General features: G+C 44.5%; 1 protein-coding gene across 1 annotated transcript in view; it reads left to right on the forward strand.

Annotated features, from left to right (window-relative positions):
- The first annotated feature begins 69,885 nt into the window (after positions 1-69,885).
- LOC109766928 (pre-mRNA-splicing factor SPF27 homolog) overlaps positions 69,886-72,089 on the forward strand; it is a 4,800-nt gene continuing 2,596 nt past the window's right edge. Inside the window, exon 1 of the mRNA XM_020325682.3 lies at positions 69,886-70,252. Within this exon, the coding sequence (XP_020181271.1) occupies positions 70,004-70,252 (249 nt within the window). The 5' untranslated portion in view covers positions 69,886-70,003. The remainder of the gene's footprint in view (positions 70,253-72,089) is intronic.

Consider the following 72,089-nt stretch of genomic DNA (forward strand, 5'->3'; position numbering starts at 1 on the left):
CACTCCGATTGCTCCTCTTACCGATACTGAATCTTGTGAAATCAATGCTGCTTTGCTGAATCTTGTCATGAAAGATCAATTCGCCGGCCTTCCTAGTGAAGATGTCGCTACTCATCTAAATAGCTTCGTTGATTTGTGTGATATGCAAAAGAAGAAATATGTTGACAATGATATTGTTAAATTGAAGCTATTTCCTTTTTCGCTTAGAGATCGTGCTAAAGCTTGGTTTTCGTCTTTTCCTAAAAATAGTATTGATTCTTGGAATAAGTGCAAAGATGCTTTTATCTCTAAGTATTTTCCTCCCGCTAAGATTATCTCTCTTAGAAATGATATTATGAATTTTAAGCAACTTGATCATGAACATGTTGCACAAGCTTGGGAGAGGATGAAATTAATGATACGTAATTGCCCTACGCATGGTTTGAATTTGTGGATGATTATACAAAATTTCTATGCCGGATTGAATTTTGCTTCTAGAAATCTTTTAGATTCTGCTGCGGGAGGCACTTTTATGGAAATCACTTTAGGAGAAGCTACTAAACTCCTAGATAATATTATGGTTAATTATTCTCAATGGCACACTGAAAGATCCACTAATAAAAAAGTGCATGCGATAGAAGAAATTAATGTTTTGAGTGGAAAGATGGATGAACTTATGAAATTATTTGCTACTAAGAGTGTTTCTTCTGATCCTAATGATATGCCTTTGTCTACTTTGATTGAGAATAATAATGAATCTATGGATGTGAATTTTGTTGGTAGGAATAATTTTGGTAACAACGCGTATAGAGGAAACTTTAATCCTAGGCCTTATCCTAGTAATTCCTCTAATAATTATGGTAATTCCTACAAGAATTCTTATGGAAACTTTAATAATATGCCCTTTGAATTTGAGACTGGTGTTAAGGAATTTATGAATTCGCAAAAGAATTTCAATGCTTTGCTTGAAGAAAAATTGCTTAAAGTCGATGAATTGGCTAGGAACGTTGATAGAATTTCTCTTGATGTTGATTCCTTGAAACTTAGATCTATTCCACCTAAGCATGATATCAATGAGTCTCTCAAAGCCATGAGAATTTCCATTGACGAGTGCAAAGAAAGAACCGCTAGGATGCGTGCTAAGAAAGATTGCTTTATAAAAGCGTGTTCTTCCAATTTTTATGAAAACAAAGATGAAGATCTAAAAGTTATTGATGTGTCCCCTATTAAATCTTTGTTTTGCAATATGAATCTTGATAATGGTGGGACTGAATATGATCCACCTTTACCTAGAAGGCGTTCCAGAAATTCGGAGTTTTTAGATCTTGATGCTAAAATTGATAAAAGTGGGATTGAAGAGATCAAAACATTAGATATTAATGAACCCACTATTTTGGATTTCAAGGAATTTAATTATGATAATTGCTCTTTGATAGATTGTATTTCCTTGTTGCAATCCGTGCTAAATTCTCCTCATGCTTATAGTCAAAATAAAGCCTTTACCAAACATATCGTTGATGCTTTGATGCAATCTTATGAAGAAAAACTTGAGTTGGAAGTTTCTATCCCTAGAAAACTTTATGATGAGTGGGAACCTACTATTAAAATTAAGATTAAAGATCATGAATACTATGTTGTGATTTGGGTGCTAGTGTTTCCACGATTCTAAAAACTTTGTGCGATTTGCTAGGTTTCCGTGATTTTGATGATTGCTCTTTAAACTTGCACCTTGAGGATTCCACTATTAAGAAACCTATGGGAAGAATTAATGATGTTCTTATTGTTGCAAATAGTAACTATGTGCCCGTATATTTTATCGTTCTTGACATAGATTGCAATCCTTCATGTCCTATTATTCTTGGTAGACCTTTCCTTAGAACGATTGGTGCAATTATTGATATGAAGGAAGGGAATATTAGATTCCAATTTCCATTAAAGAAAGGCATGGAACACTTCCCTAGGAAGAAAATAAAATTACCATATGAATCTATTATGATAGCCACTTATGGATTGCCTACCAAAGATGGCAATACCTAGATCTATCCTTGTTATTATGCCTAGCTAAGAGCGTTAAACGATAGCGCTTGTTGGGAGGCAACCCAATTTTATTTTTAGTTTTTTGCTTTTTGCTTCTGTTTAGGAATAAATATTTGTTCTAGCACCTGGTTAGATGTGTTTTTATGTTTTAGTTAGTGTTTGTGCCAAGTTAAACCTATAGGATCTTCTTGGATGATAGTTATTTGATCTTGCAGAAAATTCCAGAAACATTTTGTTCACGAAATAATTGTTAAAAATCACCAGAACGTGATAAAATATTTATTCCAATTTCTGCTGATCAATAAACAAATTGTCTAGGTCTTCCTATTTTGGCTGATTTTTTGGAGTTCCAGAAGTTTGCGTTAGTTACAGATTACTACAGACTGTTCTGTTTTTGACAGATTCTATTTTTGACAGATTCTGTTTTTCGTGTGTTGTTTGCTTATTTTGATGAATCTATGGCTAGTAAAATAGTTTATAAACCATATAGAAGTTGGAATACAGTAGGTTTAACACAAATATAAATAAAGAATGAGTTCATTACAGTACCTTGAAGTGGTCTTTTGTTTTCTTTCGCTAACGGAGCTCACGAGATTTTCTGCTGAGTTTTGTGTTGTGAAGTTTTCAAGTTTTGGGTGAAAGATTTGATGGATTATGGAACAAGGAGTGGCAAGAGCCTAAGCTTGGGGATGCCCCGGAAGGCATCCCCTCTTTCATCTACTTCCATCGGTAACTTTACTTGGAGCTATATTTTTATTCACCACATGATATGTGTTTTGCTTGGAGCGTCTTGTATGATTTGAGTCTTTGCTTTTTAGTTTACCACAATCATCTTTGCTGTACACACCTTTTGAGAGAGACACACATGATTCGGAAATTATTAGAATACTCTATGTGCTTCACTTATATCTTTTGATTTATATAGTTTTTGCTCTAGTACTTCACTTATATCTTTTAGAGCACGGTGGTGGATTTGTTTTATAGAAACTATTGATCTCTCATGCTTCACTTAGATTATTTTGAGAGTTTTAAATAGCACGGTAATTTGCTTAAATAATCCTAATATGCTAGGTATTCAAGAATAGTAAAAACTTTCTTATGAGTGCGTTGAATACTAAGAGAAGTTTGATGCTTGATGATTGTTTTGAGACATGGAGGTAGTGATATTAAAGTTGTGCTAGTTGAGTAGTTGTGAATTTGAGAAATACTTGTGTTGAAGTTTGCAAGTCCCGTAGCATGCACGTATGGTAAACGTTATGTAACAAATTTGAAACATGAGGTGTTCTTTGATTGTCCTCCTTATCAGTGGCGGTCGGGGACGAGCGATGGTCTTTTCCTACCAATCTATCCCCCTAGGAGCATGCGCGTAGTGCTTGGTCTTTGATGACTTGTAGATTTTTGCAATAAGTATGTGAGTTCTTTTTGACTAATGTCGAGTCCATGGATTATACGCACTCTCACCTTTCCACCATTGCTAGCCTCTTCGGTACCGTGCATTGCCCTTTCTCACATTGAGAGTTGGTGCAAACTTCGCTGGTGCATCCAAACTCCGTGATATGATACGCTCTTTCACACATAAACCTCCTTATATATTGCTCAAAACAGCCACCATACCTACCTATTATGGCATTTCCATAGCCATTCCGAGATATATTGCCATGCAACTTTCCACCATTCTGTTTATCATGACACGTTCATCATTGTCATATTGCTTTGCATGATCATGTAGTTGACATAGTATTTGTAGCAAAGCCACCGTTCATAATTCTTTCATACATGTCACTCTTGGTTCATTGCATATCCCGGTACACCGCCGGAGGCATTCATATAGAGTCATACTTTGTTCTAGTATCGAGTTGTAAACATTGATTTGTAAATAAATAGAAGTGTGATGATCATCATTTTCTAGAGCATGTCCCAAGTGAGAAATAAAAAATGAGAGAAAAAGAGAGAAGGGACAATGTTACTATCCTTTTACCACACTTGTTCTTCGAAGTAGCACCATGATCTTCATAACAGAGAGTCTCTTGTTTTGTCACTTTCATATACTAGTGGGAATTTTTCATTATAGAACTTGGCTTGTATATTCCAACAATGGGCCTCCTCAAGTGCCGTAGGTCTTCGTGAGCAAGCAAGTTGGATGCACACCCACTTAGTTTCTTTTGTTGAGCTTTCATATATTTATAGCTCTAGTGCATCCGTTGCATGGAAACCCCTACTCCTTGCATTAACATCAATCGATGGGCATCTCCATAGCTCATTGATTAGCCTCGTTGATGTGAGACTTTCTCCCTTTTTGTCTTCTCCACATAACCCCCGTCATCATATTCTATTCCACCCATAGTGTTATGTCCATGGCTCACGCTCATGTATTGCGTGAAGGTTGAAAAAGTTTGAGATTACTAAAGTATGAAACAATTGCTTGGCTTGTCATCGGGGTTGTGCATGATGAGAGCATTCCTGTGTGACAAAAATGGAGCATGACTAAACTATATGATTTTGTAGGGATGAACTTTCTTTGGCCATGTTATTTTGAGAGGACATAATTGCTTAGTTAGTATGCTTGAAGTATTATTATTTTTATGTCAATATTGAACTTTTATCTTGAATCTTTCGGATCTGAATATTCATACCACAATTAAGAAGAATTACATTGAAATTATGCCAAGTAGCATTCCACATCAAAAATTCTGTTTTTATCATTTACCTACTCGAGGACGAGCAGGAATTAAGCTTGGGGATGCTTGATACGTCTCCAACGTATCTATAATTTTTGATTGCTCCATGCTATATTATCTTCTGTTTTGGACATTATTGGGCTTTATTATACACTTTTATATTATTTTTGGGACTAACCTATTAACCGGAGGCCCAGCCCAGGATTGTTGTTTTTTGCCTATTTCAGAGTTTCGCAGAAAAAGAATATCAAACGGAGTCCAAACGGAATGAAACCTTCGAGAACGTGATTTTCGGAACGAACGTGATCCAGAGGACTTGGACCCTACGTCGAGAAAGCTACCAGGAAGCCACGAGGTAGGGGACGCGCCTACCCCCCCTGGGCGCGCCCTCCACCCTCATGGGCCCCACGTTGCTCCACCGACGTACTCCTTCCTCCTATATATACCTACGTACCCCCAAACTACCAGAGACGGAGCCAAAAACCTAATTCCACCGCCGCAACCTTCTGTACCCGTGAGATCCCATCTAGATTGATCTTTCTTGCAATGGGAGAAGTGCTTAGCTTTGGGTTCAATCTTGCGGTGTCCTTTCCCAGTGACAGTAGGGGAAGCAAGGCACGTATTGTATTGTTGCCATCGAGGATAATAAGATGGGGTTTATATCATATTGCATGAATTTATCCCTCTACATCATGTCATCTTGCTTAAGGCGTTACTCTGTTCTTATGAACTTAATACTCTAGATGCATGCTGGATAGTGGTCGATGTGTGGAGTAATAGTAGTGGATGCAGGCAGGAGTCGGTCTACTTGTCTCAGACATGATGCCTATATACATGGTCATGCCTAGATATTCTCATAACTATGCTCAATTCTGTCAATTGCTCAACAGTAATTTGTTCACCCACCATAAATACTTATGCTCTCGAGAGAAGCCACTAGTGAAACCTATGGCCCCCGGGTCTATTCTCCATTATATTAATCTTCCAACACTTAGTTATTTTTGTTTCCTTTTATTTTACTTTGCATCTTTATCACAAAAATACCAAAAATATTATCTTATCATATCTATCAGATCTCACTCTCGTAAGTGACCGTGTAGGGATTGACAACCCCTTATCGCGTTGGTTGCGAGGATTTATTTGTTTGTGTAGGTGCGAGGGACTCGTGTGTAGCCTCCTACTGGATTGATACCTTGGTTCTCAAAAACTGAGGGAAATACTTACGCTACTTTGCTGCATCACCCTTTCCTCTTCAAGGGAAAACCAACGCAGTGCTCAAGAGGTAGCATTACCCTGGAGCGGTCTTTAAAGCCGGCATGTTGGACTGGAGTGAGTCGCCAGAAGAAGGTGAAGTTTCCTGATAATTCGAGTCAGAAGAATTGAGTGGTTGACGAGTGAGACCCGCCAAAGGATAAAAAGGAGTTAAGTCGGAAGTGACCTCGTTCCGGCGCTTTCTTGGTGTATTTGGTAAGCCGGAGGAGAGTTCTGCGTCCTTGCTGGTCCGGGTCTGCCTCCGGCTCTCATGCATCTGTTGCTTCAAAAGAAATTGAGGATCTTGATAAGCTAAAGGATGTAAAATCTTACTTTCCGGGTCACTCTTCGGATTTTCGGTCTTGGCAAAGGCTCGGAGTTGGAGGAAATAATAGTTACCTCTTCATCCATTCCGTGACTCATTCCCGTGTCCTCCTGATGATAATCAATGTCAATAAGCTTCATGATCGTACTTTGCTTTCCAAAATTGGTCATTAACCTGTGAAAGACAGCGTGAATCTGATTAAAGACAAAACCTCAAGGGTGAAGGTAAAAATGCTCAATTTAGCGGCTTACCGCTGGAGCCAGGTTAGCTTTGCAGAAAGGGCTTAAGCCCACCTTGCCACAGTCTGCTAGGCTCTCGTTCAAGAGTGACTTTGTCATATCATCAATGACGTCGTCAGATAAATCATCAGGGCTGTGCCGCAGAGGATCATTTTTCTCGCCTGTGTAGGTGCACATCAAACCAGAACGGCGGCTCAATGGGATGATCTGCCAGGCAAGCCAAACCCGGACTAAGTCGATACCACTTAAACCATTCCCCAAAAGAGCCTTGACTTTAGTCATGGTAGGGGCGAGTTTTTGGCGATCAGCAGCAGACAACTTGTCTGGTAGAGGATGAGTAGACTCGAGGCGCAGGGCGCGAAAGCCGGGCATAGGGTTCTCATCAGCTGGAGAAGTGTCTTGGCAATAGAACCATGTCTGGTTCCAGTCTTTGGGGTGACTCGGTGGATTTGCATAAGGGAAAATGGCGTATCTCCATCATTGGATTGAGACCCCACCAAGTTCCAAGCTAGGCCCATTGGCACGTTCATTCTGGCGGTTCAAATAAAATAGCTCTCTGAAGAGCAGCAAGCTGGGTTCTTCTCCAAGATACACCTCACAGAACACTTGAAAGTTGCAAATATTAGACACGGAGTTGGGTCCGATGTCTTGAGGACGGAGATCGAAGAAGTGTAGGACGTCCCTAAAAAACTTTGAGCCGGGTGGGGAAAAACCCCGGTTCATGTGGTCAGTGAAAACAATGACTTCCCCTTCTTTGGGTTGAGGCTTTTCCTCGGATGGATCAGGTGCACGGTAGGACATAATTTCCTTCTTTGGCAGATAGCCAATCTTCACAAAATCGTCAAGTGTCCTATCTGTGACGATGGACTTGACCCAATTGGTCGTAGTGGGTGTTTTGGGCGGCATTATGAAGACGGAAGCCTAACAAAAAAGTGAAATTGCCGGTTCAAACTTAAGCCAGAGAAGGAAAATATTATAGAGCATATTCAAGATGGCGGCTTATAAAGGGGCCTAATGATATATGGATAAATTATGTCAGGTTACGTAAACCGCCATGAGCAATGCAAATTATTTAAGCCGCCATGATAAGTTGGTTGGTGTCTGTGGAGCATTTCAAATTAAGTCGGCAGTTTGAGCCGCCATGGCTAAATGGATCTAACAAATGCAGTTTTTGCCTATGTGTTACATAAACATATTTCACAGGCTGCAGCTATTATTTTGGATCAACGACTGGCCAGGAAAAGAAAAATAAATCTAGACCTAAAAACCAGTACAGATGAGTTCATGAGCTTTCACAAGATTTGGCTTCTAGGAAAGGGGATCTATTGATATCAAAAATAGAAATAAAACAACTACCGCCTGGTTTAACACCGTTCTCAGATCAAAGAAGCTTACGGGGTAGCTGGGAAGATGAACTATGATGAACTGCGAAGAACACGGAAGAAACTCGCAAACCCTAATGTGGATCTGAGGTTCGGGAAAGCAGAAAATTACAGCTGCAGATCTACTACGGAGGGTCGTCGCCGTTCTCTGGATCGATTCAGGTTGATGCAGCGGCCAAGGTTGAGGAAAACGAGGTGCTCTGCGGCGGCGGTGGAGCTCGAGCGGCAGAAGAGTGCGAGAGGAAGAAGACGCTGGAAAAGGGGAGAATGAGGAAAGACCGTTCATGCCTATTTATAAGGAAGGGCTCTTAAGTGGGCGCGAGAAACGAGGAGGCCGAAAATATGGTTATCCAGCTACCAGGACGCCTCGATTTTCAGGATGGTCATTAAGATAAGGATCCGTTGAGATACGTTGGATAAAGTGTGAAGTAATGGCAGATGACGTCATGGAGAGTTGTCACAAATTCAGAAGATTACGTCACGGCGGGTTACAAATTTTCATACGATGAAGAGCCGAAGATTTTCTATAAGTGTTGAAGATTGACATGAACCAGTTCAAATCAATCTGGGGCCTAATGTTGGGAATATAACTATTAGGTATGACCCGCCTAGGATGGGCCGGGTTATACCTATGGCGATTCATGAAGCCCAAGACAGCTCTGGAAGATGGCGGTTCAAGATAAGGGCCCAAAGCCCAAAGGCGACTTAAGGCCCGTAGAGATAAACCGCCATATGTACCTAACTTGTATTGTAAGGCAGGGATAGTTAGAGACCGAGCCGGACACTGTTTATGAGCCGGCCGGGATTCTGTGAGCCGCTGGGCGTTGACCTCTGTATATAAAGGGACGACCCGGCGGCGGTTCAGGGCAAGTAACATCAGATCAAAAGCTAGGTCAAGCGGATTCGCTCCCTGGCGATCGAAACATAAGCAATCCCACATCAACTGGATTAGGCCTTTACCTTCACCACAAGGGGCCAAACCAGTATAAACCCTCGTGTCCTTTGTCCCGTTTTAACCCCTTTAAGCTTCCTAGTTGTGATGGCTCCATGCTTAAGTCCTTTCACTAGGACATCTGCCGTGAAAATTCCACGACAAGTATGTTATATTGTGCAATGTGGTGCTCAGTTAACGTTTGGTGCATTTGTTGTGGTGTTTAGTTAACTGTTTGGTTCAATTCTGCAATACGATGTTCAATAGTTGTGGGTGCATTCTGTTATTGTATACCATGTGAGGAATAAATTGAATTTGGCTATAGTAAATACATGAGAAACAAATACAATTGCTATATTTCCAAGTTGTTAAGCATGCTTGGTTTGGTTAACTGTCTGATCTTCTATTAGGAGTATGCTATATTGTGCAATGTGGTGCTCAGTTAATGTTTGGTTCATTTGTTGTGGTGTTTAGTTAACTGCTTGGTTCAATTCTGTAATGCGATGTCCAATTGTCATGGGTAGAATTTTCTATTGTTGTGCACGTGAGGAATAAATCGAATTTGGCTGCACTTAATACATGAGAAACATATACAAGTGCTATATTTCCTAATTTTTAATCATGCTTGGTTTGGATAAATGGGTTTTCCATGTGGCTTGAATTAATCTAATGAATCTGCAATGTGCTTATTTTTCATCAACATATTTTACTGATAGCATGCGAACCCTTACTTAACCTGATGACTAACTACCTTATATGTGTTGCAGGGAAACAATGGGAAGCACAGAGGTTTACAATCGAGGTTAGCATGTGCATGGTCCGTTGTCTAATAGCACATTATTGTGCAATTGCAGAAAGCATTCTAATATTTAGGTTTTTAACAATTTGGTCTTGCACATGTAGGTCCTGCTATCAGAGGTTTTGACCCACTGTTCGACCCTTTTTGCATATGGGGAAATGAGTTGTCCATGAATTCAGTCAAGTCAAGAAACTCAGAAAGATTGTTAGGATAAAGAAATTAGCGACAAAAAACAACAAGATCTTTGTCTGCACAATGAAGAAGACATCAGTTCACTACAGGATGGTACTAACTATTATACCTTGCCTTTTTTATTCCTTTGCCTCACTTCCAATATAGAGAAGATATTTATGCACATCCTTGTTTTCGGGCCTTTCCAAAGCAGTTCGCTGATGATTACCTCTCAAACCACCTGTATGGTCAGGAGGCGAGGAAGGTATTCATACAACACTCATGGTTCAACATTGAAGTGTTCCTGAAGAGGATGACGGATGGACAGTCAATCATCCACAAGCACTGGCCTAAAGTTACAAAGACCTTCAACATCAATGAAGGCTCAATATTCGCCTTCTGCTTCAGCAGTTTTCCAGATGAGATACATCTGTCTATGTACCGTCTATGATGCTAATTTCGAAAGGTTATAGATGTTGCATGTGAAACTTGGTGCTAGTGTAGTTGTGTAATGGGGTAGCTGAGTGCTGAAGCTATATCATGTTGTACTCTGATGTATTTCAATTATGAAATCCTGCTTCCTTAATATGGAAATGAAATATATTGTGGGCTTAATATGAATGTCAATTAGATTAATAAATGGACTATTAATAATAGGGCGAATTAGCCTGCTAATGGCGAATTAGCCTACTAATTGGGTTTTGCTATTGCAAACGGTTATTCAGAAAATACCGTGGGCGATGACCTCACGCAATGCACACAGTTTCTAGGAATAAACCGTGTTGGATCAATGAACAATCACACATTACCTTCTCTTGAAAACTGTTTGCGTTAGGCCACCTTGCGCAAACGTTTACCACATAAAAACTGTGTGTGATGGACAACCTTTGCCACACAGTTTCTTCTATGCACCGTGTCTGATGCATTCAATAACGCAAATGGTAAAATTGTTAATATCGTGTGCAACGGCAATGCTATCACAAACGATTTAACGGGGAAATTTGTGTGTGATGTACTTGTGAACGGAAACGTTTTCCTTGGAGCAACTGTGTGGGATGTACATACGAACGGAAACATTTTCCTTGGATTGACTGTGTGGGATGTACATAAGAACGGAAACGTATTCCTTGGATTGACTGTGTGTGATATACATACGAACGGAAATGTTTTTCTGGGATTCACCATGTGTGATGTACATACGAACGGAAATGATTGGGTTTCGATGCCTCGCCCGATCGCACACGGCCCCAGCCTGTGTCCCAGGAGGGCCTATCCCCGACAATTTCTGGGTTGTGTGGGAAGGACCCCCCTATCACCTACACTCACTTGGCGACGGTTCCAAATGCCGTCGCGGAAAGGGGTTAAAAGCCGTTTGCATAGCACCTCACCGTACTAGTGTATGGTTTGGCAAGAAACCTAAGATGTCGTTTATTGAAGTTTTGGGTTGTGACACTTATGTCAAAAGGCTTCAGCCTGATAAGCTCAAACCCAAATCGGAGAAGTGCGTCTTCATTGGGTACACCTTCTACCACAGATCCGAAGGCAAGATCTTTGTTGCCAAGAATGGAACATTTCTAGAGAAGGAGTTTCTCTCGAAAGAAGTTAGTGGGAGGAAAGTAGAACTTGATGAGGTAATTGTACCGTCTCTCAATTTGGAAAGTAGCGCATCAGAGAAATCCGTTCCCGTGATGCCTACACCAACTAGAGAGGTACCTAATGATAATGATCATGAAACTTCAGATCAAGTTACTACTGGACCTCGTAGGTCGAATAGAGATGTTCTGCACCAGAGTGGTACGGTAATCCTGTCCTGGAAGTCATGTTATTAGACCATGACAAACCTACGAACTATGAAGAAGCTATGATGAGCCCAAATTCCAATAGATGGCTTGAGGCCATGAAATCTGAGATAGGATCCATGTATGAGAACAAAGTGTGGACTTTGGTGGACTTGCCCGATGATTGGCAAGCCATTGAGAATAAATGGATCTTTAAGAAGAAGACAGATGCTGATGGTAATGTCACCATCTACAAAGTTTGACTTTTCGCGAAAGGTTTTCGACAAGTTCAAGGGGTTGACTACGATGAGACCTTCTCACCCATAGTGATGCTCAAGTCCGTCTGAATCATGTTAGCAATTGCCACATTTTATAATTATGAAATCTGGCAAATGGATACCTTAATGGATATTAAAGAAGAGTTGTATATGATGCAACCAGAAGTTTTTGTCAATCCTAAAGGTGCTAACAAAGTGTGCAAGCTCCAACGATCCATCTATGGACTGGTGCAAGCATCTCGGAGTTGGAATATACACTTTGATGATGTGATAAAAGCATATGGTTTTATACAGACTTATGGTGAAGCCTGTATTTACAAGAAAGTGAGTGGGAGCTCTGTAGCATTTCTGATATTATATATGGATGACATATTATTGATTGGAAATGATATAGAATTTCTGAATAGCATAAAAAGGATACTTGAATAAGAATTTTTCAATGAAAGACCTCGGTGAAGCTACTTACATATTGGGCATCAAGATATAGGGATAGATCGAGACGCTTAATAGGACTTTCACAAAGCACATACCCTGACAAGATTTTGAAGAAGTTCAAAATGGATCAGTCAAAGAAAGGGTTCTTGCCTGTGTTGCAAGGTGTGAAGTTGAGTAAGACTCAAAACCCGACCACGGCAGAAGATAAAGAGAGAATGAAAGTCATTCCCTATGCCTCAGCCATAGGTTCTAGTAAAGTATGCCATGCTGTGTACCAAACCTGTTGTGTACCTTGCCATGAGTTTGGCAAGGGGGTACAATAGTGATCCAGGAGTAGATCACTGGACAGCGGTCAAAATTATCCTTAGTTACCTAAGAGGACTAAGGAGATATTTCTCGATTACGGAGGTAATAAAGAGTTTGTCGCAAAGGGTTACGTCGATGCAAGATTTGACACCGATTCGGAAGACTCTGAGTTTCAATCTGGATACATACTAAAAGTGGGAGCAATTAGCTAGAGTAGATCCATGCAGAGCATTGTAGACGTAGAAATTTGCAAAATACATACGGATCTGAATGTGGCAGACCCGTTGACTAAACCTCTCACAAGCAAAACATGATCACACCTTAGTATTCTTTGGGTGTTAATCACATGGCAATGTGAACTAGATTATTGACTCTAGTAAACCCTTTGGGTGTTGTTCACATGGCGATGTGAACTATGGGTGTTAATCACATGGCGATTGATGTTAATCACATGGCGATGTGAACTAGATTATTGACTCTAGTGCAAGTGGGAGACTGAAGGAAATATGTCCTAGAGGCAATAATAAAGTTCTTATTTTATATCCTTGTTCATGATAAAGGTTTATTATTCATGCTAGAATTGTATTGATCGGAAACCTTAATACATGTGTGAATACATAAACAAACACCGTGTTCCTAGTGAGCCTCTACTAGACTAGCTCGTTGATCAAAGATGGTTAAGGTTTCCTAACCATGGACATGAGTTGTCATTTGATAACGGGATCACATCATTAGGAGAATGATGTGATGGAAAGACCCATCCGTTAGCTTAGCATTATGATCATTCAGTTTTATTGCTATTGCTTTCTTCATGTCAAATACATATTCCTTCGACTATGAGATTATGCAACTCCCGGATACCGGAGGAATGCCTTGTGTGCTCTCAAAGGTCACAACATAACTGGGTGATTATAAATATGCTCTACAGGTATCTCTGAAGGTGTTTGTTGAGTTGGCATAGATCGAGATTAGGATGTGTCACTCCGAGTATCGGAGAGGTATCTTTGGGCCCTCTCGGTAATACACATCATATGCTTGCAAGAAAACGACTAAGAAGTTAGTCACGAGGTGATGTATTATGGAACGAGTAAAGAGACTTGCCAGTAACGAGATTGAACTACGTATGAAGATACCGATGATCGAATCTCGGGCAAGTAACATACCGATGGACAAAGGGAATTACGTATGTTATCATAATGGTTTGACCGATAAAGATCTTCGTAGAATATGTAGGAGCCAATATGGGCATCCAGGTTCGGCTATTGGTTATTGACCGGAGAGGTGTCTCGGTCATGTCTACATAGTTCTCGAACCCATAGGGTTCGCACGCTTAATGTTCGTTGACGATATAGTATTATATGAGTTATGCGATTTGGTGATCGAATGTTGTTCGGAGTCCCAGATGAGTTCATGGACATGACGAGGAGTCTCGAAATGCTCGAGAGGTAAAGATTGATATATATAGGACGATGGTATTCGAACACCGGAAGTGTTTCGGAGGGTACCGGGTACTTATCGGGTCACCGAAAAGGAGTTTCGGGCACCCCCGGCAAAGATATGGGCCTTATGGGCCAAGAGAGGGAACACACCAGCCCACAAGGGGCTGGTGCGCCCCTATAGTGGCCGGCCCTATGAGGAGGAGAAGGAAAGAGGGGAGGGAAAGGAAAGTGTGGAGTAGGACTCCCCCTTCCTTCCCTCTCCCCCCTCTTTCCTTCCCCCTTCTTCTTATAACGAAAGGGGGGCAGGGCAAGGCAGCAGCCCTAGGGCTGCCGCCAGGTCTCTTCGGGCGCCCTAGGGGCTGCCTCCTCCCCTCCCACATATATATACATGGTTAGGGGGCGCCACACAAGGACACAACACTGTCTTAGCCGTGTGCGGCACCCCCGTCCACCGTTTACTCCCTCGGTCATATTTTCGTAGTGCTTAGGTGAAGCCCTGCGGAGATCACTTCACCCTCACCATCACCACGCCGTCGTGCTGCGGAACTCATTTATTACCTCGCCGTCTTGCTGGATCAAGAAGGCAGAGGACGTCACCGAGCTGAACGCGTGCAGAACGCGGAGGTGCCGTGCGTTCAGTACGAGATCAGTTGGAGCGCGAAGAAAGTTCGACTACATCAACCGCGTTGTGAAACGCTTCTGCTTACGGTCTACGAGGGTATGTAGAAACACTCTCCCCCTCTTTGCTATGCATCTCCATGGATAGATCATTGCGTGTGGGTAGAATTATTTTTGTTTTCCATGCAACAATTCCCAACACTTACGCAGGGTCATAATGGCCGATGTTGTTGTTTGCCGTCGAGGTTAGCTGCATCCCATGTCTGACAGTATTTCACATCATTTGTGCAATTGCAGTTTAACTTCTGACATTTGTTGGTTGCCTGTAGGTACACATGTCAGTGGCACTGATCCACGCTTCGACCCAGAGGAACAGCTCGCCTCCGCCGCCGCTGACTTTGAGCGGGCTCTGGCCAAGATGAAGTGCCCCAGCAACTACCTCTCAGGACTTACCAAGTATGTAGTCACCAGTTCAATTTTACCAATACTAGTTGCAATTAATGGCTATATTTTGTATAGTCAATGTATTAAGCATGTTGTAGTAAACATGCCTAACACGTTTTAGCTATTTTTCCTACCTTTTTATAGACAATTGGGCCATTCTCTACTCTGGCAGCACCTGCCTTGTGATGTTTAACTCTGCCAATTACATTTTTATCAGTACCGGTTTCAATGGCTATTAAGCTTGTTGCAATTAACAATTGTATCCATTTTTAAACAGTTGTATTTCAATGGGTACAAACTTACAAAACATGACTTAGGATGCTGTTAAGCCTGTTGCAATTAACAGTTGTATCCATTTTTAAACGGTTGTATTTCAATGGCTACAAACTTACAAAACATGACTTAGGATGCTGTTAAGCCTGTTGCAATTAACAGTTGTATCCAGTTTTTAATCTGTCCCTTTGCTACCGTGATACTCTCCGCTATGAAGATATACTAGAGATGCTGCCCATTTGCTATTTTTGGTGGATGCTAACTCTGTTGTACTTAACATGCCTTTCCATGTACTTATGCAGGTCGTAATGGGCGATGTTGTTGTTTGCTGTCGAGGTTAGCTGCATCCCATGTCTTACAGTATTTTACATCATTTGTGCAATTGCAGTTTGGCTTCTAACATTTACTTGCTTCTTGTAGGTACACATGTCGGCGGCACTGATCCATGCTACAACCCAGAGGAAGAGCTCGCCTCCGCCGCCGCTGACTTTGGGCGGGCTCTGACCAAGATGAAGTGTCCCAGCAACTACCTCTCAGGACTTTCCACGTATGAACTCACCAGCTCAATCTTACCAATACCAGTTGCAATTAATGGCTATGTTTTGTACGGTCGATGTATTAAGCATCTTGTAGTAAACATGCCTAACACGTTTTAGCTATTTCCCCTACCTTTTTATAGACAACTGGCCGATTCTCTACTCTGACAGCACCTGTCTTATGATGTTTAACTCTGCCAATTGCATTTTTATCAATACCGGTTTCAATGGCTATTAAGCCTGTTGCAATTAACAGTTGTATCCATTTCTAAACAATTGTATTTCAATGGCTACAAACTTACAAAACATGACTTAGGATGTTGTTAAGCCTGTTGCAATTAACAGTTGTATCCATTTCTAAACAATTGTATTTCAATGGCTACAAACTTACAAAACATGACTTAGGATGTTGTTAAGCCTGTTGCAATTAACAGTTGTATCCATTTTTTTAATCCGTCCCTTTGCTACCGTGCTACTCTTTCGCAATGAAGATATCACTATAGATGCTGCCGTTTTATTACCATTTGCTATTTTTGGTGGATGTTAACCCTGTTGTAGTTAACATTGGCTTTCCATGTACTTAAACAGGGCTACAATGGGCGATGTTGTTGTTTGCCGTCGAGGTTAGCTGCATCTCATGTCTTATACACCATCTGTTCCTAAATATAAGTATTTTTAGAGATTCCAATATAGACTACATAAGGAGCAAAATGAGTGAATCTAGATTCTAATCTAAACTATATCTATAATTCTATATACATCTGTATGTAGTTCATATTGAAATCTCTAAAAATACTTGTACTTAAGAACATAGGTAGTTGTATTTAACATCATTTGTGCAATCTCAGTTTAGCTTCTAACATTTACTGGTTGCTTGTAGGTACATATATGAGCGGTACTGATCCACGCTTCAATCCCTTTTGCGTATGGGGCAATGAGATATTAATGAACAAGCGTCAAGTGAGGAAACTAAGAAAGATTGTTAGGCGAAAGAAACGGGTGATTGGAATTAAGCTCTTTATTTACACTTTGTCCAAGACAACAGTGAACTTTAGGATGGTAAGTAATGTATTGCCTTTTCCCCCTGCCCACAACAAGTTACTCTATTAGACCTCAGTAGCTGATATTTTTCTCTTTCAGTGGTTTCTGAAGCTATTTACTGATGATTACCTTGCAACCTACATGACCGGAGTGGAGGCAACTAAGGTTAAAGTATATAATTCATGCTACCATGATAATGCTCTAGAAGTCTTCCTAAAGGTGGTGAAGGATGGGCGAGCGATCGTCACAAGGGGTTGGACAAAAGTTGTTCGTGCCTATGGCATGCAGGAAGGCACATTATGGGCATTCCACTTCTTCAACACCATCAGCAGTCAAAATGATTTACACTTGTCTCTTCACCTTTACCGCCTCTAAATATTATGGTTCATCATAGTTAATTGCTGTCTAATCCTGTAATTACTGAACATATTGTACTGATAATTTTATTTACGGATTCGTTGTTGAACCATTGTGCTGAGAATTTGAATTCCACGTTTCATATTTCAAAATTTCCAATTCAAAAAATAAATTACATGGAAAAATAAAATTATACAGGAGCGAATAAAATAATGTGCACACGGTTCGAAAGAAAATAGCTTGTGCGATGAAAAATAGAGAACAGACGGTTCCTTGACGTGAAACGTTTGCGATGCCCGACGGACACACACACGGTTTCGTCTCATATGCGTGTGCAATTCATGGTAATATGGCAAACGTTTCAAACTAGTGTGCGTGTGTGATAGGAATACCAATCACACACAGTTATCAAAATGGACACATTGGCATTAGTAGACGCACCGCACACATTTTACATTCTTGAACCGTGTGCGATAACGTACCTAACACAAACATATTGGTAGATTAAATATTAATGTCCACCTTTTTCACACGACTATAGCGACGTAATCGTTTGGGATGTCTCTCTGATCAGAAACGTAAAGTCGAGATGTGACGTGTGGGACTGGGGCAGCTTCTCATACGTTTATTCTATGGCAATCGTCAGTAGCCGCTCGCCTATCCCCGACGGTTTCTGGGTCGTGTGGGAAGGACCCTGATAACCCACAAGTATAGGGGATCAATTGTAGCCTCTTTCGATAAGTAAGAGTGTCGAACCCAATGAGGAGCCAAAGGTAGAACAAATATTCCCTCAAGTTCTATCGACCACCGATACAACTCTACGCACGCTTGACGTTCGCTTTACCTAGAACAAGTATGAAACTAGAAGTACTTTGTAGGTGTTGTTGGATAGGTTTGCCAGAATATAAAGAGCGCGTAAATAAAAAGTAGGGGCTGTTTAGATAAAGACACAATAAAGTTAGTATAGCGAGTGTGGAAAAGTGGTGGTAGGAGTTGCGAAATTGTCCCTAAGCAATTGACTACTTTACTAGACCGATAGCAAGTTTTATGTGGGAGAGGCCACTGCTAGCATGTCGTCCCTGACTTGGAATTCTATGCACTTATGATTGGAACTATTAGCAAGCATCCGCAATTACTAACGTTCATTAAGGTAAAACCCAACCATAGCATTAAGACATATTGGTCCCCCTTCAATCCCGTATGCATCAATTTCTATGCTAGGTTGAAGCTTCTGTCACACTTGCCCTCCAATACATAGTCCTATCAACATACAACTAACCCTATGGTGTGATCCACGCGCGCGCTCATATGATGGGCACCAAAGGACAGCAACATAACCATAAGCAAATTAAATCAATCATAGCAATTCATCAACCACCGATAGGACAACGAAAATCTACTCAGACATCATAGGATGGCAACACATCATTGGATAATAATATGAAGCATAAAGCACCATGTTCAAGTAAAGGGTACAGCGGGTTGCGGGAGAGTGGACCGCTGTAGATAGAGGGGGGAAGGTGATGGAGATGTTGGTGAAGATGGCGGAGGTGTTGGTGAAGATCGCGGTGATGATGATGGTGGCCACGGCAGCGTTCCGGCGCCACCAGAAGAGAGGGGGAGAGGGTCCCCCTTCTTCTTCTTCTTCTTCCTTGACCTCCTCCCTAAATGGGAGAAGGGTTTCCCTCTGGTCCTTGGCCTCCATGGCATGGGAGGGGTGATGTGACGCCCCCGATTTGACCGTACACTAATCATGCACGCAAATGTGTACGACCAAGATCAGGGACTCACGGGAAGATATCACAACACAACTCTAAAACATAAATAAGTCATACAAGCATCATAATACAAGCCAGGGGCCTCGAGGGCTCGAATACAAGTGCTCGATCACAGACGAGTCAGCGGAAGCAACAATATCTGAGTACAGACATAAGTTAAACAAGTTTTCCTTAAGAAGGCTAGCACAAACTGGGATACAGATCGAACGAGGCGCAGGCCTCCTGCCTGGGATCCTCCTAACTACTCCTGGTCGTCGTCAGCGGGCTGCACGTAGTAGTAGGCACCTCCAGTGTCGTAGGTGTCGTCGTCGATGGTGGCGTCTGGCTCCTGGACTCCAGCATCTGGTTGTGACAACCAGATAGAAAAGAAAAGGGGGAAAAGAGGGGGTGAAGCAACCGTGAGTACTCATCCAAAGTACTCGCAAGCAAGGAGCTATACTACATATGCATGGGTATATGTGTAAAGGGGCATATCAGTGGACTGAACTGCAGAATGCCAGAATAAAAGGGAGATAGCTAGTCCTGTCGAAGACTACGCTTCTGGCCATCTCCATCTTGCAGCATGTAGAAGAGAGTAGATTGAAGTCCTCCAAGTAGCATCGCATAGCATAATCCTACCCGGCGATCCCCTCCTCGTCGCCCTGTTAGAGAGCGATCACCGGGTTGTATCTGGCACTTGGAAGGGTGTATTTTATTCAGTATCCAGTTCTAGTTGTCATAAGGTCAAGGTACAACTCCGGGTCGTCCTTTTACCGAGGGACACGGCTATTCGAATAGATAAACTTCCCTGCAGGGGTGCACCACATAACCCAACACGCTCGATCCCATTTGGCCGGACACACTTTTCTGGGTCATGCCCGGCCTCGTAAGATCAACGCGTCGCAGCCCCACCTAAGCACAACAGAGCGGTCAGCACGCCGGTCTAATCCTAAGCGCGCAGGGGTCTGGGCCCATCGCCCTATGCACACCTGCACGTTGCGTACGCGGCCGGAAGCAGACCTAGCCTAGTGGCGTTCCAGTCCAATCCGGCGCGTGCCACTCAGTCGCTGACGTCAAGAAGGCTTCGGCTGGATACCCATAACTACTCCCGCGTAGATGGTTAGTGCGTATAGACCAAATGGCCAAACTCAGATCAAATACCAAGATCTTGTTAAGCGTGTTAAGTAACCGCGAACGCCGACCAGGGCCAGGCCCACCTCTCACCTGGGTGGTCTCAACCTGCCCTGTCGCTCCGCCACAAAGATCCACTTACGGGTACTCCTACGAGCCGACCCGACTTTAGTCATCACATGTGTCATGTATGTAGTATATAAGTATAAACCCGCGATCACCGCCCAGGTGATCACGGCCCGATAGTATAGCACAGCAGACGGACAAGAATGTAGGGCCACTGATGGAAATCTAGCATCCTATACTAAGCATGTAGGGTTGCAGGTAAAGGTATCAACAGTAGTAGCAAGGATAGGCTATGCATCAGGATAGGATATCGAAAAGCAGTAACATGCTACACTACTCTAATGCAAGCAATATAGAGAAGAATAGGCGATATCTGGTGATCAAGGGGGGGGCTTGCCTGGTTGCTCTGGCAAGTAGGAGGGGTCGTCAACTCCGTAGTCGAACTGGGCAGCAGCAGTGTCGGTCTCGTAGTCTACCGGAGAGAAGAGGGGGAAGAAACAGTAAATACAATGCAAACATAAGCATGATGATGCGTGACATGACAATGAGCGGTGCTAGGTGTGCCCTAACGCGACAGTAGGTGGTACCGGCGAAGGGGGGGACATCCGGGAAGTATTCCCGATGTTTCGCGTTTTCGGACAGACGGACCGGAGGGGGAAAGTTGCTAGTTCGATAGGTTAGGGAGGTGTGGTGGACGAACGGACTGCGTATTCGGATTCGTCTCGTCGTTCTGAGCAACTTTCATATAGAAAACATTTTCATCCGAGTTACGGTTTAAAATATATGAATTTTCAAAGTTTATTTGAATTCCTGGAATTATTTGAATTAAGCAAAAAAATGAATTATGACGTCAGCATGAGGCAATGCTGACGTCAGCAGGTCAACAGAGCGGCTGACCAGGTCAAACTGACCAGTGGGCCCCACGTGTCATAGACAGTGGGCTAACAGAAGATTAAACTAATTAATTTTTAGTTAATTAGCTACTGGGCCCACCTGTCAGTGAGTGATTAGATTAATTAATTAGTTTTAATTATAAAAACATTTTTCTTTTCTCTTTTTTTTTAATTTTGCGGCAGGGCCCGCATGTCAATGGCTGGGCCTGCCCAGTCAGCACGTTGACTGGGTTGACCCAGTCAACAGGGCCCACGGGGCCCACTGGCAGTGGCACTGGGGTGGCCCCAGGCCAGCCACGTCAGCGGCCGGCGCCGGAGCGACTCCGGCGACCAAAACAGCGGCGGCCCCTCGCCGGAGTTGGCCGGAATTGCGCTACGGGGCTCGGGGAGGAGCGGGGCTAGGCCCATTCGAAGGAGCTCGCAGCGCCGCATCCAGTGGTGGCCGGGGCTTCGCCGGACTTGGCCGGAATTGGCGCCGGCGAGCGGCGGAGGCGGCGGCGCGCACGGGTGCCCGACGGAAACGAGGCTACGGCGGGCTATCGAGCAAGCGGAGGGGCTGGGGGGCATCTACGCGCTGTGGGGAGTGCAGCGGGCTTGAGCCCGTGACCAAAAGGTCACCGGAGACCCGCCGGCGACGAGCTCCGCGGCGCGGCGTTCGGGGGCGCGTGGGGAAGCAGCTAGGGGGCGCGCGAGAGCGAAAGGACAGGGGAGGAGGGGGGAGAAGCTCACGGCGAGGCTGTAGGGGGACGGCAGCGTGCTCGGGGAGGCTCGTCGGAGGCGAAACGGGGCGGCGATCGACGGCGGCCGTGCGGGGAAGAAGAGCTCGGGGAGGTCGTTGCAGGGGCTCCGGCCTCCAACGGGCTGCACCAGACGATGCAGCGGGCGACGGCGGTCCTTGGAGACACCGTGGGGCGGCGAGGCGGGCACGGTGGCCGTGGGAACGACGGTGAACGGCGGCGACCGCGTCGGGCGTGGGGAAGGGAGGAGCGGCGTGGATCTGGGGGGAAGAGAGAGGCGCAGAGGCCGAGAGGTGAGCGGGGGTGAGTGGGAGAGGGGCCCGAGGAGGCGGGGGGGAGCTGGCGTCCTTATCCTCCCCGTCGCCGGCGAGGTGGTGCGGCGGGGACCGGCCCCTGTTCCGACCCCGGTCGGGGGAACAGGGAGGGCGAGTGGGAGATGGGCTAGGCCGGCTGGGCCGGGGGTCGGCCCAGTTGGGCCAGGGGTCCAGTGGGGGGGGCCTTCTCCTTTTTCTTTTTCTTTGTCTGTTCTGTTTTCTGTTGTATTTTCTTTTTATTTATTTATTTTCTTTTCTGTTTTATTTCATTTAAAAGTATTTAGGTATTTTATAAAAATGTGTTTTCTCCACCATAATTACCAGTGTATTATTTGGCACCCACCGAACATTTTTGTTTAAATTTTTGAAAACTTTTATTTTCCACTTTAATTTTAATTGAAGTTTGAATTAGGAGTTCGAAAAGAAATGTGATTCCAATGTGATCAAGCCCTGTTTAGCAACATGATTAGCTTAATCACAGAGAGTTACTGTAGCAGGATTCTCGGGGTGTTACAAATCTCCTCCACTACAAGAAATCTCGTCCCGAGATTTAGGAGGTAGAAGGAAACAGTGCGGGGTATTCTTCGCGCAGACGATCCTCTCGTTCCCAAGTGGCCTCATCTTCAGAATGGTGCGACCACTGGACTTTGAGAAACTTGATCGCCTTCTGACGTGTGCGGCGTTCAGCTTGGTCGAGAATGTGGACCGGATGCTCCTTATAGGAGAGGTCTTGCTGCAATTCGAGCACTTCATGATCCACAGCTCGGATTGGGTCCTTGAAGCAACGGCGGAGCTGTGACACATGGAACACATCGTGAACCTGAGAAAGGTTCGGCGGTAGCTCCAGTTGGTATGCCACTTTTCCACGCCTTTCGAGAATAGTGAATGGGCCAATGTAGCGAGGAGCTAGTTTGCCCTTGATCCCGAAGCGGTGAGCACCCTTCATAGGTGTGACTCGAAGATAAGCCTTTTCGCCAGGTTGATAGACCATGTCCTTATGATGACGGTCATACTGACTCTTCTGACGTGACTGAGCAGTCTTGAGATTCTCGCGAATAATGCGGACTTGTTCTTCGGCATCTTGGATAATATCCGGGCCAAAGAGTGGACATTCCCCAGTTTCTGACCAGTTCAGAGGGGTTCGGCACTTTCGTCCATATAACACTTCGAAGGGGGCCATCTTCAGACTAGCTTGATAGCTATTATTATAAGAGAACTCAGCATACGGGAGAGATTCCTCCCATTTCTTGCCGAAGGAAATAACACAAGCTCGAAGCATGTCTTCGAGAACTTGGTTGACGCGTTCAACTTGCCCTTGCGACTGAGGATGAAACGCAGTACTGAATGACAGATGAGTTCCCATGGCTTCTTGGAAACTTGCCCAGAATCTTGAAGTGAATAAGCTGCCACGGTCTGAACTGATAACCAATGGAATACCGTGGAGTGAAACAATCCTGGACATATAGAGCGTTGCCAGCTGACTAGCAGTGATCGTTTCTTTGACCGCCAGGAAATGTGCAACTTTGGAAAGCCGGTCAATGACGACAAGAATAGCATCATTACCTTCCTGTGATTTGGGAAATCCAGTGACGAAGTCCATCTCAACATGGTCCCATTTCCATTCAGGAATAGAGATAGGTTGCAGAGTTCCAGCAGGCCTTTGATGTTCTGCTTTGATACGACGGCAAACGTCACACTCAGCAACATAACGAGCAATGTCTTGCTTCATATTAGACCACCAGAATCTCTGACGGATGTCTTGGTACATCTTTGTACTACCAGGATGGATACATAGAGGCGTATCATGAGCTTCTTTCATAACTTCCTGAGTCATATCCAGGTTTTTCTCTGCACATGGCACCACTAGGCGGCCCTTGAAGTATAAAGTGCCATCTTCAGCAATAGTGAAGAATGAGGGCTTTCCTTCTGCGAGGTAGCGCTTAATCTTGTGGGCTTCAGAGTCATACTTCTGTAGCCTTTTGATGTTGTCCACGAGATCTGGTTTAGCAACTAGGGTATTGAGGGAACCCTGGGTAACAACGTGGAGGTTCATCTTGCCAAACTCCTTAGGAGGGGGAGCGAGTGCACCCGGAGGAACAACATGGAGGTTCAGCTTCCTGAATTCTTCAACAAGCGAGGGCTGAACTTTGTGAACCTGGAGGTGGTTGCAGTAAGACTTGCGGCTCAAGGCATCAGCCATTACATTAGCCTTGCCTGGCGTATAGGAAATACCCAAGTCAAAGTCTGCAACAAGCTCCATCCATCTCTGCTGACGGAGGTTTAGGTCTGGCTGAGTAAACAGATACTTCAGACTTTGGTGGTCAGTGAAGATCTCGCAATGATTACCGAGAAGGTAATGTCGCCACTGCTTCAGCGCATGAATGACCGCAGCAAGTTCGAGGTCGTGAACTGGGTAGTTCTCTTCGTGAGGGCGCAATTGCCGAGAGGCATAAGCAATCACTTTGCGGTCTTGCATTAGGACACAGCCTAATCCTTGACGAGAAGCGTCGCAGTAAATGACAAAGTCCTTCTTAGTATCAGGTGGAGCTAGAACTAGAGCAGAAGTCAACTTGTCTTTGAGTGCCTGGAAACTTTCCTGACATTTGTCTGTCCATTGGAACTTGACACCCTTATGCAACAGGTTAGTCAGAGGCCTGGCGATCTTAGAGAAGTTCTCGACAAATCGACGGCAATAGCTGGCGAGACCGAGAAAACTTCTGACTTGCTTAACGTTCTTGGGAGGAGTCCAATCAAGAATAGCCTGAACTCGCTCGGGGTTGACGGCAATACCATCCTTAGAGATGACATGTCCAAGATAGGTTACTTCCGATAGCCAGAATTCACATTTGGAGAACTTGGCATATAGTTGATGCTCTCGTAGCTTTTCCAGCACAAGTCGAAGATGTTCGGCATGTTCTTCTTCGTTCTTGGAAAATACCAGGATATCATCCAGATAAACCACGACGAACTTGTCGAGGTAATCCATGAATATATAGTTCATCAGACGAGAGAAGGTGGCTGGAGCATTGGTTAAACCGAAAGACATGACGGTGTACTCGTATGAACCATAGCGAGTCACGAAGGCGGTCTTTGGGATATCCTCTTCTCGAACACGGATCTGGTGGTAGCCCAACCTCAAGTCGAGCTTAGAGAACACTGACGAACCCGCCAGTTGATCATACAGATCATTGATCCGAGGAAGAGGGTATTTATTCTGAATGGTAGCTTGGTTTATAGGACGGTAGTCTTGAACTAACCGGTTTGTCCCATCCTTCTTCTTGACAAAGAGAGAAGGTGCTCCCCAAGGAGAGCAACTTGGGCAAATGAATCCTTTGCGACGAGATTTGTCGATTTCCTCCTTAAGCTCAAGGAGTTCATGCGGCGGCATTTTGTAGGGTCGCTTGGCTATAGGAGTGGTGCCTGGTTTCAAGTCGATGATGAATTCGACAGCTCTAGCAGGGGGAATCCCTGGAAGTTCTTCAGGGAAGACGTCGAGGAATTCACGCACGACGGGAATGTTTTCAATGCCCTCGAGTGGTGCAGCGTTCAGTGCATTCAATGCATAGAGTCTTGCCTCGGCATTTTGCACCAGATGAGCTTGGTAAGCAACTATTTCATCTGAAGGGTGTAGCAGATGGACGGTCTTAGTGGCGCAAACTATAGAAGCAGTATGCGCTTTCAACCAATCCATACCCAAAATGAGGTCGATGTTAGACGACTTCAGGATAATGGGAGAGGCATAGAATTCCAGCCCTTCGATTTCCACGGGGACATCGATGCCAACCAAGAAGGTTTGACACTGTCCCACGGGGGTTTTGACCAATACAGAGGTGTTCATCTCCTCACATTTAACGTCGTGCTTGTATGCAAAATCTTCTGACATGAATGAATGCGATGCACCTGTATCAAATAAAACGGATGCTGGTACTGAATTTACGAGGAGTGTACCCATCACAGTAGCAGGCTGGTCTTGAGCTTCGTTGAGATCAACGTGGTTGGCATGAGCACGACCATAAGACTTAGCATTGTTGTTGCGGGGCTGGTTGTTACCACGGCCAGTTGTTGGAAGGGCCAGTTGATTCTAGTTCTGGTTGCATTCTCTAGCACGGTGTCCTGGTTGACCACACCTGAAGCACAAGCCATTATTGGGAGTGGGAACAGGAGCTTGTGACGGTGGAGCTGGAAGTCTTGACTGCCTAGATGGTGGTGGAGGCAGACGAGGTGCAGCATAGGTCTGCCTTGGGGCAGATGCATTTGGACGGTACATGCTGTTCGGGATCCATATCTTACGCTTCTGTGAGGGCGGGCCCGAAGATGAGCCCGTGTCACGGTTGCGCCTGTGAGAGCTCTGGTATTCCTGCAGACCAGTTTCGACATTGATGGCCTTGTTCACCAGAGTGGCGAAATCAGCAAAGTCATGCACTAGAAGTGCGAGCTTGATGTCAGCTTGAAGGCCATCACGGAACTTCTCCTGTCTGCGTGCATCAGTTGCAATGTCTTCTTCAGCATAGCGGGACAAGTCCAGAAACTCCCGCTGATAAGCTTCGACAGTTTTGTTGCCTTGGGTGAGGTTGCGGAACTCACGCTTCTTCCGGTCCATGACTCCCTGAGGAATGAAGCGGGCACAGAAAGCAGCTTGGAAGTCTGGCCAGGTGATGATTGTTCCAGCTGGCAGAGTACGCCTGTGGCTGTCCCACCATTGAGCTGTGGGTCCCTTCAAGAAGAAGGAAGCAAAGGTGACATAGCTGGCAGGGGCTACATCAGCAGACTCCATCTCATAGGTGATGTCACGGAGCCAGTCATCAGCATCCAGAGGCTGAGTTGAGCTGCGGTAGATGGTTGGGTTGAGGCGTATGAAATCTTGAAGAGTCACTTGGGCTTGCTGCTGGTTCATATTGGGGCGAGGAAACTGAGCCATCATATTTTCCATGAACTGGCGGTTCAGTTCAAACTGTTGGATCATACCAGCCATGTACTCAGGTGGTGGTGGGGCATCGCCACCACGACCACGACCACCTGGTCTAACCATCCTGCTAATATATAACAGGGGTAGTTCAGCATTGAGAAATTTGCAATGACAAGAATCATTCATGATGAAACATGCATAATGAAAGGAGCACGATAGCTACTACATAGTAGTCGGCATAACTTACAAAAGGGGTCATGCATAGAGTTCAGTACATAGAGTTCAGTACATAGACTAAAACATCATAGGCGGCACACAGGCTCGCGGCGAATGCATCTAACAATACAAGCAAGCCTACATCAGTCCCAAGAGGTACTGTGGAGGTAATCGTAGCCCGACAGCTGGTAGTGAGGCAACGGATAGCCCTCCACGTCAGCAGACTGGGGGCCGCGGATACTCAGGTGTAGAGCCCGACGCTCAGGTGGCAGAAGAGGACCAAGTGCGGGAGAGTAGCCTCCCACCTCTGACCAACCGACACCGTGGGGCATCACGGTCCTGGCTGGGTAGATCGCAGTACGTGGTACCTGTCCAGACCGGACAAAGGGGTGCAGCAGCGTCAGAGCTCGGTAAAGGTGCTGACGGGTGGTGTACATCTCGTGGCGAAGAGCTCGGTTAGCTCGATCCAGCCCATCAGCATGCAGAACCAGGTGCTGATGGTAGAAGGGCTCTCGGGTGACAGTGGAGTAGGCAGCAGTATAGTATCCCTCCGCACCAACATCAGAGGCGATAGCAATGTGCCTGAAAGGGGAGGTGTCCAACTCCTGATACTCTCCACGAAGACGTGTCAGAGCAGCATAGGCAGCATCGTGGACAGCCATATCGATGGTCACACCAACACCATGTGCGGTGTGCAGCACAGTAGTGGAGTCGTACTCCCGAGAGTAGAGGTGGACGATAGCACGGTACTGCTCCTGGTTAAAGTCCTGGTACTCCTCGTAGACGGTGTACTCAGGGTGCCAGCGATAACCCAGATAGGTCATCATCTCAGCTAGCACCGCAGGTGATCCCGAGGCACCAATGGCCATCGTGTGGTGAACGACCTGCCTCGTGGGTTCCATCTGAAAGCAAAGACGTTTCAAAGGAGTCAAATGACAGTGTGTGAATTGTTCAAAATACTACTCTAAGAAACAACTATGGTTTATCCAACTTTGGGGTGAACGCGGTCACGGGATCCTAGTGTTAAAGTTAGTAAATTCGTTTAACCCGAGTAGAAGAGAGTTCAGAGTCCCAGAGTAAAGGTCGAGGAGTAAAAGATCCTAGTACCACCCAATGGCGACGTGGGCCCGTAAGACACACAGCCATGTTAGTAAAAGTTTTGTAATGTCTAGACTCTACTTCGGCCAAGGAGTGTGGAAAGGGGGATTCCTACAGGCAGTCGGCTCTGATACCAACTTGTGACGCCCCCGATTTGACCGTACACTAATCATGCACGCAAATGTGTACGACCAAGATCAGGGACTCACGGGAAGATATCACAACACAACTCTAAAACATAAATAAGTCATACAAGCATCATAATACAAGCCAGGGGCCTCGAGGGCTCGAATACAAGTGCTCGATCACAGACGAGTCAGCGGAAGCAACAATATCTGAGTACAGACATAAGTTAAACAAGTTTTCCTTAAGAAGGCTAGCACAAACTGGGATACAGATCGAACGAGGCGCAGGCCTCCTGCCTGGGATCCTCCTAACTACTCCTGGTCGTCGTCAGCGGGCTGCACGTAGTAGTAGGCACCTCCAGTGTCGTAGGTGTCGTCGTCGACGGTGGCGTCTGGCTCCTGGACTCCAGCATCTGGTTGTGACAACCAGATAGAAAAGAAAAGGGGGAAAAGAGGGGGTGAAGCAACCGTGAGTACTCATCCAAAGTACTCGCAAGCAAGGAGCTATACTACATATGCATGGGTATATGTGTAAAGGGGCATATCAGTGGACTGAACTGCAGAATGCCAGAATAAAAGGGAGATAGCTAGTCCTGTCGAAGACTACGCTTCTGGCCATCTCCATCTTGCAGCATGTAGAAGAGAGTAGATTGAAGTCCTCCAAGTAGCATCGCATAGCATAATCCTACCCGGCGATCCCCTCCTCGTCGCCCTGTTAGAGAGTGATCACCGGGTTGTATCTGGCACTTGGAAGGGTGTATTTTATTCAGTATCCAGTTCTAGTTGTCATAAGGTCAAGGTACAACTCCGGGTCGTCCTTTTACCGAGGGACACGGCTATTCGAATAGATAAACTTCCCTGCAGGGGTGCACCACATAACCCAACACGCTCGATCCCATTTGGCCGGACACACTTTTCTGGGTCATGCCCGGCCTCGTAAGATCAACGCGTCGCAGCCCCACCTAAGCACAACAGAGCGGTCAGCACGCCGGTCTAATCCTAAGCGCGCAGGGGTCTGGGCCCATCGCCCTATGCACACCTGCACGTTGCGTACGCGGCCGGAAGCAGACCTAGCCTAGTGGCGTTCCAGTCCAATCCGGCGCGCGCCACTCAGTCGCTGACGTCAAGAAGGCTTCGGCTGATACCACGACGCCGGGATACCCATAACTACTCCCGCGTAGATGGTTAGTGCGTATAGACCAAATGGCCAGACTCAGATCAAATACCAAGATCTTGTTAAGCGTGTTAAGTAACCGCGAACGCCGACCAGGGCCAGGCCCACCTCTCACCTGGGTGGTCTCAACCTGCCCTGTCGCTCCGCCACAAAGATCCACTTACGGGTACTCCTACGAGCCGACCCGACTTTAGTCATCACATGTGTCATGTATGTAGTATATAAGTATAAACCCGCGATCACCGCCCAGGTGATCACGGCCCGATAGTATAGCACAGCAGACGGACAAGAATGTAGGGCCACTGATGGAAATCTAGCATCCTATACTAAGCATGTAGGGTTGCAGGTAAAGGTATCAACAGTAGTAGCAAGGATAGGCTATGCATCAGGATAGGATATCGAAAAGCAGTAACATGCTACACTACTCTAATGCAAGCAGTATAGAGAAGAATAGGCGATATCTGGTGATCAAGGGGGGGGCTTGCCTGGTTGCTCTGGCAAGTAGGAGGGGTCGTCAACTCCGTAGTCGAACTGGGCAGCAGCAGTGTCGGTCTCGTAGTCTACCGGAGAGAAGAGGGGGAAGAAACAGTAAATACAATGCAAACATAAGCATGATGATGCGTGACATGACAATGAGCGGTGCTAGGTGTGCCCTAACGCGACAGTAGGTGGTACCGGCGAAGGGGGGGACATCCGGGAAGTATTCCCGATGTTTCGCGTTTTCGGACAGACGGACCGGAGGGGGAAAGTTGCTAGTTCGATAGGTTAGGGAGGTGTGGTGGACGAACGGACTGCGTATTCGGATTCGTCTCGTCGTTCTGAGCAACTTTCATATAGAAAACATTTTCATCCGAGTTACGGTTTAAAATATATGAATTTTCAAAGTTTATTTGAATTCCTGGAATTATTTGAATTAAGCAAAAAAATGAATTATGACGTCAGCATGAGGCAATGCTGACGTCAGCAGGTCAACAGAGCGGCTGACCAGGTCAAACTGACCAGTGGGCCCCACCTGTCATAGATAGTGGGCTAACAGAAGATTAAACTAATTAATTTTTAGTTAATTAGCTACTGGGCCCACCTGTCAATGAGTGATTAGATTAATTAATTAGTTTTAATTATAAAAAAAAAAATCTTTTCTCTTTTTTTTTTAATTTTGCGGCGGGGCCCGCATGTCAGTGGCTGGGCCTGCCCAGTCAGCACGTTGACTGGGTTGACCCAGTCAACAGGGCCCACGGGGCCCACTGGCAGTGGCACTGGGGTGGCCCCAGGCCAGCCACGTCGGCGGCCGGCGTCGGAGCGACTCCGGCGACCAAAACAGCGGCGGCCCCTCGCCGGAGTTGGCCGGAATTGCGCTACGGGGCTCGGGGAGGAGCGGGGCTAGGCCCATTCGAAGGAGCTCGCAGCGCCGCATCCAGTGGTGGCCGGGGCTTCGCCGGACTTGGCCGGAATTGGCGCCGGCGAGCGGCGGAGGCGGCGGCGCGCACGGGTGCCCGACGGAAACGAGGCTACGGCGGGCTATCGAGCAAGCGGAGGGGCTGGGGGGCATCTACGCGCTGTGGGGAGTGCAGCGGGCTTGAGCCCGTGACCAAAAGGTCACCGGAGACCCGCCGGCGACGAGCTCCGCGGCGCGGCGTTCGGGGGCGCGTGGGGAAGCAGCTAGGGGGCGCGCGAGAGCGAAAGGACAGGGGAGGAGGGGGAGAAGCTCACGGCGAGGCTGTAGGGGGACGGCAGCGTGCTCGGGGAGGCTCGTCGGAGGCGAAACGGGGCGGCGATCGACGGCGGCCGTGCGGGGAAGAAGAGCTCGGGGAGGTCGTTGCAGGGGCTCCGGCCTCCAACGGGCTGCACCAGACGATGCAGCGGGCGACGGCGGTCCTTGGAGACACCGTGGGGCGGCGAGGCGGGCACGGTGGCCGTGGGAACGACGGTGAACGGCGGCGACCGCGTCGGGCGTGGGGAAGGGAGGAGCGGCGTGGATCTGGGGGGGAAGAGAGAGGCGCAGAGGCCGAGAGGTGAGCGGGGGTGAGTGGGAGAGGGGCCCGAGGAGGCGGGGGGAGCTGGCGTCCTTATCCTCCCCGTCGCCGGCGAGGTGGTGCGGCGGGGACCGGCCCCTGTTCCGACCCCGGTCGGGGGAACAGGGAGGGCGAGTGGGAGATGGGCTAGGCCGGCTGGGCCGGGGGTCGGCCCAGTTGGGCCAGGGGTCCAGTGGGGGGGGGGCCTTCTCCTTTTTCTTTTTCTTTGTCTGTTCTGTTTTCTGTTGTATTTTCTTTTTATTTATTTATTTATTTTCTTTTCTGTTTTATTTCATTTAAAAGTATTTAGGTATTTTATAAAAATGTGTTTTCTCCACCATAATTACCAGTGTATTATTTGGCACCCACCGAACATTTTTGTTTAAATTTTTGAAAACTTTTATTTTCCACTTTAATTTTAATTGAAGTTTGAATTAGGAGTTCGAAAAGAAATGTGATTCCAATGTGATCAAGCCCTGTTTAGCAACATGATTAGCTTAATCACAGAGAGTTACTGTAGCAGGATTCTCGGGGTGTTACAAATCTCCTCCACTACAAGAAATCTCGTCCCGAGATTTAGGAGGTAGAAGGAAACAGTGCGGGGTATTCTTCGCGCAGACGATCCTCTCGTTCCCAAGTGGCCTCATCTTCAGAATGGTGCGACCACTGGACTTTGAGAAACTTGATCGCCTTCTGACGTGTGCGGCGTTCAGCTTGGTCGAGAATGCGGACCGGATGCTCCTTATAGGAGAGGTCTTGCTGCAATTCGAGCACTTCATGATCCACAGCTCGGATTGGGTCCTTGAAGCAACGGCGGAGCTGTGACACATGGAACACATCGTGAACCTGAGAAAGGTTCGGCGGTAGCTCCAGTTGGTATGCCACTTTTCCACGCCTTTCGAGAATAGTGAATGGGCCAATGTAGCGAGGAGCTAGTTTTCCCTTGATCCCGAAGCGGTGAGCACCCTTCATAGGTGTGACTCGAAGATAAGCCTTTTCGCCAGGTTGATAGACCATGTCCTTATGATGACGGTCATACTGACTCTTCTGACGTGACTGAGCAGTCTTGAGATTCTCGCGAATAATGCGGACTTGTTCTTCGGCATCTTGGATAATATCCGGGCCAAAGAGTGGACATTCCCCAGTTTCTGACCAGTTCAGAGGGGTTCGGCACTTTCGTCCATATAACACTTCGAAGGGGGCCATCTTCAGACTAGCTTGATAGCTATTATTATAAGAGAACTCAGCATACGGGAGAGATTCCTCCCATTTCTTGCCGAAGGAAATAACACAAGCTCGAAGCATGTCTTCGAGAACTTGGTTGACGCGTTCAACTTGCCCTTGCGACTGAGGATGAAACGCAGTACTGAATGACAGATGAGTTCCCATGGCTTCTTGGAAACTTGCCCAGAATCTTGAAGTGAATAAGCTGCCACGGTCTGAACTGATAACCAATGGAATACCGTGGAGTGAAACAATCCTGGACATATAGAGCGTTGCCAGCTGACTAGCAGTGATCGTTTCTTTGACCGCCAGGAAATGTGCAACTTTGGAAAGCCGGTCAATGACGACAAGAATAGCATCATTACCTTCCTGTGATTTGGGAAATCCAGTGACGAAGTCCATCTCAACATGGTCCCATTTCCATTCAGGAATAGAGATAGGTTGCAGAGTTCCAGCAGGCCTTTGATGTTCTGCTTTGATACGACGGCAAACGTCACACTCAGCAACATAACGAGCAATGTCTTGCTTCATATTAGACCACCAGAATCTCTGACGGATGTCTTGGTACATCTTTGTACTACCAGGATGGATACATAGAGGCGTATCATGAGCTTCTTTCATAACTTCCTGAGTCATATCCAGGTTTTTCTCTGCACATGGCACCACTAGGCGGCCCTTGAAGTATAAAGTGCCATCTTCAGCAATAGTGAAGAATGAGGGCTTTCCTTCTGCGAGGTAGCGCTTAATCTTGTGGGCTTCAGAGTCATACTTCTGTAGCCTTTTGATGTTGTCCACGAGATCTGGTTTAGCAACTAGGGTATTGAGGGAACCCTGGGTAACAACGTGGAGGTTCATCTTGCCAAACTCCTTAGGAGGGGGAGCGAGTGCACCCGGAGGAACAACATGGAGGTTCAGCTTCCTGAATTCTTCAACAAGCGAGGGCTGAACTTTGTGAACCTGGAGGTGGTTGCAGTAAGACTTGCGGCTCAAGGCATCAGCCATTACATTAGCCTTGCCTGGCGTATAGGAAATACCCAAGTCAAAGTCTGCAACAAGCTCCATCCATCTCTGCTGACGGAGGTTTAGGTCTGGCTGAGTAAACAGATACTTCAGACTTTGGTGGTCAGTGAAGATCTCGCAATGATTACTGAGAAGGTAATGTCGCCACTGCTTCAGCGCATGAATGACCGCAGCAAGTTCGAGGTCGTGAACTGGGTAGTTCTCTTCGTGAGGGCGCAATTGCCGAGAGGCATAAGCAATCACTTTGCGGTCTTGCATTAGGACACAGCCTAATCCTTGACGAGAAGCGTCGCAGTAAATGACAAAGTCCTTCTTAGTATCAGGTGGAGCTAGAACTAGAGCAGAAGTCAACTTGTCTTTGAGTGCCTGGAAACTTTCCTGACATTTGTCTGTCCATTGGAACTTGACACCCTTATGCAACAGGTTAGTCAGAGGCCTGGCGATCTTAGAGAAGTTCTCGACAAATCGACGGCAATAGCTGGCGAGACCGAGAAAACTTCTGACTTGCTTAACGTTCTTGGGAGGAGTCCAATCAAGAATAGCCTGAACTCGCTCGGGGTTGACGGCAATACCATCCTTAGAGATGACATGTCCAAGATAGGTTACTTCCGGTAGCCAGAATTCACATTTGGAGAACTTGGCATATAGTTGATGCTCTCGTAGCTTTTCCAGCACAAGTCGAAGATGTTCGGCATGTTCTTCTTCGTTCTTGGAAAATACCAGGATATCATCCAGATAAACCACGACGAACTTGTCGAGGTAATCCATGAATATATAGTTCATCAGACGAGAGAAGGTGGCTGGAGCATTGGTTAAACCGAAAGACATGACGGTGTACTCGTATGAACCATAGCGAGTCACGAAGGCGGTCTTTGGGATATCCTCTTCTCGAACACGGATCTGGTGGTAGCCCAACCTCAATTCGAGCTTAGAGAACACTGACGAACCCGCCAGTTGATCATACAGATCATTGATCCGAGGAAGAGGGTATTTATTCTGAATGGTAGCTTGGTTTATAGGACGGTAGTCTTGAACTAACCGGTTTGTCCCATCCTTCTTCTTGACAAAGAGAGAAGGTGCTCCCCAAGGAGAGCAACTTGGGCGAATGAATCCTTTGCGACGAGATTTGTCGATTTCCTCCTTAAGCTCAAGGAGTTCATGCGGCGGCATTTTGTAGGGTCGCTTGGCTATAGGAGTGGTGCCTGGTTTCAAGTCGATGATGAATTCGACAGCTCTAGCAGGGGGAATCCCTGGAAGTTCTTCAGGGAAGACGTCGAGGAATTCACGCATGACGGGAATGTTTTCAATGCCCTCGAGTGGTGCAGCGTTCAGTGCATTCAATGCATAGAGCCTTGCCTAGGCATTTTGCACCAGATGAGCTTGGTAAGCAACTATTTCATCTGAAGGGTGTAGCAGATGGACGGTCTTAGTGGCGCAAACTATAGAAGCAGTATGCGCTTTCAACCAATTCATACCCAAAATGAGGTCGATGTTAGACGACTTCAGGATAATGGGAGAGGCATAGAATTCCAGCCCTTCGATTTCCACGGGGACATCGATGCCAACCAAGGAGGTTTGACACTGTCCCACGGGGGTTTTGACCAATACAGAGGTGTTCATCTCCTCACATTTAACGTCGTGCTTGTATGCAAAATCTTCTGACATGAATGAATGCGATGCACCTGTATCAAATAAAACGAATGCTGGTACTGAATTTACGAGGAGTGTACCCATCACAGTAGCAGGCTGGTCTTGAGCTTCGTTGAGATCAACGTGGTTGGCATGAGCATGACCATAAGACTTAGCATTGTTGTTGCGGGGCTGGTTGTTACCACGGCCAGTTGTTGGAAGGGCCAGTTGATTCTGGTTCTGGTTGCATTCTCTAGCACGGTGTCCTGGTTGACCACACCTGAAGCACAAGCCATTATTGGGAGTGGGAACAGGAGCTTGTGACGGTGGAGCTGGAAGTCTTGACTGCCTAGATGGTGGTGGAGGCAGACGAGGTGCAGCATAGGTCTGCCTTGGGGCAGATGCATTTGGACGGTACATGCTGTTCGGGATCCATATCTTACGCTTCTATGAGGGCGGGCCCGAAGATGAGCCCGTGTTACGGTTGCGCCTGTGAGAGCTCTGGTATTCCTGCAGACCAGTTTCGACATTGATGGCCTTGTTCACCAGAGTGGCGAAATCAGCAAAGTCATGCACTAGAAGTGCGAGCTTGATGTCAGCTTGAAGGCCATCACGGAACTTCTCCTGTCTGCGTGCATCAGTTGCAATGTCTTCTTCAGCATAGCGGGACAAGTCCAGAAACTCCCGCTGATAAGCTTCGACAGTTTTGTTGCCTTGGGTGAGGTTGCGGAACTCACGCTTCTTCCGGTCCATGACTCCCTGAGGAATGAAGCGGGCACAGAAAGCAGCTTGGAAGTCTGGCCAGGTGATGATTGTTCCAGCTGGCAGAGTACGCCTGTGGCTGTCCCACCATTGAGCTGTGGGTCCCTTCAAGAAGAAGGAAGCAAAGGTGACATAGCTGGCAGGGGCTACATCAGCAGACTCCATCTCATAGGTGATGTCATGGAGCCAGTCATCAGCATCCAGAGGCTGAGTTGAGCTGCGGTAGATGGTTGGGTTGAGGCGTATGAAATCTTGAAGAGTCACTTGGGCTTGCTGCTGGTTCATATTGGGGCGAGGAAACTGAGCCATCATATTTTCCATGAACTGGCGGTTCAGTTCAAACTGTTGGATCATACCAGCCATGTACTCAGGTGGTGGTGGGGCATCGCCACCACGACCACGACCACCTGGTCTAACCATCCTGCTAATATATAACAGGGGTAGTTCAGCATTGAGAAATTTGCAATGACAAGAATCATTCATGATGAAACATGCATAATGAAAGGAGCACGATAGCTACTACATAGTAGTCGGCATAACTTACAAAAGGGGTCATGCATAGAGTTCAGTACATAGAGTTCAGTACATAGACTAAAACATCATAGGCGGCACACAGGCTCGCGGCGAATGCATCTAACAATACAAGCAAGCCTACATCAGTCCCAAGAGGTACTGTGGAGGTAATCGTAGCCCGACAGCTGGTAGTGAGGCAACGGATAGCCCTCCACGTCAGCAGACTGGGGGCCGCGGATACTCAGGTGTAGAGCCCGACGCTCAGGTGGCAGAAGAGGACCAAGTGCGGGAGAGTAGCCTCCCACCTCTGACCAACCGACACCGTGGGGCATCACGGTCCTGGCTGGGTAGATCGCAGTACGTGGTACCTGTCCAGACCGGACAAAGGGGTGCAGCAGCGTCAGAGCTCGGTAAAGGTGCTGACGGGTGGTGTACATCTCGTGGCGAAGAGCTCGGTTAGCTCGATCCAGCCCATCAGCATGCAGAACCAGGTGCTGATGGTAGAAGGGCTCTCGGGTGACAGTGGAGTAGGCAGCAGTATAGTATCCCTCCGCACCAACATCAGAGGCGATAGCAATGTGCCTGAAAGGGGAGGTGTCCAACTCCTGATACTCTCCACGAAGACGTGTCAGAGCAGCATAGGCAGCATCGTGGACAGCCATATCGATGGTCACACCAACACCATGTGCGGTGTGCAGCACAGTAGTGGAGTCGTACTCCCGAGAGTAGAGGTGGACGATAGCACGGTACTGCTCCTGGTTAAAGTCCTGGTACTCCTCGTAGACGGTGTACTCAGGGTGCCAGCGATAACCCAGATAGGTCATCATCTCAGCTAGCACCGCAGGTGATCCCGAGGCACCAATGGCCATCGTGTGGTGAACGACCTGCCTCGTGGGTTCCATCTGAAAGCAAAGACGTTTCAAAGGAGTCAAATGACAGTGTGTGAATTGTTCAAAATACTACTCTAAGAAACAACTATGGTTTATCCAACTTTGGGGTGAACGCGGTCACGGGATCCTAGTGTTAAAGTTAGTAAATTCGTTTAACCCGAGTAGAAGAGAGTTCAGAGTCCCAGAGTAAAGGTCGAGGAGTAAAAGATCCTAGTACCACCCAATGGCGACGTGGGCCCGTAAGACACACAGCCATGTTAGTAAAAGTTTTGTAATGTCTAGACTCTACTTCGGCCAAGGAGTGTGGAAAGGGGGATTCCTACAGGCAGTCGGCTCTGATACCAACTTGTGACGTCCCCGATTTGACCGTACACTAATCATGCACGCAAATGTGTACGACCAAGATCAGGGACTCACGGGAAGATATCACAACACAACTCTAAAACATAAATAAGTCATACAAGCATCATAATACAAGCCAGGGGCCTCGAGGGCTCGAATACAAGTGCTCGATCACAGACGAGTCAGCGGAAGCAACAATATCTGAGTACAGACATAAGTTAAACAAGTTTTCCTTAAGAAGGCTAGCACAAACTGGGATACAGATCGAACGAGGCGCAGGCCTCCTGCCTGGGATCCTCCTAACTACTCCTGGTCGTCGTCAGCGGGCTGCACGTAGTAGTAGGCACCTCCAGTGTCGTAGGTGTCGTCGTCGACGGTGGCGTCTGGCTCCTGGACTCCAGCATCTGGTTGTGACAACCAGATAGAAAAGAAAAGGGGGAAAAGAGGGGGTGAAGCAACCGTGAGTACTCATCCAAAGTACTCGCAAGCAAGGAGCTATACTACATATGCATGGGTATATGTGTAAAGGGGCATATCAGTGGACTGAACTGCAGAATGCCAGAATAAAAGGGAGATAGCTAGTCCTGTCGAAGACTACGCTTCTGGCCATCTCCATCTTGCAGCATGTAGAAGAGAGTAGATTGAAGTCCTCCAAGTAGCATCGCATAGCATAATCCTACCCGGCGATCCCCTCCTCGTCGCCCTGTTAGAGAGCGATCACCGGGTTGTATCTGGCACTTGGAAGGGTGTATTTTATTCAGTATCCAGTTCTAGTTGTCATAAGGTCAAGGTACAACTCCGGGTCGTCCTTTTACCGAGGGACACGGCTATTCGAATAGATAAACTTCCCTGCAGGGGTGCACCACATAACCCAACACGCTCGATCCCATTTGGCCGGACACACTTTTCTGGGTCATGCCCGGCCTCGTAAGATCAACGCGTCGCAGCCCCACCTAAGCACAACAGAGCGGTCAGCACGCCGGTCTAATCCTAAGCGCGCAGGGGTCTGGGCCCATCGCCCTATGCACACCTGCACGTTGCGTACGCGGCCGGAAGCAGACCTAGCCTAGTGGCGTTCCAGTCCAATCCGGCACGCGCCACTCAGTCGCTAACGTCAAGAAGGCTTCGGCTGATACCACGACGCCGGGATACCCATAACTACTCCCGCGTAGATGGTTAGTGCGTATAGACCAAATGGCCAGACTCAGATCAAATACCAAGATCTCGTTAAGCGTGTTAAGTAACCGCGAACGCCGACCAAGGCCAGGCCCACCTCTCACCTGGGTGGTCTCAACCTGCCCTGTCGCTCCGCCACAAAGATCCACTTGCGGGTACTCCTACGAGCCGACCCGACTTTAGTCATCACATGTGTCATGTATGTAGTATATAAGTATAAACCCGCGATCACCGCCCAGGTGATCACGGCCCGATAGTATAGCACAGCAGACGGACAAGAATGTAGGGCCACTGATGGAAATCTAGCATCCTATACTAAGCATGTAGGGTTGCAGGTAAAGGTATCAACAGTAGTAGCAAGGATAGGCTATGCATCAGGATAGGATATCGAAAAGCAGTAACATGCTACACTACTCGAATGCAAGCAGTATAGAGAAGAATAGGCGATATCTGGTGATCAAGGGGGGGCTGGCCTGGTTGCTCTGGCAAGTAGGAGGGGTCGTCAACTCCGTAGTCGAACTGGGCAGCAGCAGTGTCGGTCTCGTAGTCTACCGGAGAGAAGAGGGGGAAGAAACAGTAAATACAATGCAAACATAAGCATGACGATGCGTGACATGACAATGAGCGGTGCTAGGTGTGCCCTAACGCGACAGTAGGTGGTACCGGCGAAGGGGGGGACATCCGGGAAGTATTCCCGATGTTTCGCGTTTTCGGACAGACGGACCGGAGGGGGAAAGTTGCTAGTTCGATAGGTTAGGGAGGTGTGGTGGACGAACGGACTGCGTATTCGGATTCATCTCGTCGTTCTGAGCAACTTTCATATAGAAAACATTTTCATCCGAGTTACGGTTTAAAATATATGAATTTTCAAAGTTTATTTGAATTCCTGGAATTATTTGAATTAAGCAAAAAAATGAATTATGACGTCAGCATGAGGCAATGCTGACGTCAGCAGGTCAACAGAGCGGCTGACCAGGTCAAACTGACCAGTGGGCCCCACCTGTCATAGACAGTGGGCTAACAGAAGATTAAACTAATTAATTTTTAGTTAATTAGCTACTGGGCCCACCTGTCAGTGAGTGATTAGATTAATTAATTAGTTTTAATTATAAAAACATTTTTCTTTTCTCTTTTTTTTTTATTTTGCGGCGGGGCCCGCATGTCAGTGGCTGGGCCTGCCCAGTCAGCACGTTGACTGGGTTGACCCAGTCAACAGGGCCCACGGGGCCCACTGGCAGTGGCACTGGGGTGCCCCAGGCCAGCCACGTCGGCGGCCGGCGCCGGAGCGACTCCGGCGACCAAAACAGCGGCGGCCCCTCGCCGGAGTTGGCCGGAATTGCGCTACGGGGCTCGGGGAGGAGCGGGGCTAGGCCCATTCGAAGGAGCTCGCAGCGCCGCATCCAGTGGTGGCCGGGGCTTCGCCGGACTTGGCCGGAATTGGCGCCGGCGAGCGGCGGAGGCGGCGGCGCGCACGGGTGCCCGACGGAAACGAGGCTACGGCGGGCTATCGAGCAAGCGGAGGGGCTGGGGGGCATCTACGCGCTGTGGGGAGTGCAGCGGGCTTGAGCCCGTGACCAAAAGGTCACCGGAGACCCGCCGGCGACGAGCTCCGCGGCGCGGCGTTCGGGGGCGCGTGGGGAAGCAGCTAGGGGGCGCGCGAGAGCGAAAGGACAGGGGAGGAGGGGGGAGAAGCTCACGGCGAGGCTGTAGGGGGACGGCAGCGTGCTCGGGGAGGCTCGTCGGAGGCGAAACGGGGCGGCGATCGACGGCGGCCGTGCGGGGAAGAAGAGCTCGGGGAGGTCGTTGCAGGGGCTCCGGCCTCCAACGGGCTGCACCAGACGATGCAGCGGGCGACGGCGGTCCTTGGAGACACCGTGGGGCGGCGAGGCAGGCACGGTGGCTGTGGGAACGACGGTGAACGGCGGCGACCGCGTCGGGCGTGGGGAAGGGAGGAGCGGCGTGGATCTGGGGGGAAGAGAGAGGCGCAGAGGCCGAGAGGTGAGCGGGGGTGAGTGGGAGAGGGGCCCGAGGAGGCGGGGGGGAGCTGGCGTCCTTATCCTCCCCGTCGCCGGCGAGGTGGTGCGGCGGGGACCGGCCCCTGTTCCGACCCCGGTCGGGGGAACAGGGAGGGCGAGTGGGAGATGGGCTAGGCCGGCTGGGCCGGGGGTCGGCCCAGTTGGGCCAGGGGTCGAGTGGGGGGGCCTTCTCCTTTTTCTTTTTCTTTGTCTGTTCTGTTTTCTGTTGTATTTTCTTTTTATTTATTTATTTTCTTTTCTGTTTTATTTCATTTAAAAGTATTTAGGTATTTTATAAAAATGTGTTTTCTCCACCATAATTACCAGTGTATTATTTGGCACCCACCGAACATTTTTGTTTAAATTTTATAAAACTTTTATTTTCCACTTTAATTTTAATTGAAGTTTGAATTAGGAGTTTGAAAAGAAATGTGATTCCAATGTGATCAAGCCCTGTTTAGCAACATGATTAGCTTAATCACAGAGAGTTACTGTAGCAGGATTCTCGGGGTGTTACAGGCGAGAGCCCCTCCGAGATTGGATCTGTCTATCTGTCTCTCTCTGTTTCTGCGTTCCTAGTCTTTTGCCCTTTCACCGTTTCATATATATATGGAGATCCGTAACTCCGATTGGATTGAAACCTTTGCCCAGATTTTTCTCCGAAAATTAGCTTTCTTGCGGCCAAAGTAGAGCAGCAACCGCCTTACGGGGGGCCCACGAGGGGGGGCAGGTGCGCCCAGGGGGGCAGGCGCGCCCCCTGCCTCGTGGCCACCTCGGCCACTGTCTCGCATTGATTCTTATTCCCATATTCTCCAAATATTCCAAAAATATTCTCCGTCCGTTTTTATCCCGTTTGGATTCCGTTTGATATGGGGTTTCTGCAAAACATAAAACATGCAACAAACAAGAACTGGCACTGGGCACTGGATCAATATGTTAGTCCCAAAAATAGTATAAAAAGTTGCCAAAAAGTATATGAAAGTTGTATAATATTGGCATGGAACAATCAAAAATTATAGATACGACGGAGACGTATCAGCATCCCCAAGCTTAATTCGTGCTCGTCCTCGAGTAGGTAAATGTTAGTCCCAAAGATAATTTTTCATGTGGAATGCTACCTAGCTTAATCTTGATCACATAATCTAATCATGGCATGAATATTAAGACACGAGTGATTCAAAGCAATAGTCTATCATTTGACATAAAAAACAATAATACTTCAAGCCTACTAATAAAGCAATCATGTCTTTTCAAAATAACAAGGCCAAAGAAAGTTATCCCTACAAAATCATATAGTCTGGCTATGCTCCATCTTCACCACACAAAATATTCACATCATGCACAACCCCGATGACAAGCCGAGCAATTGGTTCATACTTTTTAACGCGCTTCAGATTTTTCAACCCTCACGCAATACATGAGCGCAAGGCATGGACATAACACTATAGGTGGAATAGAGTAATATGATGGGGGTTATGTGGAGAAGACAAAAAGGAGAAAGTCTCACATCGATGCGGCTAATCAACGGGCTATGGAGATGCCCATCAATTGATGTCAATGTGAGGAGTAGGGATTGCCATGCAACGGATGCACTAGAGCTATAAGTATATGAAAGCTCAAACTGAAACTAAGTGGGTGTGCATCCAACTTGCTTGCTCATGAAGACCTCGGGCATTTGAGGAAGCCCATCATCGGAATATACAAGCCAAGTTCTATAATGAAAATTCCCACTAGTATATGAAAGTGATAACTCAAGAGACTCTCCATATGAGGAACATGGTGCTACTCTGAAGCACAAGCGTGGTAAAAGGATAGTAACATTGCCCCTTATCTCTTTTTCTCTCATTTTTTGTTTTTTTTCTTTCTTTTTTTTGGCATTTCTCTCTCTTTTTTTTCATCCGGAGTCTTATCCCGACTTGTGGGAGAATCATAGTCTCCATCATCCTTTCCTCACTGGGGCAATGCTCTAATAATGATGATCATCACACTTTTATTTACTTACAACTCAATATTACAACTCGATATCTAGAACAAAGATATGACTCTATATGAATGCCTCAGGCGGTGTACCGGGATGTGCAATGATCTAGCGTAGCAATGACATCAAAAAACGGACAAGCCATGAAAACATCATGCTAGCTATCTTACGATCATGCAAAGCAATATGTCAATAAATGCTCAAGTCATGTATATGATGATGATGGAAGTTGCATGGCAATATATCTCGGAATGGCTATGGAAATGCCATGATAGGTAGGTATGGTGGCTGTTTTGAGGAAGATATAATGAGGCTTATGTGTGACAGAGCGTATCATATCACGGGGTTTGGATGCACCGGCGAAGTTTGCACCAACTCTCGAGGTGAGAAAGGGCAATGCACGGTGCCGGAGAGGCTAGCAATGATGGAAGGGTGAGAGTGCGTATAATCCATGGACTCACATTAGTCATAAAGAACTCATATACTTATTGCAAAAGTTTATTAGCCCTCGAAGCAAAGTACTACTATGCATGCCCCTAGGGGGATAGATTGGTAGGAAAAGACCATCGCTCGTCCCCGACTGCCACTCATAAGGAAGACAATCAATAAATACCTCATGCTACGACTTCGTTACATAACGGTTCACCATACGTGCATGCTACGGGAATCACAAACCTCAACACAAGTATTTCTACTAATCCACAACTACCACTAGCATGACTCTAATATCACCATCTTTATATCGCAAAACTATTGCAAGGAATCAAACATATCATATTCAGTGATCTACAAGTTTTATGTAGGATTTTATGACTAACCATGTGAATAACCAATTCCTGTCATCTCTCTAAATAGATATAAGTGAATCAAGAGAGTTTAATTCTTTCTACAAAAGATATGCCCACGCTCTAACAAATATAAGTGAAGCAAAAGAGCATTCTACAAATGGCGGTTTTCTATGTGAAGAGAAACATGCAATCCAAACTTTAAATGATATAAGTGAAGCACATGAAGCATTCTATAAAGCCATACTCAAAAGATATAAGTGAAGTGCAAAGATCATTCTATAAAACAACCAAGGACTACCTCATACCAGCATGGTGCATAAAATAAAAATGAAAACTAAATGCAAAAGACGCTCCAAGATCTACACATATCACATGAATGAAACGAATCCGAAAACATACCGATACTTGTTGAAGAAAGAGGGGATGCCTTCCGGGGCATCCCCAAGCTTAGATGCTTGAGTCTCCTTGAATATTTACTTGGGGTGCCTCGGGCATCCCCAAGCTTGAGCTCTTGCCTCTCTTCCTTCTTCTCACATCGAGACCTTCTCGATCATCGAACACTTCATCCACACAAAACTTCAACAGAAAACTCGGTAAGATCCGTTAGTATAATAAAGCAAATCACTACTCTAAGTAATGTTGAAAACCAATTCATATTTTGTTTTTGCATTGTAGCTACTGTAATATAACTTTTCCATGGCTTAATCCACTGATATAAATTGATAATTTCATCAAAACAAGCAAACTATGCATCAAAAACAGAATCTGTCTAAAACAGAACAGTCTGTAACAATTTGAACATTAACCATACTTCTGGTACTTTAAAAATTCTGCCAAAATTAGGAAAAATAAAAAAATTGTATAGAAAGACAGTGCAAAAAGTTTCAGAACCATTTTACGTTCCAGTAAAAAATGTAAAATCGCGCACTACAGACAAAGTTTATATCCTGCACCGTACAAACCAACAAGCATTGTAAACATCCTAAAGGCAAACCTTGGCACATTATTTTTATAATACAATGGAATTGTACAAGGGAATAATTTTTTTTGAAAAGTTTCTGTAATCAAGATTCACAAAGTTTCCGTGAGCATGAACAAAGTTCAAGGCTAGCTCCCACTTTAACAATGCTCGTCTTTCTCACTTTCGCTTTTCTTTTTGAAAAAGTTTTAGGTTCCCCTCTTTATTTTTTTGTTTTTAAACTATATAAAAGCACACAACAGAAATAAATGACTCTCTAAAACTTCCGGGTTGTCTCCCTGGCAGCGCTTTCTTTAAAGCCATTAAGCTAGGCATATAGTGCTCAAGTAGTGAATCCACCCGGATCCCAAGGTATATCAAAGCCAATTTTAATTAGCAATGATTTGGCATTTAGTAGTGAGCACAAAGCAACATATATCAAGCAATGATGAAGTATAACTCTCTTACTATGCATAGGCATGTCATAAAAGAACAATTCATGCACACATAGTAAAGGCCAATGCATAGTATAAACAGTTTCTTGCAATTTTATCATGTTGGAAACATAGAGAGGTGGAGATATAGTTCCTCTCTCATAATAATTGCAAGTAGGAGCAGAAAACACATGCATATTATACTCATCAAAATCATCATGTGTAGTAGTAAAAGGCAACCCATCAATATAATCCTTAATAAGCACAAACTTCTCCAATATAGTGTAGTTTAGAGAATTCAAAAAGATAATAGGACTATCATGCGTGGGTGCAATAGCAACAATTTCATGTTTAACATAAGGAACTATAGCAAGTTCATCTCCATAAGCATAATTCATATTGGCAGCTTGGCCACAAGCATAGCAAGCATCATCAAAAAGGGATATTTCAAGAGAATCAACGGGATCATAACAGCCATCATAGCAATCATCCTTCGGTAAGCACGAAGGGAAATTAAACAATGTATGAGTTGAAGAGTTACTCTCATTATAAGGTGGGCACGGGTAGCTAATCCTCTCTTCCTCCTTTTGTTCTTCGCTCTCCTCCTCATCTTTTTCATCCAATGAGCTCACAGTTTCATCAGTTTCTTCTTCCATAGACTCCTGCAAAATATTAGTCTCTTCTTGGACAGCGGAGACTTTCTCAACAAATGCATCAATATCGGCATTGTATTCATAATTCTCATAACAATATTTAAGTATAGCAAGATTTTCATATCTGTAAACAGCATCATAAAGATTTTCACACTCTTTGAATACAGATTCAATTTAATAAGCACCCATAAAAGCAACAAATTCTTCTATTTGTTCCACATCATAGTAATCATATATACCTCTAGCATAAGAAGCCAAGGTTTCATTATCATTAAATTTGCATGAAAAGGGAAGGTGTGGAGACTTCATCCTAGAGCAACAAGTATAATCATATCTCAAGCATACTTGCCTAGCATACCACTTCAACATATGAATTTGATCCCATAATAGTTTCCCTTTTTGAGTCAAGCGATAATCCCTAAAGTATTCACGTTGATCCAACGTGTCTCCCATTACATAGTTGAATGGGGTTTTCTCCGGATTATCAAAGTAGTATGATACGTCTCCAACGTATCTATAATTTTTTTATTGCTCCATGCTATATTATCTTCTGTTTTGGACATTATTGGGCTTTATTATTCACTTTTATATTATTTTTGGGACTAACCTATTAACCGGAGGCCCAGCCCAGAATTGCTTTTTTCGCCTATATCAGAGTTTCATAGAAAAAGAATATCAAACGGAGTCCAAACGGAATGAAACCTTCGAGAACCTGATTTTCGGAACGAACGTGATCCAGGAGACTTGGACCCTACGTCAAGAAACAAAGGAGGAAGCCACGAGGTAGGAGGGCGCGCCTACCCCCCCCCCCCCAGGGCGCGCCCTCCACCCTCGTGGGCCCCCTGTTGCTCCACCGACATACTCCTTCCTCCTATATATACCTACGTACCCCCAAACGATCAGATACGGAGCCAAAAACCTAATTCCACCGCCGCAACCTTCTGTATCCACGAGATCCCATCTTGGGGCCGGTTCTGGAGCTCCACCGGAGGGGGCATCGATCACGGAGGGCTTCTACATCAACACCATAGCCTCTCCGATGAAGTGTGAGTAGTTTACCTCAAACCTTCGGGTCCATAGTTATTAGCTAGATGGCTTCTTCTCTCTTTTTGGATCTCAATACAATGTTCTCCCCCTCTCTTGTGGAGATCTATTCGATGTAATCTTCTTTTTGCGGTGTGTTTGTTGAGACCGATGAATTGTGGGTTTATGATCAAGTTTATCTATGAGCAATATTTGAATCTTCTGAATTCTTTTATGTATGGTTGCTTATCTTTGCAAGTCTCTTCGAATTATCAGTTTGGTTTGGCCTACTAGATTGATCTTTCTTGCAATGGGAGAAGTGCTTAGCTTTGGGTTCAATCTTGCGCTGTCCTTCCCCAGAGACAGCAGGGGAAGCAAGGCACGTATAGTATTGTTGCCATCGAGGATAACAAGATGGGGTTTTTATCATATGGCATGAATTTATCCCTCTACATCATGTCATCTTGCTTAAGGTGTTACTCTGTTCTTATGAACTTAATACTCTAGATGCATGATGGATAGCGGTCGATGTGTGGAGTAATAGTAGTAGATGCAGGCAGGAGTCGGTCTACTTGTCTCGGACGTGATGCCTATATACATGATCATACCTAGATATTCTCATAACTATGCTCAATTCTGTCAATTGCTCAACAGTAATTTGTTCACCCACCGTAAAATACTTATGCTCTTGAGAGAAGCCACTAGTGAAACCTATGGCCCCCGGGTCTATGTTCATCATATTAATCTTCCAACACTTAGTTATTTCCTTTGCTTTCTACTTTGCTTTTATTTTACTTTGCATCTTTATCACAAAAAATACCAAAAATATTATCCTATCATATCTATCAGATCTCACTCTCGTAAGTGACCGTGTAGGGATTGACAACCCCTTATCGTGTTGGTTGCGAGGATTTATTTGTTTTGTGTAGGTGCGAGGGACTCGCGCATAGCCTCCTACTGGATTGATGCCTTGGTTCTCAAAAACTGAGGGAAATACTTACGCTACTTTGCTGCATCACCCTTTCCTCTTCAAGGGAAAACCAACGCAGTGCTCAAGAGGTAGCAAGAAGGATTTCTGGCGCCGTTGCCGGGGAGGTCTACGCAAAAGTCAACATACCAAGTACCCATCACAAACCCTTATCTCCCGCATTACATTATTTGCCATTTGCCTCTCGTTTTCCTCCCCCCACTTCACCCTTGCCGTTTTATTCGCCTTCTTCCCGTATGCCTTTTTTGCTTGTGTTTCCTTGTGCCTTCTATTTGCTTGCATCTTTGCTTGCTAAAAATCTATTGATATGGATCCACTTAAAGTGTTCTACTTGGATCATCTTCGATCCTTATGCGCTCGTGCTGAAACTCCAACTAGCCTAGTTAATGGGAAATCTTTAGATGAGCATGATCATTTTGTGCATCACCGTTTGCCTGAAAAAGGGAGACTCTTATGGAATCAAATAAACAAATTGCTATGCTATGCTTGGAATCTTTGTGAAATGTGTGATTTTACTTGTTGCTCTAAGAACCCTAAAAAAACACTTTCCCTACCTATGTGAGTTCAATGGTAATGAAATATTATCTTCTTATGCAAAGGGTGTTTATAGCTACTATGATATCGAACAAATTGAAGAATTTGTTGTTTTTAAGGGTGCTCATGAAGTTGCTTCTTTGATTGAAAAGTATGATTTTACTCTCAACAAATCTGAAAATTCCGTCATACTTAAATATTGCAATGAAAACTTTGCTCATAATGTCTATGTCCAAGAATTTATTGAAAGAATGACCGTTGCTTTGGAAGAAAATAATGATATGCATGAATCTATGGATAATGATGATTCCGACGATTTGGTTGAAATATCCCTTGATGAACATGACGCTTGCTATTCTTGTGGCCATGATGCCAATATTTATGAAGACGAATTTGCTATAGTTCCTTATGTTAAAAATGAGATCCTTGCTATTGCACCCTGTTGGGTAACGTAGTAATTTCAAAAAAATTCCTACGCACACGCAAGATCATGGTGATGCATAGCAACGAGAGGGGAGAGTATTGTCCACGTACCCTCGTAGACCGACAGCGGAAGCGTTATCACAACGCGGTTGATGTAGTCGTACGTCTTCACGATCCGACCGATCAAGTAAGAACGCACGGCACCTCCGAGTTCTACACACGTTCAGCTCGATGACGTCCCTCGAACTCCGATCCAGCCGAGTGTTGAGGGAGAGTTTCGTCAGCACGACGGCGTGGTGACGATGATGATGTTCTACCGACGCAGGGCTTCGCCTAAGCTCCGCAATGATATTATCGAGGTGTAATTTGGTGGAGGGGGGCACCGCACACGGCTAAAAGATCTCAAGGATCAATTGTTGTGTCTCTGGGGTGCCCCCCTGCCCCCGTATATAAAGGAGCAAGGGAGGAGGAGGCCGGCCCTAGGAGGGGGCGCACCAAGTGTGGAGTCCTACTAGGACTCCCTAGTCCTAGTAGGATTCCACCTCCCATATGGAATAGGAAAAGAGGAAGGGAAAAAGAGAAGGAAGGAAGGGGGCGCCCCCCTTCCCTGGTCCAATTCGGACCAGACCAAGGGGATGAGTGCGGCCACCCTTGAGGCCCTTTTTCTTCTTTCCCGTATGGCCCAATAAGGCCCAATACGTATTCCCGTAACTCTCCGGTACTCCGAAAAATACCCGAATCATTTGGAACCTTTCCGAAGTCCGAATATAGTCGTCCAATATATCGATCTTTACGTCTCGACCATTTCGAGACTCCTCGTCATGTCCCCGATCTCATTCGGGACTCCGAACTCCTTCGGTACATCAACATACATAAACTCATAATAAAACTGTCATCGTAACTTTAAGCGTGCGGACCCTACGGGTTCGAGAACTATGTAGACATGACCGAGACACGTCTCCGGTCAATAACCAATAGCGGGACCTGGATGCCCATATTGGCTCCCACATATTCTACGAAGATCTTTATCGGTCAGACCGCATAACAACATACGTTGTTCCCTTTGTCATCAGTATGTTACTTGCCCGAGATTCGATCATCGGTATCTCGATACCTAGTTCAATCTCGTTACCGGCAAGTCTCTTTACTCGTTCCGTAACACATCATCCCGCAACTAACTTATTAGTCACAATGCTTGCAAGGCTTATAGTGATGTGCATTACCGAGTGGGCCCAGAGATACCTCTCCGACAATCGGAGTGACAAATCCTAATCTCGAAATACGCCAACCCAACAAGTACCTTTGGAGACACCTGTAGAGCACCTTTATAATCACCCATTTACGTTGTGACGTTTGGTAGCACACAAAGTGTTCCTCCGGTAAACGGGAGTTGCATAATCTCATAGTCAGAGGAACATGTATAAGTCATGAAGAAAGCAATAGCAACATACTAAACGATCGGGTGCTAAGCTAACGGAATGGGTCAAGTCAATCACGTCATTCTCCTAATGAGGTGATCTCGTTAATCAAATGACAACTTATGTCTATGGCTAGGAAACATAACCATCTTTGATTAACGAGCTAGTCAAGTAGAGGCATACTAGTGACACTCTGTTTGTCTATGTATTCACACATGTATTATGTTTCCGGTTAATACAATTCTAGCATGAATAATAAACATTTATCATGATATAAGGAAATAAATAATAACTTTATTATTGCCTCTAGGGCATATTTCCTTCAGTCTCCCACTTGCACTAGAGTCAATAATCTAGTTCACATCGCCATGTGATTTAACATGAATAGTTCACATCACCATGTGATTAACACCCATGGTTCACATCGTCATGTGACCATCACCCAAAGGGTTTACTAGAGTCAGTAATCTAGTTCACATCGCTATGTGATTAACACCCAAAGAGTACTAAGGTGTGATCATGTTTTGCTTGTGAGATAATTTTAGTCAACGGTCTGTCACATTCAGATCCGTAAGTATTTTGCAAATTTCTATGTCTACAATGCTCTGCATGGAGCTACTCTAGCTAATTGCTCCCACTTTCAATATGTATCTAGACCGAGACTTAGAGTCATCTAGATTAGTGTCAAAACTTGCATCGACGTAACCTTTTACGACGAGCCTTTTGTCACTTCCATAATCGAGAAACATATCCTTATACCAGTAAGGATAATTTTGACCGCTGTCCAGTGATCTACTCCAAGATCACTATTGTACTCCCTTGCCAAAATCAGTGTAGGGTATACAATAGATCTGGTACACAGCATGGCATACTTTATAGAACCTATGGCCAAGGCATAGGGAATGACTTTCATTCTCTTTCTATCTTTTGCCGTGGTCGGGCTTTGAGTCTTTACTCAATTTCACACCTTGTAACACAGGCAAGAACTCTTTTCTTTGACTGTTCTATTTTGAACTACTTCAAAATCTTGTTAAGGTATGTACTCATTGAAAAACTTATCAAGCGTCTTCATCTATCTCTATAGATCTTGATGCTCAATATGTAAGCAGCTTCACCGAGGTCTATCTTTGAAAAACTCCTTTCAAACACTCCTTTATGCTTTGCAGAATAATTCTACATTATTTCCGATCAACAATATGTCATTCACATATACTTATCAGAAATGCTGTAGTGCTCCCACTCACTTTCTTGTAAATACAGGCTTCACCGCAAGTCTGTATACAACTATATGCTTTGATCAACTTATCAAAGCGTATATTCCAACTCCGAGATGCTTGCACCAGTCCATTGATGGATCGCTGGAGCTTGCATATTTTGTTAGCACCTTTAGGATTGACAAAACCTTCTGGTTGTATCATATACAACTCTTCTTTAATAAATCCATCAAGGAATGCAGTTTTGTTTATCCCTTTGCCAGATTTCATAAAATGCGGCAATTGCTAACATGATTCGGACAGACTTAAGCATAGATACGAGTGAGAAACTCTCATCGTAGTCAACATCTTGAACTTGTCGAAAACCTTTTTGCGACAATTCTAGCTTTGTAGATAGTGATACTACTATCAGCGTTCGTCTTCCTCTTGACAATCCATTTATTCTCAACTGCTTGCCGATCATTGGGCAAGTCAACCAAAGTCCACACTTTGTTCTCATACATGGATCTCATCTCAGATTTCATGGCCTCAAGCCATTTTGCGGAATCTGGGCTCACCATCGCTTCTTCATAGTTCGTAGGTTCGTCATGGTCTAGTAACATAACCTCCAGAACAGGATTACCGTACCACTCTGGTGCGGATCTTACTCTGGTTTACCTACGAGGTTTGGTAGTAACTTGATATGAAGTTACATGATCATCATCATTAACTTCCTCACTAATTGGTGTAGAAGTCACAGGAACAGATTTCTGTGATCCAATAAGGGAGCAGGTACAGTTACCTCATCAAGTTCTACTTTTCTCCCACTCACATCTTTCGAGAGAAACTCCTTCTCTAGAAAGGATCCACACTTAGCAACGAATGTCTTGCCTTCGGATCTGTGATAGAAGGTGTACCCAACTGTCTCCTTTGGGTATCCTATGAAGACACATTTCTCCGATTTGGGTTTGAGCTTATCAGGATGAAATTTTTTCACATAAGCATCGCAACCCCAAAATTTTAAGAAACGACAACTTTGGTTTCTTGTCAAACCACAGTTCATAAGGCGTCGTCTCAACGGATTTTGATGGTGCCCTATTTAACGTGAATGTAGCTGTCTCTAATGCATAACCCAAAACGATAGTGGTAAATTGGTAAGAGACATCATAGATTGCACTATATCCAATAAAGTACGGTTATGACGATCGGACACACCATTACACTGTGGTGTTCCAGGTGGCGTGAGTAGTGAAACTATTTCACATTGTTTTAACTGAAGGCCAAACTCGTAACTCAAATATTTTACCTCTGCGATCATATCGTAGAAACTTTTATTTTCTTGTTACGATGATTCTCCACTTCACTCTGAAATTCTTTGAACTTTTCAAATGTTTCAGACTTTGTGTTTCATCAAGTAGATATACCCATATCTGCTCAAATCATCTGTGAAGGTCAGAAAATAATGATACCTGCTACGAGCCTCAATATTCATCGGACCACATACATCTGTATGTATGATTTCCAACAAATCTGTTGCTCTCTCCATAGTCCCGGAGAACGGCGTTTTAGTCATCTTGCCCATGAGGCACGGTTCGCAAGAATCAAGTGATTCCTAATCAAGTGATTCCAAAATCCCATCAGTATGGAGTTTCTTCATGCGCTTTACACCAATATGACCTAAACGGCAGTACCACAAATAAGTTGCACTATCATTATTAACTTTGCATCTTTTGGCTTCAATATTATGAATATGTGTATCACTACGATCGAGATCCAACAAACCATTTTCGTTGGTGTGTATGACCATAAAGGTTTTATTCATGTAAACAGAACAACAATTGTTCTCTAACTTAAATGAATAACCGTATTGCAATAAACATGATCAGATCATATTCATGCTCAACGCAAACACCAAATAACACTTATTTAGTTTCAACACTAATCCCGAAAGTACAGGGAGTGTGCGATGATGATCATATCAATCTTGGAACTACTTCCAACACACATCGTCACCTCGCCTTTTACTAGTCTCTGTTTATTCTGCAACTCCCGTTTCGAGTTACTACTCTTAGCAACTGAACCAGTATCAATTACCGAGGGATTGCTATAAACACTAGTAAAGTACACATCAATAATCTGTATATCAAATATACCTTTGTTCACTTTGCCATCCTTCTTATCCACCAAATAGTTGGGGTAGTTCCGCTTCCAGTGACCAGTCCCTTTGCAGTAGAAGCACTTAGTCTCAGGCTTAGGACCAGACTTAGGCTTCTTCACTTGAGCAGCAACTTGCTTGCCGTTCTTTTTGAAGTTCCCCCTTTTCCCTTTGCCCTTTTCTTGAAACTAGCGGTCTCGTCAACCATCAACACTTGAAGTGGTCTCGTCAACCATCAACACTTGATGTTTTTATTGATTTCTACCTTCGTCGATTTCAGCATCACAAAGAGCTCGGGAATTACTTTCTTCATCCCTTGCATACCATAGTTCATCACGAAGTTCTACTAACTTGGTGATGGTGACTAGAGAATTCTGTCAATCACTATTTTATCTGGAAGATAAACTCCCACTTGATTCAAGCGATTGCAGTACCCAGACAATCTGAGCACATGCTCACTAGTTGAGCGATTCTCCTCCATCTTTTTGCTATAGAACTTGTTGGAGATTTCATATCTCTCAACTCGGGTATTTGCTTGAAATATTAACTTCAACTCTTGGAACATCTCATATGGTCCATGACGTTCAAAACGTCTTTGAAGTCCCGATTCTAAGCCGTTAAGCATGGTGCACTAAACTATCAAGTAGTCATCATATTGAGCTAGCCAAACGTTCATAACGTCTGCATCTGCTCCTGCAATAGGTCTGTCACCTAGCGGTGCATCAAGGACATAATTTTCTGTGCAGCAATGAGGATAATCCTCAGATCACGGATCCAATCCGCATCTTTGCTACTAACATCTTTCAACATAATTTTTCTCTAGGAACAAAAAATAAACACAGGGAAGCAACAACGCGAGCTATTGATCTACAACATAATTTGCAAAATACTATCAGGACTAAGTTCATGATAAATTTAAGTTCAATTAATCATATTACTTAAGAACTCCCACTTAGATAGACATCTCTCTAATCATCTAAGTGATTACGTGATCCAAAGCAACTAAACCATGTCCGATTAACACGTGAGATGGAGTAGTTTCAATGGTGAACATCACTATGTTGATCATATCTACTATATGATTCACGCTCGACCTTTCGGTCTCTGTGTTCCGAGGCCATATCTGTATATGCTAGGCTCGTCAAGTTTAACCTGAGTATTCCGCGTGTGCAACTGTTTTGCACCCGTTGTATTTGAACGTAGAGCCTATCACACCCGATTAACACGTGGTGTCTCAGCACGAAGAACTTTTGCAACGGTGTATACTCAGGGAGAACACTTTTATCTTGAAATTTTAGTGAGAGATCATCTTATAATGCTACCATCAATCAAAGCAAGATAAGATGCATAAAGGATTAACATCACATGCAATCAATATAAGTGATATGATATGGCCATCATCATCTTGTGCTTGTGATCTCCATCTCTGAAGCACCGTGCTTGTGATCTCCATCTCCGAAGCACCGTCATGATCACCATCGTCACCGGCGCGACACCTTGATCTCCATCGTAGCATCGTTGTCGTCTCGCCAACTTATTGCTTTTACGACTATCGCTGCCTCTTAGTGATAAAGTAAAACTATTACATGGCGATTGCATCTCATACAATAAAGCGACAACCATATGGCTCCTGCCAGTTGCCGATAACTCGGTTACAAAAACATGATCATCTCATACAACACATTATATCACATCATGTCTTGACCATATCACATCACAACATGCCCTGCAAAAACAAGTTAGACGTCCTCTACTTTGTTGTTGCAAGTTTTACGTGGCTGCTACGGGCTTAGCAAGAACCGTTCTTACCTACGCATCAAAACCACAACGATAGTTTGTCAAGTTGGTGCTGTTTTAACCTTCGCAAGGACCGGGCGTAGCCACACTCGGTTCAACTAAAGTGAGAGAGACAGACACCCGCCAGTCACCTTTAAGCAACGAGTGCTCCGAACGGTGAAACCAGTCTCGCGTAAGCGTACGCGTAATGTCGGTCCGGGCCGCTTCATCTCACAATACCGCTGAACCAAAGTATGACATGCTGGTAAGCAGTATGACTTATATCACCCACAACTCACTTGTGTTCTACTCGTGCATAGCATCAACGCATAAAACCAGGCTTGGATGCCACTGTTGGGTAACGTAGTAATTTCAAAAAAATTCCTATGCACACGCAAGATCATGGTGATGCATAGCAACGAGAGGGGAGAGTGTTGTCCACGTACCCTCGTAGACCGACAGCGGAAGCGTTATCACAACGCGGTTGATGTAGTCGTACGTCTTCACGATCCGACCGATCAAGTACCGAACGCACGGCACCTCCGAGTTCTACACACGTTCAGCTCGATGACGTCCCTCGAACTCCGATCCAGCCGAGTGTTGAGGGAGAGTTTCGTCAGCACGACGGCGTGGTGACGATGATGATGTTCTACCGACGCAGGGCTTCGCCTAAGCTCCGCAATGATATTATCGAGGTGTAATTTGGTGGAGGGGGGCACCGCACACGGCTAAAAGATCTCAAGGATCAATTGTTGTGTCTCTGGGGTGCCCCCCTGCCCCCGTATATAAAGGAGCAAGGGAGGAGGAGGCCGGCCCTAGGAGGGGGCGCACCAAGTGTGGAGTCCTACTAGGACTCCCTAGTCCTAGTAGGATTCCACCTCCCATATGGAATAGGAAAAGAGGAAGGGAAAAAGAGAAGGAAGGAAGGGGGCGCCCCCCCTTCCCTAGTCCAATTCGGACCAGACCAAGGGGAGGGGTGCGGCCACCCTTGAGGCCCTTTTTCTTCTTTCCCGTATGGCCCAATAAGGCCCAATACGTATTCCCGTAACTCTCCGGTACTCCGAAAAATACCCGAATCACTCGGAACCTTTCCGAAGTCCGAATATAGTCGCCCAATATATCGATCTTTACGTCTCTACCATTTCGAGACTCCTTGTCATGTCCCCGATCTCATCCGGGACTCCGAACTCCTTCGGTACATCAACATACATAAACTCATAATAAAACTGTCATCGTAACTTTAAGCGTGCGGACCCTACGGGTTCGAGAACTATGTAGACATGACCGAGACACGTCTCCGGTCAATAACCAATAGCGGGACCTGGATGCCCATATTGGCTCCCACATATTCTACGAAGATCTTAATCGGTCAGACCGCATAACAACATACGTTGTTCCCTTTGTCATCAGTATGTTACTTGCCCGAGATTCGATCGTCGGTATCTCGATACCTAGTTCAATCTCGTTACCGGCAAGTCTCTTTACTCGTTCCGTAACACATCATCCCGCAACTAACTTATTAGTCACAATGCTTGCAAGGCTTATAGTGATGTGCATTACCGAGTGGGCCCAGAGATACCTCTCCGACAATCGGAGTGACAAATCCTAATCTCGAAATACGCCAACCCAACAAGTACCTTTGGAGACACCTGTAGAGCACCTTTATAATCACCCATTTACGTTGTGACGTTTGGTAGCACACAAAGTGTTCCTCCGGTAAACGGGAGTTGCATAATCTCATAGTCAGAGGAACATGTATAAGTCATGAAGAAAGCAATAGCAACATACTAAACGATCGGGTGCTAAGCTAACGGAATGGGTCAAGTCAATCACGTCATTCTCCTAATGAGGTGATCTCGTTAATCAAATGACAACTTATGTCTATGGCTAGGAAACATAACCATCTTTGATTAACGAGCTAGTCAAGTAGAGGCATACTAGTGACACTCTGTTTGTCTATGTATTCACACATGTATTATGTTTCCGGTTAATACAATTCTAGCATGAATAATAAACATTTATCATGATATAAGGAAATAAATAATAACTTTATTATTGCCTCTAGGGCATATTTCCTTCACACCCATGCTTGATAGTTCCTTCGATGAAAAGCATGATTGCAATGATTTTATTATAAACTCTCTTGATGTCAATTGTGCTAATAATATGCAAAACCCTAAGCTTGGGGATGCTAGTTTTGCTATGTCTAGTACTTGTTGCAATGATCATGATTGGGGTGATTCTTCTTATGATCTTGAAAATTTATTTAAGCCCCATGATGGATATGAGATTGATAATAGTGTTTGCAATAATATTGAAAGTGGGTTTGGAAGAGTTTCAACTTTAGATCCCACATATTTGGAGAATGTTCAATCTTACGGTATTTTTGATAAAAGTGGGTTTGGAGAGGTCATGACTTTAGTTAATGATAATCCCACTATTTTGGAAGAGGGTCAACTTCGCATGCATGTGGATCGTGTTGAGAATATGTTTTGTGATAGCTATATTTTTGAATTTGCTTATGACCCTACATGTAATTATTAGGAGAGAGGAAAATATGGTTGTAGAAATTTTCATGTTACTAAAATACCTCTCGTTATGTTGAGATTGCTATTGTTTCTTTCCGCTTCCTTGCATATGCTAGTTTTTGCTTGCCTTGATAAATTTTTTTGCTTATAAAATGTCTATGCATAGGAAGTGTGTTAGACTTAGATGTGTTTGTCACATGCTATTTGATGCTCTCTTTGCGCTTCAATTCTTGTCTTTCATGTGAGCATCATTAAAATTATCAATGCCTAGCTAAAAGGCTTTAAAGAAAAGCGCTTGTTGGGAGACAACCCAATACTTATCCTTGATGTTTAGCAATAAATCTTTGATCTAGCCTCTGGTTATATGTGTTTTTATATTTTAATTAGTGTTTGTGCCAAGTTAAACCTATAGGATCTTCTTGGATGATAGTTATTTGATCTTGCTGTAATTTCCAGAAACTTTCTGTTCACGAAAATAATTGTTAAAAATCACCAGAACGTGATAAAATATTGATTCCAATTGCTGCTGGTCAATAAACAAATTTTATAGGTCTTCCTATTTTGGCTGCTTTTTTGGAGTTCCAGAAGTTTGCGTTAGTTACAGATTACTACAGACTGTTTTGTTTTTGACAGATTCTGTTTTTCCTGTGTTGTTTGCTTATTTTGATGAATCTATGGCTAGTAAAATAGTTTATAACCCATAGAGAAGTTGGAATACAGTAGGTTTAACACCAATATAAATAAAGAATGAGTTCATTACAGTACCTTGAAGTGGTCCTTTGTTTTCTTTCGCTAACGGAGCTCACGAGATTTTCTGTTAAGTTTTGTGTTGTGAAGTTTTCAAGTTTTGGGTGAAAGATTTGATGGATTATGGAACAAGGAGTGGCAAGAGCCTAAGCTTGGGGATGCCCATGGCACCCCCAAGATAATCTAAGGACACCAAAAAGCCAAAGCTTGGGGATGCCCCGGAAGGCATCCCCTCTTTTGTCTACTCCCATCGGTAATTTACTTGGAGCTATATTTTTATTCACCACATGATATGTGTTTTGCTTGGAGCGTCTTGTATGATTTGAGTCTTTGCTTTTTAGTTTACCACAATCATCCTTGCTGTACACACCTTTTGAGAGAGACACACATGATTCAAAAATTATTAGAATACTCTATGTGCTTCACTTATATCTTTTGAGTTATATAGTTTTTGCTCTAGTTCTTCACTTATATCTTTTAGAGCACGGTGGTGGTTTTGTTTTATAGAAACTACTGATCTCTCATGCTTCACTTAGATTATTTTGAGAGTCTTAAATAGCATGGTAATTTGCTTAAAAATCCTAATATGCTATGTATTCAAGAATAGTAAAAAAAATCTTATGAGTGTGTTGAATACTATGAGAAGTTTGATGCTTGATGATTGTTTTGAGATATGGAGGTAGTAATATTAGAGTCATGCTAGTTGGGTAGTTGTGAATTTGAGAAATACTTGTGCTAAAGTTTGTGATTCCCGTAGCATGCACGTATGGTGAACCGTTATGTGATGAAGTCGGAGCATAATTTATTTATTGATTGTCTTCCTTATGAGTGGCGGTCGGGGACGAGCGATGGTCTTTTCCTACCAATCTATCCCCCTAGGAGCATGCGCGTAATACTTTGCTTTGATGACTTGTAGATTTTTGCAATAAGTATATGAGTTCTTTATGACTAATGTTGAGTCCATGGATTATACGCACTTTCTTCCTTCCACCATTGCTAGCCTCTCTAATACCACGCACTTTTCGCCGGTATCATACACCCACCATATACCTTCCTCAAGACAGCCACCATACCTACCTATCATGGCATTTCCATAGCCATTCCGAGATATATCGCCATGCAACTTACCACCGTTCCGTTTATTATGACACGCTCCATCATTGTCATATTGCTTTGCATGATCATGTAGTTGACATTGTATTTGTGGCAAAGACACCGTTCATAATTCTTTCATACATGTCACTCTTCATTCATTGCATATCCCGGTACACAGCCGGAGGCATACACATAGAGTCATATCTTGTTCTAAGTATTGAGTTGTAATTGTTGAGTTGTAAGAAAATAAAAGTGTGATGATCATCATTTTTAGAGCATTGTCCCAAGTGAGGAAAGGATGATGGAGACTATGATTCCCCCACAAGTCGGGATGAGACTCCGTACTAAATAAAAAAAGAGGCCATAAAAAGAAGAAGAGAAAAGGCCCAAATAAAAAAATGAGAGAAAAAGAGAGAAGGGACAATGTTACTATCCTTTTACCACACTTGTGCTTCAAAGTAGCACCATGATGATAGAGAGTCTCCTATGATATCACTTTCATATACTAGTGGGAAATTTACATTATAGAACTTGGCTTGTATATTCCAATGATGGGCTTCCTCAAAATGTCCTAGGTCTTCGTAAGCAAGCGAGTTGGATGCACACCCACTTAGTTTCTTTTGTTGAGCTTTCATATACTTATAGCTCTAGTGCATCCGTTGCATGGCAATCCCTACTCACTCACATTGATATCTATTGATGGGCATCTCCATATCCCGTTGATACGCCTAGTTGATGTGAGACTATCTTCTCCTTTTTTTGTCTTCTCCACAACCACCATTCTATTCCACATATAGTGCTATGTCCATGGCTCACGCTCATGTATTGCGTGAAGATTGAAAAAGTTTGAGAATGTCAAAAGTATGAAACAATTGCTTGGCTTGTCATCGGGGTTGTGCATGTTTTAAATATTTTGTGTGGTGAAGATAGAGCATCGCCAGACTATATGATTTTGTAGGGATAACTTTCTTTGACCATGTTATTTTGAGAAGACATAATTGCTTAGTTAGTATGCTTGAAGTATTACTATTTTTATGTCAATATGAACTTTTGTCTTGAATCTTTTGGATCTGAATATTCATACCACAATTAAGAAGAATTACATTGAAATTATGCCAAGTAGCACTCCGCATCAAAAATTCTGTTTTTATCATTTACCTACTCGAGGACGAGCAGGAATTAAGCTTGGGGATGCTTGATACGTCTCCAACGTATCTATAATTTTTGATTGCTCCATGCTATATTATCTTCTGTTTTGGACATTATTGGGCTTTATTATTCACTTTTATATTATTTTTGGGACTAACCTATTAACCAGAGGCCCAGCCCAGAATTGCTGTTTTTTGCCTATTTCGGAGTTTCGCAGAAAAAGAATATCAAACGGAGTCCAAACGGAATGAAACCTTCGGGAACGTGATTTTCGGAACGAACATGATCCAGGAGACTTGGACCCTACGTCAAGAAACAAAGGAGGAAGCCACGAGGTAGGGGGCGCGCCTACCCCCCCAGGGCGCGCCCTCCACCCTCATGGGCCCCCTGTTGCTCCACCGACGTACTCCTTCCTCCTATATATACCTACGTACCCCCAAACGATCAGATACGGAGCCAAAAACCTAATTCCACCGCCGCAACCTTCTGTACCCATGAGATCCCATCTTGGGGCCTGTTCCGGAGCTCCGCCGGAGGGGCATCGATCACGGAGGGCTTCTAGATCAACACCATAGCCCCTCCGATGAAGTGTGAGTAGTTTACCTCACACCTTCGGGTCCATAGTTATTAGCTAGATGGCTTCTTCTCTCTTTTTGGATCTCAATACAATGTTCTCCCCCTCTATTGTGGAGATCTATTCTAATCTTCTTTTTGTGGTGTGTTTGTTGAGACCGATGAATTGTGGGTTTATGATCAAGTTTATCTATGAACAATATTTGAATCTTCTGAATTCTTTTATGTATGATTGGTTATCTTTGCAAGTCTCTTCGAATTATCAGTTTGGTTTGGCCTACTAGATTGATCTTTCTTGCAATGGGAGAAGTGCTTAGCTTTGGGTTCAATCTTGCTGTGTCCTTTCCCAGTGACAGCAGGGGCAGCAAGGCACGTATAGTATTGTTGCCATCGAGGATAACAAGATGGGGTTTTTATCATATTGCATGAATTTATCCCTCTACATCATGTCATCTTGCTTAAGGCGTTACTCTGTTCTTATGAACTTAATACTCTAGATGCATGCTGGATAGCAGTCGATGTGTGGAGTAATAGTAGTAGATGCACGTAGGAGTCGGTCTACTTGTCTCGGACGTGATGCCTATATACATGATCATACCTAGATATTCTCATAACTATGCTCAATTTTGTCAATTGCTCAATAGTAATTTGTTCATCCACCGTAAAATACTTATGCTCTTGAGAGAAGCCACTAGTGAAACCTATGGCCCCCGGGTCTACCTTCATCATATTAATCTTCCAACACTTAGTTATTTCCTTTGCTTTCTACTTTGCTTTTATTTTACTTTGCATCTTTATCACAAAAAAATACCAAAAATATTATCCTATCATATCTATCAGATCTCACTCTCGTAAGTGATCGTGTAGGGATTGACAACCCCTTATCACGTTGGTTGCGAGGATTTATTTGTTTTGTGTAGGTGCGAGGGACTCGCGCGTAGCCTCCTACTGGATTGATACCTTGGTTCTCAAAAACTGAGGGAAATACTTACGCTACTTTGCTGCATCACCCTTTCCTCTTCAAGGGAAAACCAACGCAGTGTTCAAGAGGTAGCATAGTACATAATGTCTATCACATAACGAGCATCGAGGGTTTTAGGAGGTTCCCCATCTCCATGAGCAGCAAGTACACCTAATTTTTTGGTATTTCGTGTTCCATATCCATAAATAAAGATAGAGAACAACTAAGAACAGCAAAAATAAAAATTACTTAGTAATAAAGCAAACAAGCACACACGAGAATATTCACCCCACGCTATGACTCCCCGGCAACGGCGCCAGAAAAAGGTCTTGATAACCCACAAGTATAGGGGATCAATTGTAGCCTCTTTCGATAAGTAAGAGTGTCGAACCCAACGAGGAGCTAAAGGTAGAACAAATATTCCCTCAAGTTCTATCGACCACCGATACAACTCTACGCACGCTTGACGTTCGCTTTACCTAGAACAAGTATGAAACTAGAAGTACTTTGTAGGTGTTGTTGGATAGGTTTGCAAGAATATAAAGAGCGCGTAAATAAAAAGTAGGGGCTGTTTAGATAAAGACACAATAAAGTTAGTATAGCGAGTGTGGAAAAGTGGTGGTAGGAGTTGCGAAATTGTCCCTAAGCAATTGACTACTTTACTAGACCGATAGCAAGTTTTATGTGGGAGAGGCCACTGCTAGCATGTCATCCCTGACTTGGAATTCTATGCACTTATGATTGGAACTATTAGCAAGCATCCGCAACTACTAACGTTCATTAAGGTAAAACCCAACCATAGCATTAAGATATATTGGTCCCCCTTCAATCCCGTATGCATCAATTTCTATGCTAGGTTGAAGCTTTTGTCACTCTTGCCCTCCAATGCATAGTCCTATCAACATACAACTAACCCTATGGTGTGATCCACGCGTGCGCTCATATGATGGGCACCAAAGGACAGCAACATAACCACAAGCAAATTAAATCAAACATAGCAATTCATCAATCACCGATAGGACAACGAAAATCTACTCAGACGTCATAGGATGGCAACACATCATTGGATAATAATATGAAGCATAAAGCACCATGTTCAAGTAGAGGGTACAGCGGGTTGCGGGAGAGTGGACCGCTGTAGATAGAGGGGGGAGGTGATGGAGATGTTGGTGAAGATGGCGGAGGTGTTGGTGAAGATCGCGATGATGATGATGGTGTCCACGGCAGTGTTCCGGCGCCACCGGAAGAGAGGGGGAGAGGGCCCCCTTCTTCTTCTTCTTCTTCTTCCTTGACCTCCTCCCTAGATGGGAGAAGGGTTTACCCTCTGGTCCTTGGCCTCCATGGCATGGGAGGGGCGAGAGCCCCTCCGAGATTGGATCTGTCTATCTGTCTCTCTCTGTTTCTGCATTCCTGGTCTTCTGCCCTTTCACCGTTTCGTATATATATGGAAATCCGTAACTCCGATTGGACTGAAACCTTTGCCCAGATTTTTCTCCGAAAATTAGCTTTCTTGCAGCCAAAGTAGAGCAGCAACCGCCTTACGGGGGGCACGAGGGGGGCAGGCGCGCCCCCTGCCTCGTGGCCACCTCGGGCACCGTCTCGCGTTGATTCTTTTTCTCATATTCTCCAAATATTCCAAAAATATTCTCCGTCTGTTTTTATCCCGTTTGGACTCCGTTTGATATGGGGTTCCTGCGAAACATAAAACATGCAACAAACAGGAACTGGCACTGGGCACTGGATCAATATGTTAGTCCCAAAAATAGTATAAAAAGTTGCCAAAAAGTATATGAAAGTTGTATAATATTGGCATGGAACAATCAAAAATTATATATACGACGGAGACGTATCAGACCCCCTATCGCAGTCACTCACTAGGCGACGATTCCAAATGTCGTTGCGGAAATGGGTTAAAAACCATTTGTATAGCACCTTACGGTACTAGTGAAGAGACCTTCATGAACGCTCCAGAATCTTGAAAAGGAGTAGGTACGTGGTATGGTAAGCAAACCGACTCCAAAAGTTCCATAAAAGTATTGTTTGATCGTTTCAGAATACATGAAGAATTAGGAAAGTAATAAATAATCAGGAAGTGACAAGCCTGGGGGCGCACCTCCCGAGCTTGTGGCTCCCTCGTGGACTTTTCGGACTCTGTTTTTCTTCCATATTACTTGTCCTACACGAAAAAATCATTATATATACTGTCGGATGTTTTGACCACCGTATCGCAAGATGCTCCTTTGTTCCAGTTCTCTATTAAAAAGAGGCCTTAATATCCCTTAGATTTCCTTATGGGCCCCGCTGGCATGGGAGGATAGGACAAAAGATGCCATGCAAGTTCTTATTATAAGCACGTATGACTATATACGAAATACATGCCTAGATTACATTGATGAATTGGAGCTATTGTCTATTGCTCTAGGTTGTGACTGTTATATGATGAATGCTATCGAACACAAATATCCATCATTGATCCAATGCCTAAGCTTTTCGCATATTGATCTTTGCTAAGTTACTTTCGTTGCTGCTACTTTTACAATCACTACAAAACTGCTACTGTTACTGTTACCATTTACTATTGCTATTGTTACTACTACTATCAAAACTATCATACTATTGTGCTACTAAACACTTTGCTGCAGATATTGTTCTCCAGGTGTGGTTGAATTGAGAACTCAACTGCTAATACTCACAAATATTCTTTGGCTCCCCCTGCGTCAAATCAATAAATTTGGGTGAAATACTACCCCCGAAGATTTTCGCGATTCCCTGTACTTGTGGGTTATCAACTATCATTCTTCCAGATGGTTAGGCTTCAAGTTCTGAGCCCCCAAGAGTAATTATGGCATGTCGTTGAACAAGTTTGTGATGGTTTTGGAAGTCTATCTTGAAGACTTACCACGAGTGATTGGGCGAGGTCTACTGTGACCTTAGCTCAAGAGGAATACAGTGAAGACTTAGTGTCTTCTAAGTTCAATCCCGGCCGCCTCAACCAGACGTACAGTTGATACAACAACTGGAACTGGTCTACCAAATCATCCTGTCATCACCAAGCCTACCTGGTTTCAAATTCCTCACCCTTTAATTTTAGTTATTCTCTGCTGAAGAATTTGTGATCTACTCTCTGAAGCATTTGAACTGAAGACTTCATCATGTTGTTTCTTATTTCTTCAATTCATCTTCTATATGCTTATATGATTGTATGATTACATGTTTTTCACTTGTATGTATCTTGTATGCATGCTCTATGTTTCTGTGATGAATTAGTCTCGCTCTCGTTTCTATTCCTTCACTCAGATCTCTTTCAAATTCATCAGAGTTTCACGAATGTCTGAAAATCTCCCGTTCACCCCCCTCTGGGAGTAAACCCGCGCATTCAACATGTGGTCAGTGGGCAATCCCGTTAAGGGGAAGCTCAAAAATTGCTTTTAATAAGAAAGATCTCGGATCTACATTAAAGCCAGCTAGAGAAAGAACTCGCCCGCCAAGCCGAAGACTTCAAGCCAGAAACGTTAGTCCGAGGATGGAATTTCCGTCCTCGGCTTCAAAGACAGGTCCAGGGGCTACTAGCGGTGTCCTGGACTAGGGGGTACCTGCCTAGGTGGCCCACAGTCCATGGGCCGAGCTTACGGCCCGCCGATCTCAACAAGGAAGGACTCTAGAAGCCTTGAATCCGGGCGTGATCAAGACAGACACTACCGAAGACTTGGCGTGTACTTCAAGGACAACTCCAACCGTCGGCGTGTTTATTCCTAATTGGCAACCGACCATATGTAACCCTAGATACCCCCGATGCATATATAAATCGTAGGGTTTTAGTCCATAGGGACACACTCACAATTATTAGCCTTAGGGTTTAGAACACAACATACGATCTCGAGGTAGATCGTCTTGTACTCGATACTCCATCATCAATACAATCAAAGCAAGACGTAGGATTTTACCTCTTCGAGAGGGCCCGAACCTGGCTAAACATTGTTTCCCTTGTCTCCTGTTACCCATTGTTCTCAGATCCACAGCTCGGGACCCCCTACCCGAGATCAGACGGTTTTAGTGCCAACAATAATCTTCTTGCACATCTTCACGGACAGCTAAAAAACTCTTATAGAGTATGCTTGGCACATTGATTTTACTAGAACTTTTCTCTGTTCACTACTTAGTACCCTCCATTCCTTATCTTCTTTTCATCTTGGTGACAATATGTTCGAATTGGAAATCTATCGACTGGTCAAGTGATGTTGGGAGTCTCAAATACTTCTCCACAAGAGTCGCCATTACGTTAGGGCAACACCCGAGTCGGTTATCGTTGGGTGCGACTAGCACTGCGATCGCTAGTTCGCCGCTGCATGAGGCGAGCACATGGCATATGAGTCTATGTAGCAGAGGACGATGGCTCGCAACCAGTGCCACCATCGTTACCGATGGCGAGAGACAGAAACCCAAAAGCTCATGGACAGGCTGAAGCGTGAAAGGCTTCATGATTGTGAGTAAGAGAAAAGAGGTTGTGAGCCAGAGCCTAGTCATGTTGTGTGTGTGAACGCGTCTCTGCTCGCTTGGTTGCAATTTCCTATTTGGCGCCTTAAGCAATATGTAGGCTCATAGCTCGAGGCAATCTATATCTATATCTACATCTACACCTACTAATAAAGCAAGGTGCGTTTCTCCAATTTTTTCATCCGTTCACCACCGAAAAGATATTTTTTCTATTCGAGGCGGTACTAAATTTTTGTCCCTTCGTCTCAGGAAAAAAGCCAGAATTTCGTACATGATTGCCCACAGTGTGGCCCAACAAAGCCAGCCCAGTTATTTTCATGCACACTCGGGTGGGGAAACCCCATTTATCGCAACGATCATCAAATTGGTGCAAATTCGCACAAGGCGCCCAAGCTGGGCTGAACTTTTTTGTTTTGTTTTGTGCTATGTTTCTGTTTTTCTTTTTCCGTTTCTTTCACTTTTTCTATCTTGTTTCTTTTGTATTTTTTCCTTTCAAGTTTATTTTTCTTTCCCTTTTTTCGTAAATTCAATGTTTTGCAAAAAGTTCACAAATATCATAAAAATTCGAGTTTTTAAAAAATATTTAGAATTTTAAAATATATTTCGTTTTAAAAAATGTTCAGAACATTAAATCTTTATTCTCATTCCAAAATAGTCGCCAATTCGCACATTGCGCCCAAGCTGGGCTGAACTGTTTTCTTTTTTGTTCTGTGTTATGTTTCTATTTTTCTTTTTTCTTTTCTTTCTATTTTTCTTTTCATAAATTCAAAATTTTCAAAAAAGTTCATAATATCAGAAAAATTAAATGTTTTACAAAATTTCAGAATTTTCAAATATATCCAGTTTCAAAAATGTTCTGAAAATTAAATCTTTATTTTCATTCCAAAATTCCATTTTTAAAAAAGTTCCATTTTTTCTTTGTGATTTCCAAAGTTGTTCGAGATTTTCCACAAAAATTGCATTTTAAAAATGTTCCAAATACAAAAAAAAATCTTGTTTTAGTGAAATGTCTGCATTGCCAAGTTTAAAGAAACACATTTTAAAAAATTATTTTGAATGTTCAAAATATGTTTCCTTTTTAAAAAATCATGAATTATTAATTTTTCAAGTTATTATAAAAGGTCATGTTTTCAAATAAAATTCCGAATTTTGACTGTTTCAAATTTTGTTTTGTATTTTTAAAAATGTAAATAATTTCAAAAAAATGTTTGGGATTTTCAAAATTATTAATGTTTCCAAGAATATTCAGCAATTTATATTTTAGAAAAAAATAAAAAACAAAAATTGTTTCCAATCTGACATTGGAGTATGATCTTAAATGTTTGAGCTGGCCATTGGTTGGTTGGACTTGTCTCTTCGAGTGGCTAGCAACACGTAGGCAGGTCTTTGAGGGCATGATTTCGATCCTTCAACTCATCATTTTTTGGATTTTTTATGCCTTACAAACACAAGTCGTCTTGGAGCCTACCAGTGTGCTGGTCCATACACGAACTGATATGCGTCCCACGTGCTATTTTACGCAACTAGCGTCATATAGTAGCCCCCATGTAGTTGGCCCAAGAAAAAAAATTGCTCCGTCGCACAGGCAGTATTGGGCCTTAGGCGCACTCCCCTACTAGGTCGTCCGACGGAGCAATTTTTTTCTTGGGCCAATAAAAGATAATATTTTGGTTTGGCTCGAATAAAAAAATTGTGGGCACGTGAGCGTTAAAATAATAAAAGAGAATAAACTCTAATAAAGAAGGGACATTGATGTCTGATTATGCACTATGAAACGGGATTTATGAGCTAGAATTAGTAATCCATCCGGTTATGCCATCGTAAGAGAGAGTGGTCGAAACAACCATGCCTCGAAGGTCGCCGCATAGCTACCAAATGAGGAGGCAGAAAAAACCCCGAGACAAAGGCGGGCCCGGAGGAAAAAAAAGGCACGAGTTGGATGGTTGCTGCCACGCCGACTAACCCAACACTATCAAGATCTCGCGGGACAAACATGACCCGTGAGAAGACCACAACTCCTCTCTCCGTCGCACCGCTATGGAGATCGTTTTTATGGACACATCAATTATCTCTCCCATTGCTTCTCGCAAAGAAATATCTCTCCCGCTGCAACGCATGGGCATATGTGCTAGTAGTCTCCTATGTGGGCTGGCACAGGTAGATTTTTCCCCACCGTCTTGAGAGCCTTCTAGAAGGTTGGTTTTTCCAGGGTAGTTTTTGTTTGTGTTTATTTTTTCTATGTTTTTCCGCTAAGTTTTGCTCTGTCTTTGGTTTTTGTGTTTTTATTTTTATCACATTCACTTTTTTAAAATCATGATATTTTAAAAATTTATAAACTATTAAAACATGAACATTTTTTTAAAATCTTTTTTCTGCGAGAATTTTCTTTTAATCTAAGCTCGTTTATTCCTTATTTTTTTAATTGTTTGGATTGCTTACCACATGTGTCATGTGGTCGTTTATCCCTTACTATTTTTTTAGTGGAGTTTATCCCTTACTAGTTGAGAAGCGGAAAAAAATATGAAAGAGCTGCTTAAGAGGCTGGGGTTTTTTTTTTTTGAGAAGGGCTTAAGAGGCTGGGTGGAACGGCTTTATGGAAAAGCCGCCCAAAGAACTGGGCCTTAAACGCCGCCGAGTGGTACCCACGAACGCGCGTCTCTCTGCTCGCTCTCGGTTGAAAACATTTAATGACCTACGTAGCCCAAAACGCAAAGCGGCCCATGCGCGTTGAGCTTCTTCCTCCAGCCCCATTGATCCCCGGCGCGACGCCCTAACCTACACCGCGCCCGCTCCCTCTCTCTCTGGCTCGCGGCTACCTGCTCACGCGCGGCCGCCGTGATGGCCTCGTCGGCGACGAGGGAGGTGCTTATGCTGGAGGCGCCACCGTCCGAGGCTGCGGGTGTGCCTTGGCGCCCGCCTCCGGACGCTGAGACGGTGGACGCGCTGCCCTACATCGACGGGGACTACGGCGACCCTGCGGTGAAGCGCGAGGTTGACCGCCTCGTCGAGGAGGAGATGCGCCGGGCTCACCGCAAGCCCGCCGACTTCCTCCGTGACTTGCCCCCCGTTCCCATCATTGGATTCGAGGTGGGTTCTTGCGCCCTCTATTGTTTTTAGGACGCTGATCCAACGCTTAGCGGTCTGAGGAGACAATTAGGGCCAAGCCGCCGAAGATTTATACTTGTATACTGCTTAGAAGGATTGCACTGAGGTTTTATTTCTTTTTTATTTTAGCTTTTGGAGTTTCGACATAGTTAGGCTGTGTTCGGTAGCCCTCCACTCCTCCACTCGGGAGCGGAGCGGGTGGAGTACCGTATTAGCAGCTCCTCAAATTAACACTGCATGTTGCTCCGCTCCGGAGCGGAGTTGGAGAGCAGGAGGGAGTCCGAACAGGCCTTTAATGTTTAGGTTGTTTACAAATTATTCCAGCATCATCACGACTTTAGCTGGGAAATAGCTCTTTCGAGGACTATATATGCAATTGGGAGCTGTAGGTTAAGAGGTTGCCATATGCAATTGGGAGCTGTAGGCTAAGAGGTTACCATATGCAATTGGGAGTTGTAGGCTAGTACGTTGTCATATGCAATTGGGAGCTGTAGGCTGATAGGTTGTCATATGGAATTGGGAGTCGTAGGTAGGACTGGTCTGAAATAAATTTTCCCTGTCGGATGCGTACTCGGGGAACAACGTTGCAGAATACCACACTCAGTTACCCAGAAGAAAGGACTCAACTATGTTGGTTCAGTCTTATATGGTTGGTGTATGCTTAAGGATATCTTACGTTCTCAATTTTTCATTCAACCAATCACTCTGTGCTATTGCTATAAACCTGTATCAGACAATTTAGTTGAAAAGTACTACGAATTTGATTTCAAGAGCAAATTACCGCTGGATGTTTTCCCTATCAACAGTGAATAGCTGTTTTGATGGGATCAACGTTGAACCATTTAAGATGAAATATGCACCTTTTGCTGTTGAACATTAAAGAACACTATGAATTCTAATTGATTTGTGTAAAAAAATGAAGTAATTTTGCTGTATTGTCTGATGAAGATTGCTGTTGAATTTTCGGACCCTAGTGTAGGCTGTCACGTTGTTTAGCTACGAAGTTCATTCCTTTCATATTGTAATGGCTGGAGAAAGGCTGAACCTGCTTAAAATATTATTGTTTTTCGTTGTCGCATACTTCCACTAAGCTGGAAGCATGCACTTATTGTCCTCGGTATTATATAAATTAGTATTTTGTATTGTAAGTAGGTGCAAACCATTTCAAAATCTGGTACATTAGTTCATCCCTTCTGCTGTATGCATCAAGCTAAAATTACAAGCAATCTGCACCAAGATTAACACACTATTTTAGACATTCAATTGTATGACTAGAGGTGGTAAATTTTAGTGCTTGGAGCATACACTGAGCAATTTTCTTACAGAAAAACCTCACACGTAGCTGAACGATAGCTAGATTGAGAAGACATTCTCACTTTGAATTGCAGAGTTCTTACTATCTAAAATAGATGTTGTATTAGCTCCATGCACATAGAACATGGGGAGTTTGTACCATGTTTTTAGAAAGTTTCTCCTCTGTCAGTCATGTGCCACACTCTCTAATGCCACTGCCGGTAAGCAACTAAAACACAAATTTGGTGGAACTGTTGCCTAATGAACAGCCGGAAGTATTTGCAAACTAAAAACCAGCTAGGAACTACATCTATGTTGGACCTCATCGAGCAGTTATGTTATGTTTGGATGTGTCTCTGAACACAACTATTAGTGTGTGTACTGTGTAGTTAGGCTTTTTCTTCATTTGTTTGCAACACCTTATATGTCTTAGCAGTTCAGTAAGCTGAGTAGTCAAGTGTTTCGTATACATACATGAACGGACATGCCCAACATAAATTGCATATCTGATGTTACTTAACACAAA

Source organism: Aegilops tauschii, chromosome 3, assembly GCF_002575655.3.
Source record: "Aegilops tauschii subsp. strangulata cultivar AL8/78 chromosome 3, Aet v6.0, whole genome shotgun sequence".
NCBI classification, from domain to species: Eukaryota; Viridiplantae; Streptophyta; class Magnoliopsida; order Poales; family Poaceae; genus Aegilops; species Aegilops tauschii.